The sequence below is a fragment of the Mesoplodon bidens genome, assembly GCF_964165515.1.
Source record: "Mesoplodon bidens genome assembly, chromosome: 20".
NCBI classification, from domain to species: Eukaryota; Metazoa; Chordata; class Mammalia; order Artiodactyla; family Ziphiidae; genus Mesoplodon; species Mesoplodon bidens.
This window is the reverse complement of record NC_138181.1, coordinates 9,713,136-9,784,236: the sequence shown is the minus strand read 5'-3', so window position 1 is coordinate 9,784,236 and position 71,101 is coordinate 9,713,136. Positions and strand designations below refer to the sequence as shown.

At 51.3% G+C, this 71,101-nt stretch overlaps 1 protein-coding gene across 1 annotated transcript; it reads right to left on the bottom strand.

Moving 5' to 3' along the window:
* Positions 1-16,021: 16,021 nt before the first annotated feature.
* SFRP1 (secreted frizzled related protein 1) lies at positions 16,022-60,706 on the bottom strand. Its single transcript, XM_081220961.1, has 3 exons — positions 59,668-60,706; positions 54,604-54,681; positions 16,022-19,393 (listed from the first exon to the last, which is right to left on the bottom strand). Exons 1-3 carry the CDS (start codon positions 60,191-60,193, stop codon positions 19,071-19,073), a joined length of 927 nt encoding a protein of 308 aa, XP_081077087.1. The 5' UTR covers positions 60,194-60,706; the 3' UTR covers positions 16,022-19,070.
* Between the last annotated feature and the right edge of the window lie 10,395 nt (positions 60,707-71,101).

Genomic DNA, 71,101 nt, shown 5'->3' with positions numbered 1-71,101 from the left:
GTTCCTCACTGTCATCCTTCTCAGCCAAAGACTCGAGAAGACACCATGCATGTTTCTGGATCTCCTTTCCTGTAAAACTCTTTCTTCCCTGGTATTCTCCCTCACAAACTCTAGCCACCTCAGCCCCCCTAAACCCCAGTCTCTGTCTCCCAAAGTCAGCAGGACACTGGATTCTGTTTGAGTTTCCTCTCCCCTTTCCATGGTTCAGGAATTAACTCCCAGCAGAGAACCAGGGCCAGTATAGAGATTACCTCTTTCACTTTCCCCCTCTCCGAAATCACAGTTCTGAGCATCCCATTTACCCAGAGTCTAACAATAGCTATTTTATCTATTTCATCCAGTTTTCTAGTTGTTTATGGTAGAAGGATCATTACAGACCATTTTACCATTTGTGGTGGGAAGAACTTCGAAACTTCCATAATTCCTGTCGCTTCCCTCAGTTCCCTAACTGAGGGTAGCTACATCCTAGGGTTACAACTTTCATAATACCTTAGTAGTTGGTTTTGCCTTTTCAGTTCTCCAATACAATTGGAAAATTGTATCATTAATAATTATTTATATTATACTCTCTCCATCAAAATAATGTGTTTTCTGTCTCCTGCCAATCACCTTCCTTCCATTTATTTATTTGTTTGTTTGTTTGTTTGTTTATTTATTTATTTTTATTTTTGTCTGTGTTGGGTCTTCGTTGCTGCGCGCAGGGCTTTCTCTAGTTGCGGTGAGCGGGGACTACTCTTTGTTGAGGTGCGTGGGCTTCTCATTGTGGTGGCTTTTCTTGTTGCGGAGCGCGGGTTCTAGGTGTGCCGACTTCAGTAGTTGTGGCACACAGGCTCAGTAGTTGTGGCTCGCGGGCTCTAGAGCAAAGGCTTAGTAGTTGTGGTGCATGGGCTCAGTAGTTGTGGCGCATGGGCTCAGTAGTTGTGGCGCACAGGCTTAGTTGTTCCGCGGCATGTGGGATCTTCCCAGACCAGGGCTCAAACCCATGTCCCCTGCATTGGCAGGTGGATTCTTAACCACTGCACCACCAGGGAAGTCCCTTCCTTCAGTTTAAAATGATAAGAAAGAGATGGAGGGAGAGGGTTGGTGATAATGCATTTTTTAAAAATTGAAGTATCATTGATCTCCAAGGTTCTGCTGTACAAATAATACATTTCTTGAAGAAGGTTGGTGGCTTCAGAAAAGTAGATATAGATGTGATCTCTCTGCCTACCACCTCAAGCCAAGGGGCCCTGGAACTAGAGCAGAGGTCAGCAGGAGAGTTCCCAGAGGAGCATAAAAAGTGTCCCCTGGAGTTGGGAAGTCCTAGGGTCATGCGTCTGACTCTCAACAGTAGACCTCTAAAGGCAGCAGGTGGATGGTTATTTGGAAAGCCAAAGTCATGAGAGGGCTGCTCTGGGAGTGGCTTCAAGGGCCAGGCTTTCCCACTGGGGCAGAACAGGTGGCTGGGAGGAGCCCATGTAAAAGGCTCAGGTGACCCTGGCAGACAGATCTGGGATTGTCAGCTGGAAGATGAGATATCGAGGTATCTCTATGTGTGGTGGGGAGGGTTTCCAATAATTCATTAAAAAAATTTTAAAAAAACATGAGAGAAAGCGCCTAGTTTGGGGCACCATCCAAATTAGATGGTCTTACTTTAGACTACTACATGCTAGAAGAATGAGAACTTCTCCCACTGGGATCCCACTGCAGGGGGGTGCAGGACAAGGGGAGGAAGAGACCACCTCCCCTTTCTCCCCTGTAGGTTTCAGAGGCTGGAGTGGGGAGGGAGGGAGAAGTCAAACCTGAATAAGAACTTAAAACTTTTAGGCAGCCTGGACTCTTTGGTCCATGAAAACGAGATTCCTCCTTAGTACCTGCAAGGACCAGAAAACTATGGAAGCTGCATGAGTTCTTGGGATCAGGATCCAACCCAGCAGCTGGGAAAAGCAGTAGTTGGAAAAGGGAGTACTGTTTCCTTATTTCAGGCCAAGTTCAGTTCATGGAATAAACCAGTTACAAATACTAAACACGTGAAAATAGTTTATAGGAAAAGAGATGGGGCTCCAAAGCCTCCCCTGAGTCCATGATGGTGGCCTTGCTGTGGCCAAACCAGGGTCCAGATCTGCCTTACCACCCAGAGTGCCCACTCCTGTCGTGGACACTTTAGACTCGTGTCCTGCCCCACTGTGTGGGCTTCACATGGCTATGCAGACACAGCATGTGCCACGTGTGGTCCATCTGGAGAGAGGAAAGAGACTGGGCTTCACAGGACAGACCTCAGCAAACAGTGTGAGGGAGAATGGGGTCTGTTTCAGGAAAGACCACAGCGGTAAGTGAAGGGAGTGCTCCCCCAACTCTCTGTCATGAAAGACTAGTGAGGATTTTCTTTCCAGTCTGTCCAAGAGCTCTCTATATTGTAAGATACAATAAAAACAAATTGTTAGGAAAAAATTGAATAAAAGCAAAGCATACAAATCCAAGTTCAACATTCGTATCATTAGATTCGACATGCAGTCACTCCATCAAATAGCAATTTTGTATCATTAGATTCGACATGCATTCACTCCATCAAATAGCAATTTCTGCACGTATTTCGTATTTCACGTGTATGGTGACAGCCCCCCACGGATCGGGCTCTTGAGTAGCACTAGCCGGGTCAGTTCAATGACAGCCGCTCGCTTCTCAAGCAGCCTTGGACAGACCCAGACTGTGTCTGTCCTCCCTGACGGCCTCTCCAGGCTCCTTGAAAGCAACTTCTGATTAGGTCCATCTCCAGAGCATCGGTGGGTCCCGCGGCACCAGCTCCGTGCCCTTATTCTCTCTCTCAATGTTCGTGCTGTTCCCTCTACGTGGGACACCCTCTTCTTTTTTTTTTTTTTTTTTTTTTTTTGCGGTACGCGGGCCTCTCACTGTTGTGGCCTCTCCCGTTGCGGAGCACAGGCTCCGGACGTACAGGCTCAGCGGCCATGGCTCACGGGCCCAGCCGCTCCGCGGCACGTGGGATCCTCCCAGACCGGGGCACGAACCCGTGTCCCCTGCATCAGCAGGCGGACTCCCAACCACTGCACCACCAGGGAAGCCCCAGCACACCCTCTTCTTGACTTGGCATATCCCATCCTCACTATTCTCTGGGGCCCAACGTCAGTGCCACCTGCCCTACTTTTTTCCACCCTCCTGGATAGCATTGCTCTGAGACCTCTCTGATCTGGTGCTTCACTTTCTACGTAGCACTGTGGTCAAGTCCATGTCTTCCCTTCCCTAGGAGACCATAGGATACTTGGGAGAAGGATTCATTTCTGCTTTATCTTTGCTGCCTTCATAAAGGCAAATAGTGAATCGCCTCCATGCCTGTGGTTACCCAAGAAAGTTGGCTTTTATCAGCAACTGGCCACAACAGAACCGTCTCCCACGGTCTGGATGGAGCAGGCCGGGCAGAGAGAAATGGCTGTTTGTCTGTTCTTCCTAACCTCGAGGGCCAAGAATGTCCAGGCCCTGACGGCCCCTGGCCAGGGAAATCCCAACAGCACTACGAAAAGTAGTTGATTGCTCAGGGGACCCTTTTGAAGGGCTCTGTGCCTCTCAAAGCTCTTCAGAAAATGAGGCCACCAGCTGTCCCCTGCCTCAGTCAAGCAGGATGTTTCCTTTCATCTCACTCAGGCCTCTCCCTGCCCAGCAGGATGTCACAGCCCAAAGCCAGTTGTCCCAAGCTGGGGAAGCAGATCTGACCGATGGAAGATGGGTCAGCTGTGTGTAGGGAAGCACTTTTGTTTAGAGCCTTGCATGCACGGCAAGCCCAAGTCTTGATTACAGGGTGATGAACCACGGGAGGAATGTGCCACCTGGGCTGGAAAACCACCGGGGCTTGTTTTTCTCCTGCATCGGAGGACAGCACGCAGGCAAAACGTGCCACCTTTCATCCCTACGGGAACGGACCACGCCCCTCCTGTCCCTCAGAGAGGCTGCCGTCCCTTCAACTCTGCCGTGATGACCCTGCTGCACAGCAAGCTTGGATGCCCTCAAGTCAAAGGCAGTCTGAACTGGCTGGCTGAGAAGTGTGCGGAGCAGGGCAGCCTCTGTAAAGGAGGCTCTCTGACCTGGTACAGCGGAGACAGAGTCCCCGAGTGTGGTCCAGCCTGCGGGAGAGTCCCTGCTGCATCCCGCCTCAGAACACAAGTCCCCGAGCCAAGGATTGTGTCTGGCTATGAAAGCAAGGAAGACAAGGGGAGAGCTCGGAAAACAGGTAGGAAGACTGAGGGTGGAGGAGGGGCCGGAGGGAGAGCTATGAGGAAAGATGATTTTTTGTGACTTTGAATATTTGTATTGAAATATATTTGACCTATAACACTGTATAAATTTCATGCATAAGACATGTTGACTTGATACATGTATATACGGTAATATGACTGCCATCATAGCAATAATTAACACCACAATCATGCCACATAATTAGAGTTTCTTTTTAGTAGGTGGAACAATTTAGATCTAGTCTTTCAGAAAGTTGGATGATTATAACACGACACTTTTGTCTATATTCACTATACTGGACATTAGGTCTCTAGGGCTCTTCACTACTTGTTGCAACTTTGTACCCTTAAACCTCTGTGTTATTGCCCCCAACACACACAGCAGGGGTGGACTGTGAGAACATTATGCTAATTAAGTCACACAGAGAAAGACAAATACTGTATAATATCACTGAAAGGTGGAATCTAAAAAAGCCAAATGCGTAAAAATGGAAGGTGATTCAGACAGAGAAAGCAAACTTATGGTTACCAAAGGGGAAAGGCGAGGGATAAATTAGGAGTTTGGGATAAACAGATATACACTACTATATATAAAATAGGTAAACAGCAAGGACCTACTGTATAGCACAGGGAACTATTTACAATATCTTGGAATAACCTACAAAGGGAAAGGATCTGAAAAAGAATATCTATATGTGTGTGTGTGTGTGTGTGTGTGTGTATAGCTGAATCACTTTGCTGTACACCTGAAACTAACACAGCATTGTAAATCAACTCTACTTCGGTTTTAAAAATGGAAGATGATGACAGAGAATGGAAAAGAAAAAAGAAAAGAATGAGCAGCAAGAAAGGAAAATAAAGAAATCTTAAAAGCCGGGGTTGAGGGGAAGAGAAGGCAAATAGGGAATAATGTTTGCAGAGCCTCGTGGATTGATGGATGCTGTTGCTTGGATACATGTCCCCTCCGAGTTGGGGCCTTTGGTCCAAACTCCGTCTTCTCACACCAGCAAGGAGCAGGGCCACACATGTGAAGCCATGAGCTTCTCAGCAAAGCCCAAGGCAGCCCCATCCCCTTTCTCCTTCCAGTACAAGTCCTGGGGGCCCAGGGGGGCGAGTTCAGGGTTCCACTCCAGCCCAGCAGGGGCACTGGGACATGGTGTCATTTCACACAGGACATCTGCTGAGCTGGCTGGAAAGTGTGTGCATGCCTGTGTGGAGGGACGGTTGAGGAGCGTGCCTGCCTGGGTTGGAGAATCTCGCCCGTCGGAGAGTTCTGCTCACTTGTGCTTTGGGCGAAGCTGGTTTCCTCTTGTAATCCCCAGTGTGGTGAGCAGAGGAAGTGGAAAAAGCACCCCTTGAGGTTTTTTCCATACGGAGGCCACGAAATTGCCCAAGGAACTCAGAAATAAGGGTCTGCTGCATCCGTAGCTTCCAACTCACATCTTCCTGGGCTCTGGAAACCCTGTTTTGTCCCAGAAATGCCCAGGAGAGATGGAACAGTATTTTTTAAAATTATTTTTAATTGTGGCAATTAGACATGCCCAAATTGACCATCTTTTTTTAAACTTTATCTTTTATTGAAGTATAGTTGATTTACAGTATTGTGTTGGTTTCTGTTGTACAGCAAAGTGACTCTGTTATACATATATATACATTCTTTTTCATATTCTTTTCCATGATGGTTTATCACAGGATACTAAATATAGTTCCCTGTGCTCTACAGTAGGACTTTGTTGTTTATCTGTTCTATATATAATAGTTTGTATTTGCTAATCCCAAACTCCCAATCTTTCCCTCCCCCCCTCCCCCTTGGCACCCACCAGTCTATGCCCAAAATTTACCATCTTAACCATTTTTTTTTTTTTTTTTTGCAGTACGCGGGCCTCTCACTGTTGTGGCCTCTCCTGTTGCGGAGCACAGGCTCCAGACGTGCAGGCTCAGCGGCGATGGTCACGGGCCCAGCCACTCCGCGGCATGCGGGATCTTCCCGGACCAGGGCACGAACCCGTGTCCCCTGCATCGGCAGGCGGACTCTCAACCACTGCACCACCAGGGAAGCCCTCTTAACCATTTTGAAGTGTAGAGCTCAGTAGTGTTAAGTACATTCACATTGTTCCCTTTTCATCTCACAGACTTGAAACTCTGTGCCCATGAAACAACTCTCCATTTTCCCCGCCTCCAGCCCCTGGCAAGCACCATTCTACTTTCTGTGTCTATGGACTTGACTATTCTAGGGACCTCATCTAAGTGGAATCACACAGTACTTGTCTTTTTGTGACTGGCTTATTTCACTTCATATATAATTTGTCCTCAAGTTTCGTCTGTGTCATAGCATGTGTCAGAACTTCCTTCCTTTTTAAGGTTGAATGATATTCCATTGTATGTATATACCATGCTTTGTTTATCCACTCATCTACCTTTTGGCTATTGTGAACAATGCTGCTATGAGCGTGCGTGTACAAATCTCCTCAAGCCCTTGCCTCTTGTTCTTTTGAGTACATACCCAGAAGTGAAATTGCATGGATCACATGGTAATTCTATTTTTCATTTTTTGAGAAACTGCCATATTATTTCCCACAGCGGCCGTGCTATGGCTCCCTCTCTCTAGCCGTGCACAAAGGTTCCAATTTCTCCACATCCTCGCCAATGCTTGTTATTTTCTGTGTTTCGATAGTAGCTCTTCTAATGGATGTGAGGTGGTATCTTGTTGTGGTTTTGATTTGCATTTCACTAATGATTAGTGATGTTGAGAATCTTTGCATGTGCTTATTTGTATATCTTCTTCAGAGACATGCCTATTCAAGTCCCTTGCCCATTTCTTACTCAAGTTCTTTATTTTGTTGTTGTTGAGTTGTATGTGTTCTTTATACATTCTGCGTCTTAACCCCTTATCACATGCATGATTTGCAAATTCTTCCATTCCATGGGTTGCCTTTTCACTCTGCTGGTTGTGTCCTTTGATGCACAGAAGTTTTTAATTTTGATGTAATCCAATTCATCCATTTTTTTCTTTTGTTTCCTGTAAGAAGAGTATTTTAGCCAATTTCAATACCATGGCTCTTCTCAAGATGCCTTTAAGTGAGAGAACAAGATAAAACCCTGTGCTGATCATGGGTGCCCTGGATCTCAGTGGCCACAATGAGCAAACGTGGACCAGGACAGGAGCTAACCTTTCCTTTCTGTTACTTTCCGGGTCAGAGTTTGTACGAGGTTATAAGAAATCCTTTTTTTTTTTTTTTTTCCAGACCTACGCTAAACTTAGGGGTTTGGGTTTTGGCTTCTTTGTTTTGTTGTTGCTGGTTGGGTTTTGTCTCGATGCTGGGTGTTTTTTTCGTCCCTGCCTTCTGGGTACACATTTTCCCGTCGTACAGCAAGGAATCTTAAAGAATTAACTTCACATACAAGATCCAAAATGAGCCACTTCTTTAGGAGAAACTATCCCAGGTGTTCTGGCCAGTTCAGATCTGCGTTACTTGCATCAGAGGGGATCATCCTAAGAATCACTCGAGGGTCCCCAGGGAGTGAGCCAAACGCAAACATTTAACTGCTCTGAAAGATAAGGAGCTGAGAGTACCTTAGAAGAAAGAGCTGAGCATTCAGGTCCCGGCTCTGTGCTTTATGAGCCCTAACTCTGATCGGCGTCAGTTGCCGAGTCCTCTGCCAAAGAAATACTGGAAAGCCAGCTCCCCCTAATTCCCTCGGTACGCCAGCAGCTGAAGGTCACCTTCTGTGAGGCCAGACCGACCTTTAATACATTCCAGTCTACTGGCATGAACGCACCACTTTCCTCTCATAATGGAAAAAGCAAAGCTAGTTTAATTGAAGACTCTTTCAACCCAATGGTGCCACAGGAGGTGAGGAAGGGCTCCCGGGCAGGGGCAGCAAAGCCACTGCCGCACCGCCCACCCTCTTCACCCTTCCCCTCACTTTCCTCCCTCATGTGAGGCCTCACACATGCTCCCATCTGCAGATTCGGAAGTCCCGCTGTTTCCACCCATCCCCCTTGTTTCTTAACCATCAAGACAAGTTACCCATGTCGACAAGTTACCCGAGGACAGGCCGTGTGCCAGGCAGCGGAGGGGGGTGACCCAGAACTAGTATCACACAGGTATAATGCGGGTATAACGTATTACCATGTGCAATGCATGGTATAATGTATATTACACTAGTATTAGACCTCACGTGCTACAAACAGGTCGAAGGGATTAAAAGACATCCCAGGAACAAGAGCGACCCATATGAGAGAGACTTGTCACAGCACCACTTAACGTTCCATTATACATCAGGCGTGGTGGGTGCTCGAAGATGAGGGGCCTGTGAGGAGGGGACCACCCACCCACCCCCGCGGTCTGGTAGTGGAGCCACGTTACACCACACAGACACCAACACCAAGGCAAGCACACACGTCCCAACATCAGCTCCTGCATGCCCTGACACTCACACACACACACGCCTTCCATACACATGCACACCCTGCAAAGAGATGTGTTCTCTGCACACCAGCTCACGGGTAATTGTTTGTAAGTTCCTCTGCTGAAAGAAATGAGAAATGGACAAAAGCACATAGTTTCCTAAAGAACTTTGGGTGGCCCAAGAAAGCACTCCCGGCTGAATTTTTTTTACTGAGCTATAATTGATTTACAATGCTGTGTTAGTTTCTGCTGTACAACAGGGTGATTCAGTTATATATATATATATATATATATATATATACACACACACACACACATATACATATATATTCTTCTTCATATTCTTTTCCATTTTGGTTTATTACAGGATATTGAATACAGTAGGACTTTTGTTGTTTGTCTCTTTTATATATAGTAGTTTGCATCTGCTAATCCCATACTCCTAATTTATCCCTCCCCCACCCCCTTTCCCCTTTGGTAACCGTAAGTTTGTTTTCTCTGTCTGTGAGTCTGCTTCTATTTTGTAAATAAGTTCATTTGTATCATATTTTAGATTCCACAAATTAGTGATAGCATTCATATTTGCCTTGCTCTGTCTGACTTAGTATGATCATCTCTAAGTCCATCTATGTTGCTGCAAATGGCATTATTTCTATGGCTGAGTAATATTCATATACATATATATACCACATCTTCTTTATCCATTCATCTGTCAATGGACATTTAAGCTGCTTCCATGTCTTGGCTATTGCAAATAGTGCCTCTATGAACATTTAGGTCCATGTATCTTTCTGAATTAGAGTTTTCTCCAGATATATGCCCAGGAGTGGAATTGCTGGATCATATGGTAACTCTATTTTTAGTTTTTTAAGGAACCTCTATACGGTTTTCCATAATGGCTGCACCAATTTACATTCCCACCAACAGTGTAGGAGGGTTCCCTTTTCTTCACAGCCTCTCCATTGGCTAAATGTATAATGTCATCCTCCTTTTGCCCCATTCCAAACAGGCTTTATGAGTAACCCATAAGAAAATGCACCCTAGATTCCTGGAAGGGTTGGGCTTTTTGAAGGAGCAAATTAGTGCCCATGGGAGGTGGTCGCTGGAATTTCAGGTGAAGAAGGGAAAAGTATGAAGTGTTCATCCCGGAATTTCGAACGCTCTTGCGGATAAGCATTTATCCCATGAACAGATGCTGGCCTCTCTTCTCATGGACTCTGGCTCGTTTCCAGCACAGGTCAAGTTCAAATGCTTTATGCTGCCTAGACAATTACTGGGCCGTGAGCAAGTCCAGGTGGTTCTGATCAGGTCTAGAGACGCCTGGCTTTTCCACTAGAGAATCGGTCGGTTCCAAAGGTCGGCATTCCTGCCCCTCGGTCAAGTTTCATGCCTAATGGAACGTCGCTTCCCCGTTCAAAGTGAAGATCTTTGATTCCTTTTTCCCACCTACCCTCCTCACAAAAAGTCATAAGGAAAAAAATGGTTGGCTTGGAATAGAGGCCCTGAGGTTTGTTTGGATATCACCCACCCCTTGTAAATCAACCTTTTAATGAGTTAAGCACACAGTGAGAAACACAGGGGTCACATTCCTCTGAAATACTTGGTCGGGGTGCATTTAGCCTAATCCCAAATCAGGTGGCAGGCCAGGCCCTTGTCACATCTCCCTTGTCCCCAGGTTTGGCTCAGCACCCAGGACCCCGGATGGTCAGGACAGAGCAGGGACTCACAGCCTTGAATTCCCGTGCTGGTGGGTGACAGCTGCCTGACGGCCTGCCTGGGGAGGGGTGGGGGACACTGGCTTCATGATGGATACCAACAATCCCCACCGCGCTGCTGTGATGGCCTCCCCGAGGGGCAGGCAGGCAGAAGAGGAGGCAAGTGATAATGAGAACAATGAAAGGGTCTGACATGGACATTTCAGTAGGAAACAAGCAATTACATGAGAACAAACATTCCCAGCGCCACTCACAATCATCCGAACACATAACAGTGATTATAAACACGATAGCAACAAATTGAGACCCGGAGCTGTTTGCACTTTGAGAAAACAGTCCTTCTGGGGCGGAGCTGTGACTGTCCTCAGGCACATGTGTGACTCTGTGTGTGTGGTGGGGGGCTTTTGAAACACATGAATTTCATTTGACTTGATTTAAAACTGGATCTCTTTCCCCTGCAGTTGAAACCACTTCTCCTGAACAAACACATTTCCATCCACCAGGCGGGGAGGAAATAGTGAGTCAGAAAAGAGGGGAGGATTTTTCTGGACCTGCTGTAGGTTCAGTGGAGCCCTGATGGGAAGCGTTCAGACCCGAGGAGAATGGTCCCCAGTGCAGAGCTCAGGCTTGGAGGTCGGATCACATCCAGGAGGGTCTAGGATGCAAATATTTTGCTAGGAGCCTAACTGACCACAAGTTGTCCTTTTTTTTCATCAGGTGTCACAGCACAGTCAAGCTAGTTCTTAGGGTTTTAAAGGTGAGTTCTTTTCCTTCCAACTCACTAAACGGAAATAAAAGTAAGTCTCTGGGTCCGGCTGTCCATCTCAACTGTCCCTACATCGTGGGATGCCTTCATCACCCCTCTCCAGCCTCCACATCTTAAACAGCCTGAAGAGAGGAGACATCCAAAAGTAAGGAGTCGGCTCTAGAGAATTAGGAGAGGGCTCGGAGAGTTTAGATATGACAGAGGCTGGCAAATCAGGGGCAGAGCTAGACAGGCTTCCTGCTGACATTAATTGCCATTTACAGACTGGGGTGCAATTGTCCTCTAGCTGGCTCCACGCTGCGTCTTCTGTCTTCCGTCGCCTCTTCCTTCTCTGCAGGGGCCTTGAGGCCTCCCCCAGGCCTGGCCCAGGTCAGGGCCTGATTTGCATGCCAGAGGGGAGCTACTGTTGCTAGAAGTCACTGAGTAACCTGCGGAATGGGCAGCCAGACTTGGATTCCCAAGACTTGGTCTCAGCTGCCAGCCTCTGGAGGGAGTGCTGACCCCCCAGGAATCCAGTCAATTCTGTGGAACCCACCCTGGCTGTCTCTGGGTCACACTGTGAAACACACACTTGGGTTCTGGCATGCGATGCCTTTCTTCCTTCAGCTGATGGGCTAAATCTTCTAGGCAAAGAGGCAAAATTACCCAGATCTGGTCATTACAAACTCTCCAGAGGACTCAACAGCAAACATGGAAACCGAGGCCCTTAAAGCACCTCCCACCCCCAATCCATTCCCAGGTACAAATAGTGACGGTGATGCTGGTGTGAATTATTAAAAAGTGCAACAGAGGTGGGATTATGTACAAAACAGTTCAGCAGCATCTCCTCTTTTCTTTCTAATTCTCTTTTTTTTTTTTTTTTGAAAGGAAATCAAATGTGCACTTCTGGGGTTTAATGGCTTTATTTATCTCTAAGTCCTGACATCCAAGGAATCTCAGAGCAGCCCTAGCCCAGGATCCCACCTGGCTAGCTGATGGACAGGCTTCTGCAATGTGCTCAGTTTCAGGGCCCAGGACTCAGGAAATCCAGGGCAGAGAGAAGGTAAAACCATTCCTTGCATCTCATGGATGCCTACAGCAGAGCTTAGCTGAGACGCCGAGGACAGGACCGTGAGAATTCCGAATCCTTCGCCCCCGCCCTATCCACCAACTCTGGTGCTCAGGTGATGGGAAGGTCATCCTAATTAAAGCCACGTGGTGGGGTTTCAGCTGTGGAAAAATTGCTGGATCCTTTCTCCTACCTCCCATCTCCTCTGTCTCTCCTGAAACATACACATGCAACCTTCCCTCCCTTTATTTAAGCAAACAACTCTCTCCGTGATTAAGTACAGACCCCGCTTATCTAAATAGTCCACAGACCTATAAAGACCCAGGCACTCTCGGGTGCTATTCCGAGCTTGTTCTGGCACCCGTCTTCTCCAAACCTACAAAGCGCAGCCTTCCTCGGCCTTTGCTGACAGAAATTCCTCACGCCTGTTCCCCGGGTAAAGCAGCCTTGCTCAGCAGGCTGTCCTCAATTTATCAGAGAGGTGGGATTTCCCCTCCAAATACTTCATCTCCCCCCACCCGCCACCCCTCTTTTCGTGGCCTCTCCCATAACCTGAGCTTGAAGCTGCCCAGATGTGAACATCGGAACACGAAAAGCCCCCGTTCTGTTGTCAAATTCTGATTCTGTCTGGCGGTGGAGGGGAACACCATCCATCGAGAGGTGAACCCCAAGGCCCCCCAGTGGGCGGGGCTGGGGGAGGGATGACGGGGAGGTCCAGAGGCAGACCTGGACAGGACAGGTCTGGATGGCTAATAGTTTGCTGAAGAAGAAAAAAAAAAAAGAAAAGAAAAGAAAGGAGTCTGAGGAAAAAGAATCAACCCTGGAGAGCTAGGACAAAGAACCCTAACGAGTGGATGGAGAGGATGGGCCCCCAGCTTTGGGTTTCGAACTGCGACTCTCCCACAGTTTGATTTTCTTTCCACCCCAAAGCATGGTTCGTATTTTGAGTTGCGAGGAGATGGGCGCTGCGTGGGGACCCAGAGGTGACATTATTAGCGCAGGGAGCCAGGACACTGCTGAGCGGGCAGCCCTTCTTCTACGTGCCGTGCCGCTTAGAGCCTCCGAGGACCGGCAGCGCCAGCTCCGCCCCTCACCCGGAGCCAATCAGAAATGCAGAATTCCAACCCGCCCCCAGATCTATCCAATCAGAACCTGCATTTTAACTCGGTCTCCAGGTGACATATGCATATTGGAGGTTGAGAAGTACTCCTTGGAGAGCAGGATGTACCTGGCAGTAAAGAGTTAGGTTCATCCCCTCCCTCGTGTATCTAACTTACCTCTGTTAATTAATACCTAGTTAAGACTAACACAGAACTTCAGAAAGGGCTGCAGCAATATGAAGCGTGTGAGTAGGGAAAAGAGATACCAAAATAATCGTCTGCCTCTCATTCCCAAGCCACCACGTATGTCCTACTAGGATGTCATGCAAAGTAAGATCCAGAGGACTGCTGGCATCTGGAAAACCTAGAGCGCTAGCTCAAAGTTGAGATTCTAGGGCCCCATGGCAAACCGCCCGAATCTGGATCTCTGGGAGTGGAAGACAGAAACTGCACATTAGTAAGCGCCCCTCGGTGACACATGCTAGAATTTAAGAATGAGCCTCCCGATTTCCTTTAAGTACTATTGGATGGTTGGTACGGATTTCTCTTCCTCCAGAGAGAAAGTGGATTGCTAGTACCTCTGGATCCGTTGTTGCCTTGGAAATAAGACCCATCTAGCTGGGACAACTCTGTGACCCTGACTTCTTTCTGCCCCTGAGTTGGAGAGCACCTGTACAAGCCCTTCAAGAGGTGTGAGTGCTATGGAGCCTGAGGGTAAGGCTGCTGTTCTCAGCACTGCCACCCTCTCTTTTTTTTTTTTTTTTTTTTTTTTTTGCGGTACGCGGGCTTCTCACTGCTGTGGCCTCTCTCGTCGCGGAGCACAGGCTCCGGATGCGCAGGCTCAGCGGCCATGGCGCACGGACTCAGCCGCTCCGTGGCATGTGGGATCCTCCCAGACCGGGGAACGAACCCGCGTCCCCTGCATCGGCAGGCGGACTCTCAACCACTGCGCCACCAGGGAAGCCCTGCCACCCTCTCTTAATCACGAGGCTCTGGCAGTCCTGACACTTGGAACACCCCAAACTCCAGGGCGACGCCAGCTGCTGAAGCCAGGATGCCTTTGAACACACTTCATCATCTTTTTGGTGATTTGATTTTTTTTTTGATAATTCTATTTTAACTTTTTAACTTTTTAATTTTTAAAATTTTTTAATGAAGTATAGTTGATTTACAATGTTGTGCCAGTCTCTGCGATACAGCAAAGTGACTCAGTTATACTGATTTGATTTTTAAAAATGCAAAAGAGCAGTGAGAACATATGGGTCGTGGTGGTGGGGTTCAGTGGGGTGACAATGATATCCACGCCCAGCCTAAAAGAGATTTTCCTTCTTATTAACCACAGAGGAATAAAAAGGAAATGCCAGGGCTTCCCTGGTGGCACAGTGGTTAAGAGTCCGCCTGCCGATGCAGGGGACACGGGTTCGTGCCCCGGTCCGGGAAGATCCCACATGCCGCGGAGCGGCTGGGCCCGTGAGCCATGGCCCCTGAGCCTGCGCGTCCGGAGCCTGTGCTCCGCAATGGGAGAGGCCACGTCAGTGAGAGGCCCGCATACCCGAAAAAAAAAAAAAAAAAAAGGAAATTCCAGTATTTTCCTTGGCTGGGCTGGCATTCCAGGTACAGGTCCAATAGTATGGGAAAATCTTTCGTTTGTTTGTTTTTGCGGTACGCGGGCCTCTCACTGTTGTGGCCTCTCCCGTTGCGGAGCACAGGCTCCGGACGCGCAGGCTCAGCGGCCATGGCTCATGGGCCCAGCCGCTCTGCGGCATGTGGGATCTTCCCGGACCGGGGCACGAACCCGCGTCCCCTGCATCGGCAGGCGGACTCTCAACCACTGCGCCACCAGGGAAGCCCTGGGAAAATCTTTTGATACCAGAGCATGACTTAGTGGAATTTTTACATGTCCTCATACCACGCCTTAAAAATGGTTTCTCTGTGCTTAGGTGTGGTCTGGGGTCACTTGGAGTATTTGCTCACTTCTGGGTGAAACTGCCAGTTGTCTGAGGTTTGGAAGTGCCTTGTTAGTCAGGGAAAGACATGAACTGAAGTTGTCACTGTCATCAGTTACAGAATTAAGTCACAGTGAATTCCTTAGGCAAGAAGCCTATAGCAGCCTACAGCCTCATACCAGAGAGCTTGGGGTCGCCAAGTGGCACAGTCTGGATCCAGAGGGAGGCTCAGCTGTAATTCAGACCTTGATCCCATGGGACTGGGACTTGGGAGCCCTGGGTTCTGGTTCCAGCAACGCCAGTGACCTGGGAGCCTCACCCTTCTTGGGAAACCCTAGCCATCTCACATCTGAGCTTCCCATCTGTAAATTAAAGGGGCAGACATGGTCTCCTCTAAAGCTCATGTGGGTCTCAGACTCCAGGTACCAAAGAGTTTTCAAATTTTAGTTGGAATTTTAACATAGAATTGGCTGGAGGGGAAAGATCATCTGAAACCTAAAACATGGAAAAGAAACGCAGGCAGCGTTGAAAAATACATTCTTGGAGAGCAAGTATTTAACTTTCTCTCTGATCTGAAACACACAGCCGGGGGGAAACTTCTGGAAATGATTCATGGGAGCAGGTGGTGTACATGGGATGGGGTGAGGGTGTCTGCAGGGCCCCCCAGGTACTCCGCTGGCCCACCATGCCCTGTTACCATTTGAAAGCTGTTAAACTGGGACCCGAAAAAAATCAAGAGATGGGTATGTGTGCAGTGGAGGAGGGTGAATGGTGCATCACTGGCGGGAAAAAGTCACCGTGCACATTACCATTGATTAATTGAGTGATTTTAGTCGAGTGAATATTGATACATGGCAGGAAGGCATGAAAATAAAATGAACACATACGGGAATTACTATTAACATAAGTGATAACATCAAAACATCTGGTAAGATGCAGTTTAAAAAACAACACACAAATGAAATGGAATGTAAAACATTTTCACAGTATTCAAAGCTTTTGTAAGAGATTTAGACTCTATAAGAGGAGTGCTACGTGGAGAACTAGAGGAAACAGGAATCTCGTCTGTGTCCTGTGTATCCGCTGGTGAAAGGCCAGGAGGGCCAGCACATTAGGCCACAAGAGTCTCTCCTAAATCAGAACGCCTGAGCCCAGCACATCCACGGGGTTCCAGCAGAGCAATTAGTTACCTGGAGTCTGATGAGAAAGACAGACTCTAGGTTTGGGCAATGGGGTTTCTGGAATTTACAGACCCAGAGGCCTTCGGGAGCCCTCAGTGCTAATTCACCGACACCCAAAGCCAAGTGTGACACAGGATGCTCTAAAAATAAAGCGTTCTTGGAATTCTCACCTCACTTTCTATCTTCTAAGATAAGTACGAATGTTCTTCAAAGATTTAGCTGAGTTCTGCCCATGACCTCACTGGATTCCACCCAGAATGATGATTTTAAACCCTCACGAATACGACCTTTGCACTAACAATAATCACCAAATCACACACAGACCTCTTTTGGAAACCAATGAGAAAGCCAATGAGTCTGCACATCGTTTTTGTTACATCCTTTGTTGAGAAAAACAAAGGTTTGTGATCAAATGCAGCTTAGGGCCCAGAGCCTCCCTTTGCCCCGCAATGGCTGATGTGTCATAGTCAAGGCTGTCCCAGGTCCACAGTGAAACTCAGTCTCGGGACTCTGTGGTTGGACTCTACAATTGCAATTCACATTTCCAATTTATTTTGAACTCTCGTACTGCTTCCTACCTGAGAATTCCCATTTAGAGAGTCCACCTGTTCATTTATAACCTTCCTGGGGTAACTGCTATGGCCCACACAAGGGCCTTTCCCAAGGCCCTCACCCTGGACAGAGGCCTTGTTGCCTGACCCACTCTGTCCAAACAAGCAGATACATATGAGCACAGAACTTGTGAGTTAATCAATCAAGACTAAAACCCAGATCCAGACGCTCACGAAATTGCTCTGAATTTCAGTTGACAATAGGAAAGTAGAATATCTCTAATGAACTAATATATATACACATTTAAAAAAATCATCCAAAATTACAGGCAAATCACTTAAGATCCCCAACACTTTATGATTAAAGGTCAGAGAGAACCAAAAAAAAAAAAAAATGTATGAAATGATGGGTCACTAATTGTCAGGGGTTCATTAGATCAGGATAACCCTCAAGAACGAAATGAAGTTGGCAGGCTGGCTTTCAGACTGGAGTTTTGGGAAGTTAACAGAATCTTCCACTGTTTCTGTGTCAGGCAGAGGCCATGCGGGTGATGCCTTCCAGCCCCACTGAAGCATTGGATTGGGTATAAACATTTGCCCAGAGAGACAATCGTTAAATCCTCGAGGTGTTACAGAGAATTGAGAATCAGGCTTGAGGGAGAAATTAATTTGGGAGGAATTACTTCCTATACATTGAATACAGGAGTCAAGTTGCTTCCGTGAATGGGTTTATGTACATCACTTATTAAACGCAATGGCTTTGAGAATTATCTTAGGGCCCTTGGGGGAAAACCGTAGCTGCTTTGCCTTTTAGACTCCCTCTTTGGATGGGGACCCTTGTAGCTTAACTTCCCCTCTGCAGAAATGAAAAAAAAAGCCAAACAAACATTTTTTTAAGTGCAGAGGACAGGCAGGCAGGCTATTCTGAATTTCTCTGATCTCTAGGCAATCAAGTTCAAAGGAATTCATTTCTTCACAGGAAAGACAGGAATGGGATGTATTATGAGTTTTGATTAGCGTTGTGTTCGGGCCAGGGCAACCCAGAACCCCTCAGGAAGGAGGATCCACAGCTACACTACCAGGAGAATCCACCTCCCATTGGAAATGCTCAGAGAGACAGCCACTCAGCTAGAAAGTTGCCTCAAAGGCACCAAGAGACCCCAGTCTTACCACACCTTTCAAATGCTCAGTGGAGATTTTTTTTAAAACCTTGAAAAGTAAGTGGGTCTGTTGGTCGCTTTAAAGCAATGTGAAATGAACAAACAAGGGAATTAGAATACTAAGCTCTTTACCCAATGACAATTCACCCTAGACTAGCAACTTGCTCGACTGTTCTCAATTTTTTGTTTTTCTCCTTTAACTCTGTTTTTTGAAAACCACCGTTGCCTTCTCAGTCTACGAATCATCACCTCTGTCACACCAAGGCAGGCCCGGGCCGCCCTCCACGTGTCAGGAGGTGAGATCAAACCTGAGGCTGACGGTAACCACCTCCAGGGCATCTGAGACTGGCTGGTTCATATCAGAGATGACACATGGCCACAGGGCCAAGCAATGCAGGCCCCTCCCTTCGTTCTTACTATTTCTCCTGTGCACTGTCACTCTCTGAGTGTGGTGTGTGTCTGTTTCTGTCCACAACGAACAGAAAGAGAAACTCCTCGGGAACTGAAAGCCGTGCATCTTACCAACAGTTAGAATTTTCTAGTTCCGAAGGCGTAGATTAGCTGATAGATCCATAAGCAATTTGTAACGACACAAAGAGAGTGGCAGAAGCTAACGTTTGCGCCGCCTCTCCCTTGCTGCCAACCCCCTTTCTTAACCGGCAGCGCTTTCTTTTGTAGTGACTGTGTCTCTGATTGAGATGGTGCTGCACCTGCCTTCCCCTGGAGACGTGCTGCTCCACACTGCAGGTCTTCAGAAGCTTCCTGATCTAAATGGGTTTCCTCATCTGGGCATGCAGCTTCAAATATTGGCTATACTGGGGTCTGGAGCATGGGGATGGAGGGAGGGGTGGGAAATGCTGCAAGGGCAAAGTAGCTGGATTACGATGCCCTCCACCTCGAAGGAGCAGGGGGTGTGAACCGCTGAGGGTCCAGGGGTGTCCGCTCCCCCCTAACCCACCCCACGAGAATCACTTAAAGACCGATTGGAAAGTGGGACATTCGTGGTTCTTCATCTTCTTCATGAAGTTTTTGAATTCTTTGTTTTTCTTGTCCCACTTATGGATGGCCGTCAGCAGGTACTGGCTCTTGACCTTGCGGCCCATGATGAGGAAGTGGTGGCTGAGGTTGTCCAGCTGGTGACAGGGGCAGTCGGCCCCATTCTTCAGGTACAGGACCAGCTTCTTCAACTCCTTCTTCTTGATGGGCCCCAGCTTCAGGGGCTTCTTCTTCTTGGGAACAATCTTCTTGTCGCCATTTTCCTTTTTCACTTCTTTGATTTTCATCCTCAGGGCTAGAGAGGGGGAGGACACAGAGGGGAAGAGGAGAGAGACAGTTTTAGGACACGGCTTTTCATCAGAAACCACAACCCACCTGCGGGCAGAAGAGCAGGAGACATAAAAGGCAAAGAGCACCTAAAAGAGGGAGGCTCCATCTCTCTATTCTATAGATAAGGACCAAGGTCTCAGCTCACCTTCACGTACCAATTCTGCTCCCTGGGTTTGCGGTATCTGATGGTATCTCAGTGGTTGCCACAGGATGCCATGAGAGTCTCAGATAAATGTTCAAAACCAAATCATGTGTCTTTTTTTTAAAACTCCGGGACTCAGACTATCGTACAATGCTTTAAGAGAAGGAGGGGATCACCTAATCCAATCAAGTCCACGTAATCGAATGCTACCAACATCAGCACTCAGAGAAAAAAACTTACCCTGAGTTTTGTTTGTTTTAAGGAGAAAGTTATTGGTTTAGGGTTTTTTTTTTAACATCCAAAGGACCTAAAATTCTCTGTCAGTTGGGTCCTGGAAAGAAGACAGACAGAGCCTGTGTGTGTGCAGTCAGCAAGGGAAAGCTGACTGCATCAAACGTCGGCGTCCAGCTTTGTCATCAGAGAAACCAGGGTTCCAACCACTGGACCTCCAGCGCGTTCAGACAGCAGGTACCGTTGACGTGCTGTCCACCACTCATCAACCACTAGATGGCGCCACTAATGGGCTATCCTACCCACCGTGTAGACCCACAGAACCAAACTCGACTTTGACCTCTCGACCCATTCGAGCAAGTCCTGGTGAGGGCCTGATGGATAAATCCAGGTGGTGATTCCTTAAATCTCACATGGTACCTGGGCTTCTTCCATTCTCAGCACGGCTCCCTGAAGAGAGGGAAAGCCAGCCCTCGGCCAACTCTGCCTTCTGGCCTCTTTGTCTCTACAGAGCCTGAGTCAACAGTGTTTCAGGGTTCGTGTGTGGACCACACACTCTAGTGCTGGCTTCACGGGGTTAACTGGTGAGGATAAGTTAGCGTGGAGGCGTTCTATTCATTGGAAATGCACCAGAAACACAAACACAGCGTCCCTATAACAGTCAACTCCCCTCGAAGCCTCGCCAGCCCTGGAGAGTTCCAAAGGAGTTGGAAATCATTTCTAGATTCTGGTCACCAGATGATGTGTCCATCCCTTGAATTCTTGTGAATTCCAAATCACCAAGCCCTCTCTTTTGAATAACTCAACGGTTCCACCCACATTCCATGAGGAAAGACTTGAATCGAGCTACAAAACAGTAGCTAATGACTAGGAAAGCATCTGGATGCCCTCAAGAGCGCTGAGTATTTTCCATGTACTTCCTCGGTGAAACCTGATACCTCCACGAGGAAGGTGCAATTATTTCCCCCATTTAACAGATGAGAAAACTGAGGCATAACGGTTACGTTTACTTGCCCAGAGTCACTGACCCTAAACTAAACCCACGGACTGAATGTGCACTTATAATCACCATGCTGTCTAGGCCGAATTGCAAAATTCTTTATAATGAAGCTGACATTTCAAGTGCTGATTAAATGGACCAAGACAATACGGGAGAAGAGCTCGGGCTCTCTTCCCAGGTTTACCCACATTTCAAAATGACTTTACTTACGAAATGGTTAAGAGTTCCTCCCGGTTGAAAGGGAACACCGCAAGAATGAAGGCTTTATTATTTATTCTTTAGCTGATTAGAAAGCACACCCTTGGCCACCCCAAGAATTAGGAGAAATCCTAGGAACAAAGCTTCAGTGAATGTGTCAAAATCAGGAAATCAAAGGCACTCCCATCCCTTTTGCTTACGGAAGGAGTTCCAGATCTGCAGCCACCGAGCCCCGGGTAACAAATACCCCGGGTCCACAGCCCTTAAGAAAGACCTCACTCCCAAGGGTGGCGGAGGTCTTGGGGACTGGCCCAAGCAGCAGATGGTTAGCACACGGGAGTGCGCTGAGCACAGTTTCCCAGTGAGCTCCTCTCTTTACTGCCCCCCGTCCCACGGAACCAGCCACTGCCCAGCACCTCTGATTTTGCTTGATTCCTGCACCCACTCCCACCCTGAGGGCAGAGGCAGGGGGACCAGCAGGTGGGAAAGCCGCGACTAGGGATCAGCAGAGACCACCCCTCTGGGACCTCCGCCCAGACCTGCCCAAGCAGCTCTCCCTCTCCCGCCCCGGCTCAGCTCCCCTTGTCGGCTTACCATCCTTGTACCTGGTGGGTCACCTGAGAAAAGACTTCACCTGGGCCAGTCTATAGTTCGCTCATCTAGAAATGTGTCCGGGGGGTTGAGCCAGAGGAGACTCCCTGCCCAGGCCCGGGCAGATCAGGGCTCCATCTCTGCCCGCCCTCCTCCGCATTGCGAGAACCGACTGACCCGAGGAAGGCGGCCAGGGACTGCAGGAAGGCGAGGCGGTGAAGACACCCTCCGAGAAGTGCCCCGACGTGTCACGTGACCCAAGGTCTAAAGCTGGGATAAATTACATCCCTGGCAGGGACGAATGCATTTCCAGCGACAACTGGGCAGCCTCTTTTCTGCAGAGAAGTGGGCCATCGTTTTTTTTTTGGAGAACCCGCTGTGTGCCAAGCCCAGGACAGGTGCTCTCTGTGCGGCTCTCCTGACTTAATGCACAGCAATTGCTGTTATTACTGATGACGATCAAGGAGAAGGACTCAGGTTAAGGGACAACGCAAGGCCACACTTTGTAAAAAGAGACTCAGGACTAGAACCCACCCCTGACCCCAAAGACCACGCTGGTTCCTACTATACCATGACGGGGTTTCAAATGCTATTGCTTCAGTGGAAACTATTTCCCTCTTTTGATTGTGTTGCTTTTAATCACAACTCAAATCAAAAATTAATGTTCCTTTGCCATGACCGTGTCAAGGAATTTAGTTTACATAGGTGGGAGCATGGCGGGGAGAGGGAAAAGCAAACGATGGAAATGTGTTCTGCATTAGACTCTTCGTTTCTTGCCATTTGGCTCACTTTCTTTTTTTGAGGTAGGGAGAGTAGAGAAGAAGGAGGCACATGTGGCCAGAAATTACTAACATCTTTCCATCTTTCAGGGCTTTATTTTAGGGATGCAGATTACCAACAATGTTTGGATAGGCGATTAGCCATTCCAGGTTGATTTCCCCCTGCCTTGTGGGTATGTGTGCAGCCTCCCACCACATACATTCAGGGGCTGCTGGGACGGGGTGGAGGGAGACTGATCACCACTTCCTTTTCCCCCACCCGGCCTCCACCACGCAGACAGCCTGGACCCCAGGGATTTCACCCATGGACTGTGTTTGCGCTGCAACCGGTGCTGGTGGGCAGTGGGGGAGCAGCCCCAGCAGGCAGCAGCTGGGCTCACAACAGGGGCGCTGCTGGAGTCCCAGGTCCTGAGTTCTAACTGGGTGGCCACAGAACCTAGATCTGAGCTCCTGGAGTCTGTAAAGCATGGAGTGCAGTCTGCCTGCTGGCCTGGCCGGTCGAGCATCCAGAGGGCCCGTGCTGGGCAATCCCAGGCAGACTACTGCGCCCACCCTGTCCCCGTCCTTCTCTGCCCCCTTCCCGAGCCTGTCTCCCACAGGGTGATGATTCTACACCTGCCTCAGGCCCTTGATCTCAGCTACCCGTGACAGCCAGACCCTGAACTAAAACAAAACAAAACAAGAAACAAAAACTTCTCTGCATTTTTTCTTAGCAGCAACTGAACACCCTCCAACAGTAGGATATGACTCCTGCCTTTCACCTTGCTGGTCACGGCCAGCAAGGATGCAGAGACCAGGAACTTTGAAAACTCAAAACTTAAGGTCACAGTTAGGGGCTGTCTGGGTCTTTCTCTGCAACCTTAAAATAAATAACCCCTTCTATTCAGGTTAGACCCTGGAAGTTTCATCCCACTTGCAGTCACCGAAACCGTATTTTTTGCCCACAAATGATACCCCCCTTGGTAGCCTCCCCACAAAGCCTGGCCATTTTCTGAGGCTGAAATGAGCAGAGGAAGCTTGTTACACTCATCCCAAACCCACACTCTCTTCAAAACCATCTTTTCCTCCTGACCTGTTTATGCTAATGTGGCCGCCATCCTTCCAATTACCCAGACAGGGAGCCTGGATGAGAGGCCACTGTTGGCCGAGGGCCAGGCATTTACACGATCGACAGTGTGGAATCGCTGCAGGACTGCAAGAAAGGGCCTGAGATGGGGAAGGTGCCGAACGGGCTGAGTCAGTCCCCAGCTTTGTGACTCATTTGATTACAGAAAACAGTTGCAGTGAAGGATAAAGTACAGAGACGAGAAGAGAAGGAGGGACCACCACTGGGGAGTTCCTGCGAAGTCATCAGAGGCACGGATGGAAAACTAGGCAGCTCAGCGTCTCAGAAAGCACAGGGGGAAGGCGCTTCAAGTGGAAGAAATGCTCCTTCATCCCCAATGCTGCAGAGTTTAAGAATGAGTGTGGGACTAGCTTGCTAGCCTTGGCAGTGGGGGGGGGGGGGTTTGCTGACGACCTGTGGGAACCACGATCCCAGGGGGTGAGGGAGACCCCCAGAGAGCTCCACACCAATGGGAAGTGAAAAGGTTTTCCATCCTGACAACCACCAAGCGTCTGGAATGTTTGTGAACAGTTATCACCGGCCACTTCTAGCCAAACATAGTAGATTGAGCACACAGTCATTTCCACCCCTCTAAAATTATAGTTTAAAAAAAGTTATAAACACACGCAAGAAAATGGTAAAGAAACAAGGACATCACATGTAGTATAATAGAAAGCACATGGATGGTGGGTCCTGGCTTGATGAGAAAAGACAAGCTGAAACCCAGGAGCTGATAGTAAGAAAGCAGCAGATCCACATGGCAGGACCCAGACCTGCTCGTGAACTGGGGCCATCGGGTGCTTCTGCACTCGATGACAGAGACTGTATTAAATATAGGAACTGAGGAGTCTGCACCAGGGCACCCAGATCCACCAGCCTGGCCATAAATCCGGATGAGTGCCCCTCACCAACTCCAGCTGCAGCCAAGACGTTTATTCCGTACAGAAGGTTTGAACCCAGACAGACGGGGCTTGCGGACACCAGACTCACAGGAGGACAGGGTAGGGAGGAGCTGCCCCGACACCCAAGGATTCAAGGAAGGTCTTCACAGTGAAGAGTGAGACCCTCAGGTCTTAGAACACTACAGCGATACCCCCAGTCAGAGGACTGTAGGGTTTCTATCTAAAGAAACTAGTAGCCCCAAAGACAAGACCTACAGCTCCCCCTAACAAAATGCCAAAATGAGGCCATGCATACACACAAAGAGCTCCAATTTAGTGCTTTACTCTCAAACTCCAATGGCCAGCCAAGGATCAGCAGGCCTTTAAAGGAAAGCCTCTAAATGTGAACAGGAGACCAAAACGTACAAAACACACAGAAAAAAAGAAATCAGAGATAACAGAAACAAGGTATGGCACAGAAGAAAACTGTTTACAAAGATCATGGAAGATATTGTATTCATGAAACCAGAAGAGAAGGCTATCAAAAGGAATGTTCAGAGAACCAAGAGTGTTTGAAGTTTGAAAAGGTAAGAGCAGAAATAAAGAATGCAACACACGTGCTTTGACATGAGGTTGGAACAAAATGACAAAGAGATGGAAATAGGAGAAAGAAAGATAAAAGAGAGAATCCAACCAGGAGGTTCAATATCTGAATAAGAGAAAACCAAGAAAACAAATGAGAGAAAATACCAAAGAAATAATACAAGAAAAATTTTCCAGAAATGAAGAATGTAAGTTCTCAGATTAAACAGTGCCCAGGTCAATGAATCACAGCATTTAGAAACACCAGAGGTAAAGAGAACTTATAAAATCCTCCAGAGGCAAAGAGAGGCTACATCTGCTGCAAAGGACCAGGCATCAGAATGGTACTGGATTGGTCAACAGCAACACTAGAAGCCAAAACAATTTCCAAATTCAATACTGAGCCAGTCAATGTGGGAGAGGAGAATAAAGACAACTTCAGGCATGTAATGGTTAAAAAAAAAAATCTTCCATGTATCTATTCTTAGGAAACTGCTCCAAAAATGCAGCACAAGACCCAGGGTCAGGAAACTAAAGCTCTAACATAAGATAAAAGCAATGGAAGTCTTAGAACGGTTTCTCCAGAACAACTCTGTGGCCGGCGTAAAGCTCAACCAGTCCAGACTGAAACAGGAGGAAAGAGGGATAGATGTACATCTACAGGAAGGTCTGGGGCTGAATTCAAAACACAAACATGGGGGCTTCCCTGGTGGCGCAGTGGTTGAGAGTCCGCCTGCCGATGCAGGGAACACGGGTTCGTGCCCCGGTCCGGGAGGATCCCACATGCCGCGGAGCGGCTGGGCCCGTGAGCCATGGCCACTGAGCCTGTGCGTCCAGAGCCTGTGCTCCGCAACGGGGGAGGCCGCAACAGTGAGAGGCCCGCGTACCACCAAAAAAAAACCCACAAACATGAGGAGCCAGGAGAATAAAATGAGGCAACTGCTATCTCAAGGGAAAACCAAATGGTGTATAATAAAGGAAATCTACATGCAGTACACTACAGGGCTCAGCTGCAAAGAATATTGACATCATTACAATAAATTAAACGCTGAATGTCCATTTAACCGGAAGTGTGATATAACTCTATTGAAAAGAATGGGGAGAAGAGGGAATAGAGTATAAGACAGATGTCTTTATCGTCAGTCACAGAAAAGCAATAAATAGTGTCTAAAGATTAAAACGAAGAATTTAACTAAAACTTAAAATTGGGTAAAAATTAAAATTAAGAAACAAAAGTGAGACAGATCTTTGTCTTCAATAATAGAAAATCAATAAGCAATGTCTAAAAATCAAAATTAAAAATTAAAATTAAGTATGGTATTTATTTACTCCATTTTGCTATCTATCGTAAGAAACAGCTAAATTCGCTGAAAATTATTACCTCTGGGTTGTGGAAATTAGTGGTTGGATGGCATGGGGCAGAGGCCTGCAGTTTTTTGTTAAAAGCCTTTTAATACTATTTGACGTTTTAAATTGCATTTATTCTGAAGCAAAAAACTTAGATTTTAAAAACGCTTGCTGTCTAGTAAAGAACTGAAATGTATATAAAATGTCAATGAGTCACAAAATGGGAGCTCTTAAAAGAAACACAAAGATTACATTTCCTGGTCCTTCACTCCCCATTCAGCTGGAGCAGCTTGGCGTTACTTAGGGCTTCTCAGGAAGGGTTCTGTTTAAGAATTCTGCTTTTTCCACTGTTTATTTGGGAGGATGGGGTAGCCTATAGAGCTTGTCAAGCCGATCATTTTTCAGATAAAAAACCAATTAGGTTAGAATTCGGATTATTTACTTTGAATGCAAAGGGACGTCAAACCTGGTTCAGCTGAAAAGGCTGCCCGAGGCTGGAGGTGCCCGCAGCTCCCTGCCTCTCAGCCCTGCCACAGCTCCTCCGAGCAAGGAGCAGGAAAGCATGGGGTCCCTGCAGATTCTGGGGACAACTGACCAGCAGTCAGATATACTGTCTCCAATAGGTGCTAATAAAAAATCATCCTGGGGGCTTCCCTGGTGGCGCAGTGGTTGGGAGTCCGCCTGCCGATGCAGGGGACGCGGGTTCGTGCCCCGGTCCAGGAAGATCCCACGTGCCACGGAGCGGCTGGGCCCGCGAGCCATGGCCGCTGAGCCTGTGTGTCCGGAGCCTGTGCTCCGCAACGGGAGAGGCCACAGCAGTGAGAGGCCCGCGTACCGCAAAAAAAAAAAAAGAAAAAGAAAAAATCATCCTGGGGCAGGTAACCCACCACACAGTCTGACTCCTGACTTGCTTGCTTTCCTAAATTACTTTCTCTGGCAGACAGGGCTGACGTTCCTAAACAGATGATCTGTGCAGCAGCGGGGCAAGATGGACAAACTCCTTACCGAGTGGCCTGTTCCCAGACCCCAGGACAAGGAAGAGCCCACAGGTGAGCGCCTGGAGCATCAGCCCTGGGGGTTCAGCTTACACCCCTCCTCCCACCCTGCCTCCTGGGGAAAGAGCCTGTTCAGATAGCAAGACCTCTCACTTAGCAGTCAGACAGAGAGGACCTGCTTTTCTACGTCCCAGCCCCGTTTTCACAGATCTCTTGGGTGGGCGACCCTGAGGCAGAAAGCGCCATCCCCAAAGCCAACTGTGCAAATGAGATTTGGTAACAGCGCTGCGCAAGGGCGGGGCTGGGAGAAACTGCTGCTGCTTCCAACACTCAGCAGAGGGTCTGGGCACCGTGCAGGCTGGCTTGCAGGCATCGGGATCCAAATGAGTCCTGCTGACAAAGGCCCTGCAAAGGCAGCTCAACAGACCTCCGTTCCCAGCAGGGGCCAGTGTTTGCATCATTAATTCCTTTAGCAAAGAAAGGGGCTTGCGCTTGGTACAATAACTCAGACTCTCTCCCTGACCACAAACCACGTGCTGCATACTTACATGCATCTACTGGCTACAGGACAGACGCTACAGAAAGAAAAGGAGAAAAAAAGAAAAATCAAAACAAACAAACAGATTGAAAGCGGTTTTTTTTTTCTCATTTACAAAAGATCGGCAGATGTAAAAAATGCTCCTGAGTGGCTTATTTGAGACAAATTATGTAATTGAAATTGGCCTGTCTTCTGGATCCCAGACATCTTGGGGAGGTGGGGGGATGGTCAGGCAGGAGGGTGGAATTTGCAGCTCTATGCCCTCCCAACCCACTTACAAGTACTCACGCACACAGCATGGCGGCGTCGGTGTCAGCCATCGGAATCCTGTTGCCTAAGTGCTTGATTTCATGGATTGTGTTAAATCCCCACTGATCGAAGCTAATGGTGCAAAATGGAAACCCCACTTTGAGAGCAAAGGGCTGCCTGGTGTGGGTTTATTCTGGACGACGTGTGCACCGCGGCCCAGGCAGCAGGGGCTTGGGCCCCTCTCCTCCCAGTAAGGACCGCATCCTTCCTCCATGCCTCCCCAAGCAGTCGGCAGAGGAGAATAGGAGACTTGCTTAAATAAAGTCAGTCAAAAGGATTAATGGAACCTTGGCTCCAAGTCCGGGCCAACCGGCCAAGGCAAACAGTCCTCCTGCCGGAGGGCTCACTAGTTTTCCATTCCAACCCGCAGTGTTCATCCCACACGCCACGTTGGAGTGCGCAGTGGTCTCTTGGAAGGAAGACGATGGGGAGTGGGTTTCAGAATCAAGAATCGGAAAAGCCATGAGCTAGCCCTGGCTCTGAGAGATGCTCCAGAGAGGGGTCCTCAGGATCTCCTGCAGGGCTTGTTAAAATGCAGACTGGGGGGCTTCCTGGTGGCGCAGTGCTTGGGAGTCCGCCTGCCGATGCAGGGGACACGGGTTTGTGCCCCGGTCTGGGAAGATCCCACATGCCGCGGAGCGGCTGGGCCCGTGAGCCATGGCCGCTGAGCCTGCGCATCCGGAGCCTGTGCTCCACAACGGGAGAGGCCCGCGTACTGCAAAAAAAAAAAAAAAAGGCAGATTGCCGGCCTGCCCCCAGAGCTTCTGCTTCAGCAGCAATGGGACAGGGCCTGAGAATGTGCATTTCTGACCTGTTCCCAAGTGATGCTAATGCTGCTGGTCTGGGGACCCCACTTGAGAACCACTGGTCCAAAGGGTCTGAGGGTGGGCTTTTTGGTCTGTCACCTTGGTTATTCACAGTGATGCATTCTGAGGACGCTTTCTTGGATGGTGTTTAAACTTACTGGAAGCCCAGGGCAGCCCGCCAAACTCATTAAAACTCAGGCTGAAGTCAGCACGGGCAGGTCCAAGACCCAGCTGACCTTGGGCAAGCTGGTCTAGTGCCATTTTCAGAATCGCGGAGGTCTCTGGGGCCCCTACCCCGCAGGGGTGGAAACTTGCAAAGTCAGGAAAACCGAGGCTTTGTTAGCAAGAGGTGGCACCTTTCAGAGTAAAGGACTCTGAGTCCAGAATCGCCAACTCCAGCTCCTGGTTGGGATTCCATCACTAACTTCTGTACAAATCACGTTACTTCTCTGCGTCGTCATGTAGCCATTTGGACCAGTTAATCTCAACTTCCATTCCAGCATGGGCATTCTGTCTAAGTCTTCATATTTCCTTTCTCTGTCTTGAAATCCAGTATAGGTCATCCAAGGGAAAGTATCCTCTATCTCAGACGGTACCGGCTGCCCTCGCCTGCTCACGGCGCCCGGGGACCCAGCTGACAGTGGTCACAGCCCAAGCCCACAGAGAACACAATGGCACAAGAGCCTGGCCCTGACTGTGGAGTTGTCTAAACTCAAAGGCAGCCCCCAAAAAGCATCTCCCAGCATGGCGGCAGGCAGGTCTTCACGCTATCCCATCTGACCGATGGGAAAAGAGGCCTGGGAGTGCCCTGACCCCTCGGCTGGGAGATCCCCGAAGCAGCTATGAGTCACGCCTCTGAGAAGCGGCTGCAGGCACACCTCAGATCTCAGCCCTTCACTGTTCTCATGGTTGATCCCTCTGAAGGCAGAGCGTGTGCTCCAGACAAAATTTATGCTTTTCCAACCCATCCCTCCGGCCAAGCTACAGATGATCTTCTCCAGCCTTGACCCCCGCCATCTGCATATGGACTCAGCACAGGTGGTAATTACCCGTGAGTGTGCTTTCTCAGCCCCCTCCCACCGTGAGCCTGCAGGCCTGGTCCACCTACCCACCCCTGTCCCTGGACTAGTGGGTGTCCCACACACCCCAGAGCTCAGCTAACACTGATACACAAGCGAACGAAGAGATGTAAACAGCACAGTCTGCCCTGAAGTTCACGGCCTCACTGGTGAGACAGGCATCATTCGCCCAAACCTCTGCTTCAGCAGCAACACCCACAGCCAACAGCTACTTGGCAGATCAGGCCCTGGTGTAGGTGCCTTTACATGTTAACTCACCGAATTCTCTAGCAACCAACCCTGTGAGGTGGACACCCTCCTGATAACTGGCTTGCTGATCAGGAGGCTAAGGCAGGATGGCTCAAGAAACTGGCCGAGGTTCCACGGATCTCGAGGGGACGCTAACTGTGCCAGGAGGCGTGGAGGCGAGGCCATCACCATCCACCACCTGAAGCACGGACAGTGCTCAGCTAAGGTCCAGGTGACCCAGGCCTCGTGTGAGGCTTGGGCCAGTGGTCGCTGCAGGCTGGGTCTCACTAATTCTTCCCTAACACACAGAGAATGTTCTCCGACAAACCAACCCCAATCACTGTCCCTAACAGAGGTATGCCTGTGAAACCCTTGCATGGTACCTATAATTAAGAGAACATTTCAGAAACTAACACAACATTGTAAATCAACTTCACTTCAATTAAAAAAAAAAAAAAGAGGACATTGGGCTTCCCTGGTGGCGCAGTGGTTGAGAGTCCGCCTGCCGATGCAGGGGACGGGGGTTCGTGCCCCGGTCTGGGAAGATCCCACATGCCGCGGAGCGGCTGGGCCCGTGAGCCACGGCCGCTGAGCCTGCACGGCCGGAGCCTGGGCTCCGCAGCGGGAGAGGCCACAACAGTAAGAGGCCCACGTATCGCAAAAAAAAAAAAAAAAGGGGGGACATTGATACGTTGAAACAGTAAGTAAGAGAAAAATCTCTGCCTTTGAAAGGCCTAGGGTGAGGAAAACTGCAGAGCAAGTTTAGGAGTGTAAATCTACCACGTAAACTTATTTGGGAAGCAATCACTATGCAAAATTGTGCACATCAAAGACGCAGAGGAGAGAAATACTCCAAAATATCAGCAGTCGCTGTCTCTGGGCACCCTGAGTATGGCTGATGTCTAAGCTCTTTATTGTGTTTCCCACTATGCTCCAGGTTTTATAATTTTTACAGTGAGAAAAAAAAATTATCCCGAAGAGAAGTAAGTCTTATCTTACTCTGGGCAAGTAAGATGTTTACAGCTTACAGTTCATGACTCTTCCAGCAGGTGCTCAGCAGGTCTTCACAGAAAGCCCACGAGACACCAACTTAAACATCGATTAACCCTGTGTGCATTCGACCAGATTTCCCAAACAAACAAAAAATTAAATTCCTTGCTACCCCCTGAAGTTTCCTGGGGCAGCCAGCAGGGAAAAGCCCTGGTCATGGGCAGGGAAGCGAAAGGAATACAGCTGGGCCTGCAAACCAGGACACTTCGGAGATAGAGGGCCATTCGGTTTTATGCTGGGACCACAGGAATAAACCGGGGCTTTCCTGAGCAAACAGGATATGTAGCCACCCTAACAAGGAGGTGGCCCGTGTGTAAAGGGGGGGTGCATGTTTCACAGGTGTGGCTGGCATGGAGGTGGTGACGAGTGGCCTGGCAGAGGAGAGGGCACCGGAGGCCCTTCTTCTCCCTCTCCTGGCTCCCAAAGCTACCAGGCAGGTGCAGAGGTCAGAGGGTCAGCACCCTGTCTGACCGCAGGGTTGCCCACACTTCCGTGGCCCTGGCTGGGGAAGCAGAGTCCAGTGGACACAGAACCATCGGGCTGGAAGGAGCCTTTGACACAGCCCTACATTCTACGTCCCGTTCCCTCCGTGGAGTGAGGACAGCGAGGCCCGGTAATGTCAGTGACGCCGGGCATAATAAGAAGAACAGGAGACCCGTGTCCTAGGGCATCCTCCTCCGCTGGGGCCTGGGGGCAGGGAACATCCTCACTCAGGAGTCACTGTCCCCCTTTCCCTCCCAAGGACGTTCGAGGTATAAAAGGATTTGGAAAGGGAAGTACCTCTCTGATTCGTCACAGGTATCTCTCAAGTACCAAGTTCAAAAGAGGGCCAAAAAACAGCCTATGTCCAAAATGGTTCATTCTAACCATCACAGGATGGCACAGGCAGAAACAGAGGCTGGTCCTAGACCTGAGCCCACCCCTCGCCCGACATGAAGGTTCTTCCTGCTCATCCGAGATCGTGACCCACGTAGCTACCCAGCTGACTGCACTTGCATGTTGCTGTTTCTTTTTTTCAGTCTTTCTAGGCTTTGTATAAAGAGCAGGGAGGGCAGAGGGCGCAGTCACCCTAGCAGCCTGTCTGACCCCGGCCTGGGAGGCACCAAGGACCAGCCCGAGTCCAGCCCACCGTGCACACCTTCCCCATCCATCAGATGGGGCAGCACTGGCTTCACCCCAAAGCCCCAGAGAGGGGCAAGAGCACACACGTTCTCCAGTCACCCGCCCAGCACTGCCCCACCAGAGACAGACGTGTAACCCCTTGGATGACAACGTAATCCCATCAGGATTACAGTGTATCTCCAAACCGGATGGAGAGGAATGCTGGTCTCCCAAAGGTGAAGTTTGTCTTGGCCTCAGGTAGATCTGGATGAAGCCAAGAATCTGAAAAGTTAATGGCAGTCGGCACCCGGTTCTAGCTCTGAGCTGGCCTCCTCTCGAAAAGGGAACCCTCCTACACTGTTGGTGGGAATGTAAATTGGTGCAGCCGCTATGGAAAACAGGATGGAGGTTTCTCAAAAAACTAAAAATAGAACTAACATAGGACCCAGCCATCCCACTCCTGGACATATATCCACAAAAACAAAAACACTATGTATGCTGAAAAGATATATACACCCCAATGTTCATAGCAGCATTATTTACAATAGCCAAAACATGGAAGCAATCTAAATCATTCAGATGAATGGATAAAGGAGATGTGGTGTATGCACACGCACGCACACGCACACACACACACACAAATGGGATACTACTCAGTCACGAAAAAGAATGAAATGTTGCCATTTGCAGCATGGATGGACTTGGAGGGCATTATGCTAAGTGAAATTAGTCAGAGAAAGACAAATACTGTACGATGTCACTAAAAAATCTAAAAAATACAACTAACTACTGAATATAACAAAAAAGAAGCAGACTCATAGATATAGGAACAAACTAGTGGTTACCAGTGGGGGGGCGTGATGGGGGATGGGGAAGGGGGTGGTACAAACTGTTGGGGGGAAGATAGATAGGCTCAAGGATGTCTTATACAACACAGGGAACGTAGCCAATATTCTGTAAATGGAAAGGAACCTTTCAAAACTATATAAAACAACAGATAAAATGAATTGAAAGCTGGCCTCCTCTCTACTGTCTAGGGTCCTTGCTCCCGCCAAGCTCAGCAAGCAGGCACACAACGTGGCCAGTGGTATCGGCCCTGAGCTGGGTGTCCCGAGTCCTGCTTCCAGATCCTCTGACTTCACTGAGTCTCTTTTCTTTCTCTCCACCCACCTGGAGCCCCACACACAGGTAAGGGGGCAGATGTGGGTCCTCAGAGCCCGGGGGACCGCGGGAGAGGGGAACAGGGTGATGGGATGGGGTGCCCCACTTGGGGCTCTTTTCTGCTTCTCCAGGAAAACTACTTACTTAAAAGAGACGGAAACCAAAATCAACACATCAACAAACAAACTTCCCCATGGCTGCGGAAGCCGCTGTGCCCCGGGGCCGAGTTGGTCCAAAAGAGACCTCTGGGGAAGCCGGTGGATGCGCAAGGACTCGGATGATGACGGGGACAGAGCTTCTTGGGCAGCAGGTGTCTGACCACATCCTGGGGCGGCACACCAACTGCCAAGGCACGCCTACCACTCAGGCAGCCAGTGCTTCCTACGTGTTTACCAAGCTCCTGGCTGCAGAACCCACAGATTTTGGTTAATGGGCCCCAGGACGCCCCGTGTGAGGTGCATCCCTTCCTGCTGAAGACAGTCAGGACCCCGGGGTTCCGGGCGATGGCTCTGGCTCAGTCTGCTCCCCAGCATCCGGCTCCCTGGCCAGGCGTGCCCTTCACTGGCAGAGGTCAAGAGGGCTGACCCTGAGCCCACATACTCGCTTGCCCCCAGTGGCCCCCCCAGAGCTGGGACGAAGCAGGAGGAGTTGGGAAGCTGGGCGGGTCCCCCCCGGATCTGCCCAAGAACGGAGGTCACCGCCCTGCTCATGCTCCAGGCATCGGGGACTGATGTCACCGCCACTGACCAGGGAAGGTGGAAGACGAATGTCACCCGGCCTATGATCAGAGCTCCGGCACCAGCACAGACACTTCAGGACACAGAATGCTCGAGCTCACGGCCACCACCCGGCCATTGCAGATAAGCTGGTACTACATAGGAGGCACCTTGTCACCTGTCAGCACCCGTTTTGATCTTTGATGGACAGATGTATAGACACCGTACACCCAACAGCTACAGTGCCAATTTGTCGTAAATTGAGGGTTTGCAGTGAAACCATCCTTAACACGGCCTGCACGCGTGACTAACTACTACTGGTAGCCTGAGGGGCTGACACACCCTCTGTATGAAGAATTTCATTTGCTGGCCAGTGAGGAAAGATGCGGTTTCAAGATCCAGGCCCCCTGAGCCGTTTTCTGGCGTTCCGATCTACGCCAGTCGTGATTTCTCCAAAGTTCCTCCCTCCTGTGAATGCAGCTTCTCATGCCCCACGTTCAACAAATAAACGGTTTTTAAAGGGTCCTTATTTTCTAAAGCGCTTCAGATGAGCTGCTGGGGCAAACCCATCCATGTGCTGGAGACCTTCGGGGCACTGCAGGCCAGGGGCACAGAGGGGGGCTCCACGATCGCTCCCGCCACCCTTTAGAACCTGTTCCAAAGACGCCTTGGGAGCCGACCTTGCCCCACATCAGCAACTGACTTTCCCTGGCTTGGCTGAGGGGAGACATCCTCTCACCTCTGAGACTCTAGACACTGCACCTTGAGGCTCTTGGTTTTCTGCGGTTCTATTCCCAAGCTCACTTATAATGTTAGAAATCAGCCTTGTAACACCCCTGCCCCCAGCAGCTAAGCAATAGAGCCACTGGCTGTATTTGGAGCTGCTCCCTGCTTCCCAGGGGCCACCAGGAGCCAGGCCCTGCTGTGTGTGACACGGCGCTCAGCGGGCCACCAACTCGCATCTAGAATTTTCTCTGCCAGGCCAGGTGCTCCAGACCAACAAGGCTTTTCCTGCCTTACAGATGCCTTCCAAGATTCGCGCATTGGTACTCGCCGCGTGAAGCCGGCTTTCTTTGCCTGCGAGTCCATCACGCCTTCGACGACCACCGCCCTCTGCCGCCACCTCCCAAGTCCACCTTAGGGACCCCGGTACTGACCGCAAGTGTCAGGCGTCACCCTTAAGGGCCTTCCAGAGACCTGGTAAAGTCGGTGCGACTATCATTCACCTTGTAAGACAAGAGGACTTAGGCTACAGTTTTCCAAAAGACACCAGCTACTAAGTAACGGAGAACCGGGACTCGATCTCAGGTAGGTTGGCTCTAGAGCCCTAAAGTGAGTTCAGTAGCGTGCCCCCCAATTCACATGCACCTGGACCCTCAGAATATGGCCTTATTTGGAAATGCAGTCTTTGCAGCTGCAATTAGTTAGGATGAGGCCACACTGGATTTGGTGGATCCCAAACCCAACGACTGGCGTCCTTACAAGAAGAGAAGAAAGGACACAGACACCGGGGAAGAGCCTCGTGGAGACAGAGTGGAGACTGGAGTCACGAGTCAAGGGATGCCGGGGACTACCGGCAGCCAACAGAAGCCAGGAGAGGGCCCTGGAGCCGAGTCTCCCCAGAGGGTCCCGTGGAGAGCACCCCGCCTTTGGTGAGCGGCAGGGCCACACGCTGTGGGCGGCAATGTCATCGTCCATACCCACAGGGGTATGGACAGGCCAGGGGACACTGGGTAAAGGCCCCGATGTCCATCCAGGAAGAAAGGACACAGCCCTCACACAGTGTCTCATCGGATAATCACAGCCCTTCCTCCTTGAGGTCAGACACCCTCCCAGACGCCCAGGAACCTCTTAAACGAGTAAGGGTCAGTCATGCGCCACGAGTAAGAAGTGGCCAAGCCAACCCAGGTCCAGGCCCCCCTCCTCCAGCGTAGAGGCCCCCGTGGACCAGTTTCTGTGATGAAGGTCAGGGTAAGATTTCCTTTGAAGAAAGGTTCTGCTTCGTGATGTGTGTGTTTAAAGAACACTGCGTTAGGACACGGAGCACGTTCTGAGAGCGACATGGGATTTAAGAGGCCATCCAGCCAAAGTCTTGTTCCAGAGATCAGCGAACAGGGGCTGAGAGGAAGCAAGCATCCAGCTCATCAGGAGCTGGAACCAGGACCCCCGCTGCCCCCCCCACCTCGATCCCCAAGCGCTGTCCTTCAACACACACTCCGTCTCGGAAAGAGGACACCCGGCCCCTCGGGCTCCAACCGCAGGTAATCACAGTCCCCTTCCCTCCTCTCCAAAGGCAAACAACCCTCCCCCTGCTCCAAGGCCAGAACAAAATGCCCCAAACCGGAAAACCAAGCTGCAGCCGGGCTGCAGTACAACCCCGGCTTGCTCTCAGGTCTGTTCCTTCCTCCAAGAAACGTGGCTGCAGTGAAGGAGGAAAGCCGGGGCCAGAGGTCCCTCTGCCAGTCCCACCACCCTTTCAAGGAGAACCTGGCCCCTCACTCTGACCCAGGACCACCCATCAGGCAGAACAGCAGGCTGCGGCCCAGCACTCCATCCCCTCCGGTCCAGGAAACTCTTCCTGAGCCATCCTGGGGCCTGTCCTCGTGAGTCCCAGACCTGCCTTCCTCTGGGGGCCTTTGTGGGTGAGTCAGGGGCTTGGAGAGCAGGCTGCACTCCCCAGGAAATGGGCTCCCAGGCTTCACACCCCCGTGACAACCAGACCCGGGGGGAACGCCAGTGACCCTTCAGGCCACTACACACGTAGCTGCGTGTCGGTTTCCTGAGCCAGGGTTTTTTGGGGTGTGGGCCCCCCTGGAATTTCCACGCTGAGGGCTCCCAGGGAGGAAGCAGGCAGCTTCTCAACTCTGGCTGGGGTTCCTCATTCTAAGGCCCCGGGGCCAGGCAGGAGCATAGAGCGTTCTCGGCTGGTCCAGACTGGATTCCACCCCCCAACCCGCTCGGAAAGGGGGGACCAAGATGGGGATGGTGAGCAAAAGAAAAGGAAAGCACCGGTGCTCTGCGGGGCCTGAGTAATCAGAACAAGGAAACCTGCCAGAAGACACATTAGGTCTGTAAGGAAAGAAGGCTGCAGGCGAAGAGCTGTCAGTCACGAGCAAACCCACACCAGCCAGGGAGCCCCGTCATTCCAGAGAAGCCGGTCCCGGGCTCCGCTGCCCCCAGCGCCTCACACACACACACCCTCACACACACAGTTACACAACTGGGGAAGGCAAGTCCCCAGGAAAGCTGATACCCGGAGCGGGGGGTGGACCAGATGTCCCGCCTGCATGAAGGCAAGGGCAGGAGGGAGGCCCGCCCGGGCCTGCACTTCATTCCAGGTCTGTCGGCCTCCTCCCTGGCAACCAGAGGACTGGTCCCCAGGAGTCAGGAGCTCCAAGCCATCTTTGTGGTCTTCACCACAAAGACACGCAACTCGGACCAGCTTCGAGGTTCTGCTGTGCACACCGGAGCTGGCCTTTCCCTCCTGAAGGGTCTACACATGAGGGCGGGGGGGACTCGAGGCTGGCATCCCAGGTTGCTGGGTGACTTGACCAGGCCGCAGGCTGTCCCTCTACCTTCCTCCGGAAAATCAGCCGACGTCCTCCTGAGAAGGAAGGTTCGCCCTCCGACGCAGCCACCTTCCTGGGGAAGCCACCAGCAGGAGTGCCGCCAGCAGGTGGCCTGCGGACCACGGACTCTGTGGGGCTGGAAGGACCGGAGAAGTCATCCTCCTGCTTCCTGCCAGATGCAGGCCTCTCGGGTTCGCAGGCAAGAGGCCATCCCCCCTGTGAACAGCTCCCTGGGGAGGGGGGACCCCACCACCACCTTGTCGGTCAAGGTTTTGTTTCCTCAGCAAGCCGGGTTCTACCTGAGCTACACAGCACACGATTTCCCTTGGCTGGACAGGCCAGTCCCAGTTCTCTCAACCACGGTCCTCCTGGCCCTTGTGGTCCTGAGAGGCAAACACAGCCTTGTCGTTTGAAGGAGGAAGTGGGAAGAGAATCACCAGGCCCCAGAGAAAGCGGGAAACACCCAACTTTGACCCTGTAGCACCTAGGAGTGATGCTCACAGCCTACCTGCTGACACTTCACAGCTGCTGCCCAAAGTATCCACCATTGGCTACCACGGGCCAAAGGGGTGTTGAGTGCTCATTCCACAGGCCGGCACCAGTGCAGAGGGTGTCAGTCAAAGCCCCGGGTCACTGGCCACTGAGGGACAGAGGTTCCCAGATGTGCCCTGTCTGCACCCGGCTTGCCAAGGCCACTGGCCCCTCTCGGGGACAAGACTGACGCAAAGTCTCAGTCCCGGACGTTCTGAGCGTCCTCTCCACCTGATGCTTTGAACTTTAGTCTTCAGGTAAGATTTGCTCCCCTTGTGAACCCAGAGATGTCTGGGGGATGAAATCAGCATGTATTTTAATAACCTCTAATATTACTTTGAAGCTCCTCTGAGAAAACCATCACCATTAAGTATCCTGGTTCAGATCTGGTCTATCTGTAAAATGCATTCATTTTATTTTTTCTTTTTTAAGGAAAGCCAAGTGTGTGGCTTAGGTTAGAAATGCTTTAGGGAAGAGAAGCCATGAAGGGTTGCCCAGCAGAGCTGTAAGATGGCACATGGGACTGCGGCCAAGGTCACAGGCTCGGGGTGGATTTGCAGTGTGTCCTTTCCAGGACACAACAGTACAATCTCATGGGGTTTATCCACCAGTTCTGAGAGGTATACTCAATTATCCCCATTTGGCAGGTGAGAAAACTGAGGCCCAGAGAACTGGAGTTGGCCAGAGTCTCGTGGCTGATAAATCATGGGGCTGGAATTGAAAATCAGTTCTGAGGTTTGGAAAGTCCTCCTTAGAAATCACCCGTACTGTGCCTGCAAACTGGTCTCCCACCAGGCTGTCTTCCCCGCACAGGTGGAGAGGGTCCCCACTGTCCCTGGGTTTCTGAGGAAGCACGGGGGGACATGTCCAGGAGAGGGGCTGAGGTCGGGGCGCCCAGCAGCCTGCCAGGCCCCGTCAGGGGATGCAGACCTGCCGTGGACCAGTGCCGCTCCCAGGCTGGGGGTCCCACAGCTGCACCCCAACCCAGCTCCTCCGCGACGGCCTCCCACTCACTGCTCAGCTCTTCCACACGCGCCTGAGATGGAGACCCAGGTCCTCGGCAAGCAGGGAGGTGCCAATTTAGCAAGAAACCAAGTCACAGCACTTTGCGGAACAAAACCATAAGATTTCAGAGCTGGAAGGAGCCTTAGAGGTCATCAGGGTGACCCCTTCAACTTGCTTAATAAGGAAACAGGCTCAGAGACGTCACTGACTGGCTGAGTGGCAGCGCTGGGTCACATCGCAGGACTCCAGGACTGGGGCGATTGTCTGTCACACCCCCCTTTATCTCCTCGCACAGAAGTTTGTAAGCTTGTTTCATGGTTGCGTTTTGTGTACAGGTGGGTAAACTGAGTCACGGAGCAGTGAAGCGGCTTGCCCAAGCTGACACAGTGGGTGGTGGGACCAGGCCTTGAACTCAGGCCTGTATGACACCTCAGGCCGTGCCTGTTCCTCCGGATGGACTTTTTATATCCCAGGGATTACACCATGCCCTTCACAACAATCCCTGCGAACCGCTGGCATCTGCCGAGGAGGTGGTCTCGCCCAGAGAAGCAGCAGCTCTAAATGGACTTGCTGCAAACACCGAAACCGAACAAAATCAGCCTGGTTGGCATCTGGAGGAATAAACAAAACACGGGGACTGGAGGAGGGCTCGCCGACCCGCAGAGATGGCCCTGGGCGCGCCTGCTGCCCAGAAATCCCTGCCAGGCTCCAGAGCCTTCCCGAGTCCGGGGAATCGGCGGCGGGTTCTGGAAGGCCTCTCTCTGGAGCAACGGGGAAAGGAGGAGGCCCCTGACCTCGGCCGTGGAGACTCAGCCCCCAGAGGGGTGACTGGCACCCACGCTCACCAGGCAGACACACTGTGCACAGATGAGCACGCTCAGATCTACCCACACACACTCAGACATGCGCACACACACAAACCACACTCGCACCCCAGCCGAGGCCTCCCCCGCCCCCCTGTGGCCGCAGCCCCTCTTGCCTCCCCCTCCACGAGGCCCCGGACCCCTGGGTTGACTCAGCCCCACCATCGCAGGCCTGGCTCCACAGGCGCCGAGCGTGCTGCCCGCCTGGCCGCTAACGAGGGCTGGAGAGCGAGTCAGGAGTTTACGACGGCTCCTAATGACCGCCGCTCTCGGGAACGACCGGCTCTGCGGTGACCCGCGTGTGGGCTGATGGCACTCTCAGGCTCCTGCCCCGCGCTCCCCAACGGAAGTCTCCCGGGGCCCTGACCGCAGCAGATGGCCTGCCCGGCTGCCCAAGCCGCGTGCCGACCTCATCAGAACGGCCGACAGCGGCGCTTTGCAGTGGGTGGCCCGGCACCGGCCAGCGCTGCCCTGAGCCCACAGGCCCGCCTGTCCTAAACCTCTCACCTCTGACACCTGAGGCACTGCACATCAACGCTTTGGATGAATGAGCACCTCCTCCTTCAGTTTTCCTCCTCCCCCTCCCCCTCTCCCTCCTCTCCCTCTCCCCTCCTCCTCTCCCTCCCCCAGCCCCTCCCTCTCCTCTTCCTCCCCCTCCCCCAGCCCCTCCTCCCCCTCTTCCTCCTCCTCCCCCTCTTCCTCCTCCTCCTCCCTCTCCCCTCCTCCTCCTCCCCCTCCCCAGCCCCTCCCTCTCCTCTTCCTCCTCCCTCTCCTCTCCTCCCTCTCCTCTCCCTCCTCCCCCTTCTTCTCCCCTCTTCCCCTCCTCCCCCAGCTCCTCCCTCTCCTCCCCCTCCCTCCCCTCCCCAGCCCCTCCCTCTCCTCCCCCTCCCTCCCCTCCCCCAGCTCCTCCCTCTCCTCTCCCTCCTCCCCCTCCCTCTCCCCCTCCCCTCCTCCCTCTCCTCTCCCTCCTCCTCCTCCTCCCCCTTCCTCTTCTCCCCTCCTCCCCTTCCTCCTCCCCCTGCCCCTCCTCTCTCCACTCTCCACCCAAGCCCTTCACTTTAAAATAGGCTCTTGACGCCCCTCACTGCCAACAAGACAAATGTTCCTTTCTTCAGCATGGCATTCAGGGCCCTGAGCTGACTTTTGCCTACGCTGTCAATCTCATTTCTAGATACCCGCCCCCATACGCCTTATAAGCTGTCCACAAAGAGAATCGCCACTCCCCCATATACAGATGACGTCATGCCTATGTGTCCTGGTCTCGGAGGGGTCCACCACTTAGAATATTCTTCCTATGTCCATCTTTTTGGTGAGAAACTCCAATCAATCCTTCAGTGGACAGCACAAGGCGCCTCCCCTCTGGAGCTGTCCCGACCCCTCCCCAGGAAGACCTGCTCCCTCACCTGTGCTCCCACGGCCCCAGCGCTTACCTGTTACAGGGATTTCAGCGTTGATGACGTGATCTTATACTTGCCTGTTTTCTCCCCTCTGTCCCCTCTAGACGGTAAGCCTTCTGCAGGTAGGAAGCACACCCCAGTCATCCTGCATGACCACTGTCGTGCGCACTCACTGCTCCCGAGTCTGCACGTGATACATCCTTCAATTCCGCCGGCATTTAGGACATCTCTAACGCAAATGCGGGACTGGGTGAACCGCTCACTTCCCTCTCAAGGGCAGGGAACACCATATGGACTGGCACAGAACTGGTGGGTGCCAGGTGCCGAGAGGCAGAACAGAAGCCCCATGGGGAAGCCCCCAGATGAAGCTTTGGCCTCAAGCTGGCTCCAGGAAGAGGGAGGGTGAGGTGCCCTGGTCCTCCTATGAGGTCACCTAGAGACACCCCGCCCCCCGAACACACCATCCCCACCTCCACCTCCACCACGTTTGGATGGAGACCTGATAACGTGGGCCGCTCACCCCCTCAAGGCAGCTCAGTGCAGGCCTTCTCACTGAGAATGCAGTTTGAAAGGCTGCACACAAAAGGATGGACGGAACTGCCCCTACTACAAAGCTCCCCTGATGTGCACAGGTAAAAGCTATCTTCTGCCTGAGGTCTGACCTTCCTCACCAAGGGCAGGGCACCTGCAGAGAGGAGGCAGCGCTCTCTTTGGCTTTGACCATGGGGACTCCCCTCCTCCCAGGCTCTGGGAAGAGACAATACAAACACTCCTGCCTCTGGATGTCTGTCGATCCCAAAGTCAGCATACGTAGCTTAAAGTATAAGCAGGGCCGTGTCCTCCGCAAAAGCCCAACAATCGTCTGTAGGATCAAATCTGTGCAAGACTGCCCACCTTCTGAGATCCTTAGACTTTTCAAAAGAAAACACACGCACACGTCATATGCCTGTTTTTAAACGAATGCATGTCAAGAGTAAAGGAGCTGTCACCCTAGAGACTGGGTGCTCGCTGGCACCTGGCACGCTGTGGGCACCTGAGCCTCCGCATCTCAGAACAAAGGCCAGGCCATGACTTCTCTCTAGTCAGCCCCCTCACTTTCGTGGAAGCCGCTGTAGTTGACATGAAGTTAGAGGCTGTCTTCGTAGGCTCAGTCGCCCAGAGCAGATTGCCACACTCCCCCTGCAGCCATGCCCCGCCAGCAGGATCCCTGACTCGGACCCACAGCCATGCTGGTTGGGTCACCCCTGTAACACACCTGCTCACTCCAGCTGCTGCTCCCCCTGGGGCCCCAGCATCCTACCAGCGGGGAACCCGGAATCAGAAAGACCACCTCCTTCCTCACACCTCAACTCAGCCCTTGCGTCCCCGGGTTTCGGCCAAAGCGAGTCCGAACAGGACGCCGAGTCAGCTGCCAGAACCAACAGATGACCTTCTCTACCTGTGCTGATTTACCCGAATCAGGTTTTGTCAATTTAAGAAGTACTATTTGATACCATATGATCTCGCTTATACGTGGAATCTAAAATATGACACAAATGAACGTATCCATGAAACAGAAACAGACTCACAGACACAGAGAACAGACTTGTCACTGCCAAGGGGGAGGGGGCTGGGGGAGGGATGGAGTGGGAGTTTGGGGTTAGCAGATGCAAACTATTATATAGAGAATGGATACACAACAAGGTCCTACTGTATAGCACAGGGAAATATACTCAATATCCTGTGATAAACCATAGTGGAAAAAAATATGAAAAAGAACGTGTATATATATGTACAACTGAGTCACTTTGCTGTACAGCAGAAATTAACACAACATTGTAAATCAACTATACTTCAATAAAATAAATTAGAAAAAAAAATTTTTTAAGTACTATTTATTTCGAGTCTTACCTCCTTTCCCAGCCCTCACCTCCTGACACCAGGATGCCTTCCTTGACTTTCTCCATTAAACTTCATCTCCTCTAGGGAGCTGCCCTGGATGTATCCAGCCCCCGCAGGAGACCCTGCCCTCCTAACAGGCCTGAGAGTTGGAACCCTGCACTAAAGCAAGAGAACAGGGACTGACCAGCCTGGCTCCAGCCTGCCTCATCCTCCAGGTCCTCAGATCTGTTCGGGACCTGATGGGGAGCTGAGACCACAGGAAGGAACACAGGCCGTCCCTGCCACAGACACAGGCCATCCCTGCCACAGACACAGGCCGTCCCTGCCACAGACACAGGCCTGGGTCCAAGAGCCCCCAGTGGAGCCTGAAGGGTTTCACGTGCTTATTCCAGGCCCCGATTCTAGCTCTGCGGCCATAGCCACGGAGGTGGGGACTTCCTTCAGCCCTAAAGCCGTCTCCAGAGCCAGTTGGATTTGCAGTGAAAGACACACCAGTGTGAGCTCATTTTCAAAGGGCTCACTGAGAGCAGAGAACACGTCTGAGGAAACTCCCAGGAGGCAACGTCCCAGGGAAAATGCTGACGGAAGGGCTGGAGGAACCAGGATAGAGAACATCCCTCTTGGTTATCCTGCCTGAAGGAGAGAGAGCATTGCTTAGAGAAGCTGGTTCCTAATTTTTCCCCTCTGCCAAAGTACTATTCTGGCATCTCTTTCCAACTCACAGACATCCTTTCAGAATCTGCTGTAAAGGATTTCCCTTAATTCCTGCCCTAAAGAAATACTCCTTTATTCCCCTAAATACCGCAGGCCAGTAAGCATCCATTACCTGCACATAAATCCCTAAGGAGCTGTCAGGATGGCCGGGCCTTACACACCCACGGCTCCTCCAGCCGTGAAAGACCAACACCGTTTCCTCTCAATCCTCAAACGTGAGCCCTGACCCCAGCCCCCAAAGCCCTCGCAGGTGACATCATCGCTTCTAGGGTCCTGGCTTCCCCTCCCTGACCCACCAAGGAAATCAGGATGAGCAGGACCCAGGATGGTGCCTAAATAAGAGGTGGTACCCACAAACACCTTCAGACTCAGCCTTCCATGAGGACCCCAAGACCAGGGTGATCCAGAAGCTCCAGACTCCAGGGCTGTCTGAGAACAAGCAGTATATAACTCAGCAACCCCTCCCTGAAAAGTCACTATAAATAGCCGCTGCACTATCTCCCTCAGAAAGACCTAGAAGGCTCCGTTTCCTCTCATTCCATCATCACCATTCATCCGTTCATTCCCTCCCTCACTCAGCCAGGTCCTGGGTACACGTGCCTGTGCCGCCCTCACAGGGCTGGATCTGCCCCCTGTACTCCTAAATGGAGCTCTCACAACCCCCAACGCGCACAGCCAGAGACCCTGGGAAAGCGTCTCAGCCCTCGGCCCCCATCCTTCAAGCTCAGCAGAATCTTCAAGGTGATTTCACCCCCGACCACCATGCCCCGGCCCCGGCTCCCAGATCATTCAACACGCCCCGGCCTCCTGCCAATTTGGTTCAACAAATGTCTATTTGCAAAGAAAACTAAGGTGGCCACTTCTGAATGGGCTGTTGGTGTGATGCAGGGGGAAGCCGGACTGAGGCTTGCCCCCCTCTGAACCAGGAAGTTCCCGGTGCCACACTAAGTGGCACTTGAGCCCAGGGAGGCCCATGCAGCAGGGGCAGCTCCGGCACACAGGGGCCCTGCCAGTCCTTGGGCCTGGCAGCCCACCGGCCCGGCTGCAGGGCCAGGTCCTTTGGGGCACGGCGGGAGTGACAGTGTTGGTGACAGGACGGGCCTCTGACACAGCAAATCTGTAGCTCAAATATTTATTGTATGCGTCTGGCTTTCACACAGAATTTGCAATCTGCCAGTTACCAGTGTTTACCTTGGTAGAAATTCACGGGAAATCTTCGTCTGAACAGGCCCGGAGTTTATTTTACTGCCAGATAAACAACTTTCTTTGATAAATCATCCATGTGACAGTGTTCCTGAAAGACTAAACAAAGATTTCAAGTGCAATCTATAGGGCTTTGAGAAGCCTTCCAAAGCTAATGCATGTTTAATTGGCTGCTCCAAGCAGGCTGGGGCACAGCGAGGGCCTGACATCTCTTTGGCCATTTGCTCTCCTTTGAAAAATAAATACAGATTGGAGCTTCTGGCTCCTTTCTGAAAAACTGGAAGAAATGTGCCAACACTTAAATGCTCACTTGCTTCTGAATATGGCCTATTTCTCTGGCTCACGGGAGTGCATATCACAGATATCACAGCTGCTGGAAAAAATGTGAAAACTGCCCCAGAGACAGTGCTTGGGAGAAGGGGACAACACGGAGGACTCTAAGGTCTCTCTTAGACCCAAAGTATTATGAGCAGAAAAACTCACATCAGGAATAAGATTTCTAAAAATCACTCAAAAACAAAAGAACAGAGTTCAGTGGGCGTGTCCTAGAATTAGCAAATGCTCAGTCCAAGCCCTACATATTCTGCCGTCATCATTGTCCGATGACTTCCAGTTTTTAGAGTGACTTTAGGGTGTCATTTCACTAAAGCCCGGACTGTCTAACTTCTAGTATTTATAGGGTTGCTTTTTGTTTGGTTTTGGTTTGGTTTTGGTTTTGTGAACTTCAGCACCTTGAAGCCACATCAACCTTTTAAAGTTTTCCCCGGTGGGGTTTGTAAAAGATTTCTCCAGTTTAATCCTCTACTAAGAAGAAATTCATCAGGACATTCCATTCCATTTCCTAATATTTTGTGCCAAGCTAGCTGTTTTTATTAGTGCTTGAATCCTCCTACCAAGGCCAATCTCCATGCTGAAACAACTCTTCCCAATAAGAAGAGAGAATAACGGTTATGGCTGGAGCAGGCGCCATGTCCCAGGAAATGAACATGCTTGACTGACCCAATTCTCCTCCCAACACAGTCACACAGGAATCACCATCCACAGGTGATAGAAACAGGCTCAGAGAGGTTAAGAGACTTTCTCGTGGTCGCTCAGCTCATAAAGGTGGGATTTCATCCAAGTCTGTCTGGCCTGAAGCCTATGTTCTTTCTCTTCAACAGCACCGCCTGCTCCTCCACAAAGAAACCAATGATCGCCGAGCTCTTTCCCTGTGTCAGGCACAGACATCCGTCCATTTATACCCGGCAAACTCTGAGAGCACCCAGTGCCCCTTCCCAGAGAGCTTCCTCTCCCATTCCTGGCAGGATGGGAACGTGATGGGCATGAGGGGACATGAAGGAGGAAGGGTGTGGAATCCAGACTGGCTACCCAGCTAAGAGCTGCTGGGAACAAAAAACGGTAAGGGATGCCAGGCAGAGAGTGGCCTTGGGCAATCTGATGACTAACTCCTTTACCTGAGTCTTATTTTCCTCCATCTGTAAGCTGAGTGCCCTGGACTGCCTGATCTTTGAGGTCCCATCCAGCTCAGCAGATCTTCAGAATGACAAAGGGGTACGGAAGAGCAAGGCAGCACCCAAAGAAATGGGCGAGCAGCCCCCCTTGTCTCAGCTCATCCTCTACCCCCCTCCTTCTCCACCCACCCCCAGAAAGGCTCCAGGGAACAGAGGTGAACTTGAGGGTAAACCCTTCCCTTGGCTCCCCTTCTCCATGACCGTTTACATACACATCAGATGATAAGGAGGACACGATGCTAAGTGAAATAAGCCAGACACCAAAGGACAAACAGTGCAGGCTTCCACTTACACGCGGTACCTGGACTAGTCAAAGTCTTAGAGACAGAGAGCACAGTGGCGGTTCCTGGGAACTGGGGGGAAGGAGAAGGGGGGTTAGCATTTGGGTACAGGGTTTCCGTTTGGGATGAAGAAAAATATCCAAAGATGGATGGTGCCGATGGCGGCACAACAGTGTGAATGCGCTTAATGTCACTGAGCTGTACACCTAAAAAGGATCAAAAGGGTACATCTGGGCTTCCCTGGTGGTGCAGTGGTTGAGAGCCTGCCTGCCGATGCAGGGTATGCGGTTTCGTGCCCCGGTCCAGGAAGATCCCACATGCCGCGGAGCGGCTGGGCCCGTGAGCCATGGCCGCTGAGCCTGCGCGTCCAGAGCCTGTGCTCTGCAACGGGAGAGGCCACAGCAGTGAGAGGCCCGCGTACCGCAAAAAAAAAAAAAAAAAAAAAAAAAAAAGGGTATATCTTATGTCATGTATATTTCATCACAATAAGTTTTTTTAAAAAAGGAGGGGAAGGCAGTGAGGGGGGGCCACTCAACAGGAGAATCACGGAATGGCAGGTTGGAGGGCGCGTCAAAGGGCACCCAAACCCCGCGGTCTGGCAACCGACCGTCCCAAGGAATAACCTCTTCGGAGCTGGACTCATCGACAAAGAGGGAGCAGTCACCACGTGCCCCCCCGCAACCACGTGTCTTGGGTCAAAGAAAGCAACAACTCCAGCAGGATGTGAGACAGGGAAGGGCTGGAAACAACTGAGCGCCTTGGAGCCGCACACCCTGCTCCTCTAGTGAGGGGAGGCCTCATCTGCTGGGGACAAAGGGCTGGGCCACCCGTCCTTGCCAAGCCCCCCCGGCATGAACAGTTAACGAGTCCAGCGGGTGTGCGGGGCCCGGGGCTGGGTTCCTTACACCAGCTCACCTGTTCCTCACCAAAGCCGATGCTGGGTATTAGTGTCACCTCGTAGGGAAACCGAGGCCTGGAGAGGTTCTGAGATGTCCCAGTGTTGCCCGGCGTACGTATAGCGGCAGAGGGGGAAATGAACTCAGCTCCAGGGGTGCCGCCTCCACCCGTGGAGCCTGGGTTTCTGGGTCCTTTCTCAGTTCAATATACTTTCTCAGGGCCAAGTATGCTAAAGGAAAGTGTTGCTATTGGCATTTGCCTTATCTAAGAATCTTCCTGCCAGGTACAGCCAAGAGAGAATTAAATGTGCAGAGTGCTCACCAGAGGGGGAAATTTGGCTCTTTTCCCAGCTTTTCCTTGCCGTGCCTCAACATGGCTTCAGAGTGCAGAGTGGTCCCCATGGGATCTCGGCCCAAACTGCCCGGGGCTTGATTCCCCCAGCCAGGCCCCCAGCTCTCCACTGGGAGGCCGTGGAATCGCCACCAGGACCCACCCAGCCCACTGGAGGGCTGCAAAGGCCCTCAAGGGTTCAGCAGTGGCCTCTGCACGGAACAAACCACCCCCATCACGGGCGAAGGATTTAGGACGGGCCACAGGCCACGAGCTGGGAGTGGCATTTCCAGGGCACCTAAAGCTCTGACCCCGTGTTTCCCTGAATGTGAAATGCCATACGGCTCCTTCCAGCTATTTCCAGATCTGTGGATGGGCTGTGTATTTTAGAGACCTTCACTGACAATAAAAACCAGTTGTTTTCAGCCTGTCAACTCCACCCCGGGGTTACAGTTCCTTCCTCCATGTCTATTTAATTTTACTTTGACTGAACTAGATTTCTAGATATTAGGGCTTTTTTTTTTTTTTTTAACATATACACTCAGTCACCCAAAACAGGGAGGCAGTTTCCCTCGAATTTAATAAACAAGTTACACATACTCGCTCAGAAAGACGTTTTCTCCTTTTATAAAAAAGGAAGGCCATAAACAACAAGGTCCTACTGTATAGCACAGAGAGCTATATTTAATATCCTATAATAAACCATAATGGAAAAGAATATTAAAAAATGTATATATATAACTGAATCATTTTGCTGTACAGCCAAAATTAACACAACATTGTAAATCAACTATACTTCATTTAAAAAAAAAAAAGAAAGAAAACTGGGAAACAAAATAAAACCAATGCTCTGTTACTTTTTGCCTACAAGGTGCATCTACTGCCAGAATAATATCCTTTGTCTATTCACCGGTTTTCCGTAAGTACTAGTGGAATGGGATAATAGTGAAAAAAGAGGATATACAATGGTTAGGTCAAAAAAAGGCTACCCATACAATAAGTTAAAAAGTAAGTCTAAATTATCCCAATTTCTAGTCATCTGGGAACATTTTAATATTAAATAATTTTTACATTGTTCTTCTCACTTAAATACAACCTAATCTTGTGATGTAAATGTACTTGTTCCCATTTAACAATTGTGAACATTAAGGAAAGGCATTTCCATGCACTCTGTAGAAAATCTAGGATTTGTACTCAGATGCGTGCTTTCTATTATATTTTTGGATTTAAAAAATTCCTATATTATTCATCTTTGTGAATTTTAAGATGATGCAACATAAAACCAGGTTGTAGTTACTTTAACAGAAAATAAACTGGAAATTAAACCACTCAAAAAAAAAAAAATAAAGGCGAATTTCCATCTCCCTACCTCCCGCACACTGTCATTCACACATCCAACGAACTTTTATTTTATGCCTTCCGCGGATAAGACACCATACCAAGGACGATTTAACTACACACAGGCCCTGTTTTATTCATTTTAAGACACAGATTCTCTTCACATTTTAATGTGAAGCATGTTTTCTCTGTGGGCGGGGCATCTCACGTGATGGATGGTGTGTCTCACAATCAATGGGTGTCTTAACGTTAGGTAAAATATGGTATCAGAGACAGATCCTGCTCTCAAGCAGCTTACAGACGTTGCAATTACTGTGCTGGCAGCTACCATCTCCTCCTCTGTGGGAGGAAACCCAAGGTTTAGTTTGGAAAGGCTGAGCCTCCTTTTTGCAAGAAATCAAACAATGCACCTCCAAACAGCAGCCCAGCCAAAACACCTTGAAAGCAGAGTGAGCCAGAGTGAGAACAAATTAGTGAAGGTCCAGAAACCGCAGAGAATGTTTCTTCTAGGAAATACTCCCAAACACTAATGGTGAGAGCCAATTTTTTTCTCTTTCCTCTTTGACTCAGTTTAGTGTTGCAGTGTACAGTTTTACTCTTTATGAGGAAACATATAAATGGGGAAAAAAATGCTTCCAGAAGGCAAGAAAAATTTCTAGGGGCCAAGAAATCTTTTTTCCACAACCAGAAAATACTGGGCTAAAGAAGTGGCCACTTGAACTCTCAAAAAAAAAAAAAAAAAAAGGAGAGGCCAGTACAAGAGGAAGCTCTGAACTGTCTTAGCAGAAGTATATTATTCCACACATTTCTACCAGGAAAGCTTAAGGGTGTTTACAGATCCAGAAGCTAGAGAGAGTGGCCAGAGGCAGGATCCTAACCTCACAGCCATTATAAATCAGATCCCCCATCCCTGGGATAAGCTGAGCTGAAGGAAAGACAGCTATGGGTGCTGAGTTGTTAACAGCAGGATTACTAGTGTGGCAGCTTGCAAATAATATATTGACCTGTCGAAGGGAGAACAGCAGCACCCTGTTGTCATGGAGCAGGAAAAGCAGAGAGAAAACAAGCAGCAGGGCTGGGTGTTCTCACTGAAGCACAGCAGGCAGCCTGGCCGCCATGTTGAATCCAGAGACTTTGCACCATCTAACTTTTGGCCGTCACACATCTGGTGCTTGATCCAGGCTGATCCAGCTGCATTCCTGAGCATCAGCCCACAGGTGTTTCTACTGAGGCTTTTCCCTGCTGGGGGCAGAATATGTGCTCTGAACTGAGGAGGTACAGTGCAGGGGTGGAGAGAACCAAGCAGACCTGCCAGAGAGTTAAAAATGCACCGCCCGGCGCAGTGGTTAAGAATCCGCCTGCCAATGCAGGGGACACGGGTTCGAGCCCTGGTCCAGGAAGATCCCACATGTTGCGGAGCAACTAAGCCCATGCACCACAGCTACTGAGCCCTCGTGCCACAAGTACTGAAGCCGAAGTGCCTAGAGCCCGTGCTCCACAACAAGAGAAGCCACCACAATGAAAAGCCCGTGCACCGCATAGAAGAGTAGCCCCCACTCACTGCCACTAGGAGAAAGCCCACGCGCAGCAACGAAGACCCAACACGGCAAAAAAAAAAAAAAAGTGCCGCCGGGGAGCCGGTGATGGGCCAGGCAGGCCCAGCTCCACGGGGGCGGCAGGGGTCTGAGGACGCACTGGCAGGAGAGGGCGAGGGCGTGCTGACCCAGAAGGAAAGCACCCCTTGTTCCTGGAGCTCCCGGGGAGCCTTCCAACAACCTGATGTCTTCCCACAGGGGATGTCAGGGCCTCTTAAAGCAAAGTTTGATCCCTAGAGTAGGGAGTAAAGCATTCTTTTTCTTCTCTGTTGTGTGTCAGCTTGCCCTGCTGCATTTCTTTGTCTCTTAACTGAATCCCATCAGCGTGGCTGACTACCTCCCTTACTTGAAATGAGCTGAGCTAGGAAACAAGTTTCTCAACAAGGCTGCATTCTCCAGGGTGCCGAGAAGGGCAGAGCTGAGCTCAGCCCCTGCAGAGAGAGAGAGAGAGGAAAAAAAAAATCCTATTTACTGCCTTATGAGACCATGACACACAGAAAACCCATAAAAGTCTCTCCTGCATCCAGATAAAGAAGCCTGGCATCCAGGACCCCCAAGCACGGAGGAGATAAGTGCCTCCAGGATGGAGCCCAGCGGCTGTTCATCTTCTCTTAAGGGGAGAATGCAGCGTGACAGCGAGTAAAAGAACTCCAGTGGGGCAAGTCAGACGCCTTATTTGTGAAATAAGTGGACTTGATAGGATGACCTGGAGGATCCAGGAGAATTCAAAAGTTCTAGGAACTCAAGAAGGAGACAAACTCCAGGCGAAAGGAACACAGTCCCAAACAGCTAATCAGATTGCCCAGGCCCTGACTGGTTATTAAAATAAGATACAACCCTGGCGCCTGCACGCAGGGAGCAGGGAGCCACTGCCGCGGGGAGAGGATGTCCCTCCCCAGGGGGCTTACCCCAGCCCCCTCCAGACCTTTCCCCTTCACCCAAAGGTCAACCTTCACACTCAAATTCTTTCCCAAGGTTTGTTTCTTCAGCCCATGTCTAGCGAGCGGCTCTAGTTTAACGAGTTGCCACTAAAGCCCCCAACAAATGCAGGTTGGTGGGTTACTGAGAATCTGAACGGGAAGATGCAGATTCTCTTCTCACGGCTGCCGAACAGCCTTCGCCTGGAGTCTCCACAGCGCCCCCTTCAGGCAGTGAGTTCTATGACGCCACGATTCTCTAGGAAATCACGGATTCGTGTTTGGTCGGGGCGAAGAAATTTCTTTAATGAAATTTTCGTCTATTCTAGGTCCGTATCTGAGGACACGGTATCTAGCACAGAGCTCTGCACTCAAGAAATGTTGAGTGACCGACTGGACGCGTGGCTCAGTCAATGACTGGACACACTGAATCTGCGTCGCGTCCTCCGCACATGCAGTCCCGGGAGAAGTCATCTGAACGTAAAACATCAGCTAATAAATATATTACCTTTCAGAGTGGGCTCTAATATGATTCCCTGGAGTTGCTGAAACGTCAGGGAGTCGACTTCTAAAAGTGACTGGTGATTTACACTATCGGGAGAGGGTCAGTGAAATCTAAAGGCGGCCCCTGAGTATTATCCACACTGCCCCCGGCCCCCCGCAAGGAAGGATGCTTCGGGATAACAGCCACATCCGAGGAGATTCTTCCTGCCACCACCCCCCCCCACCAGTCACGCAGCAAAAGGCTTCTTTCTCATCAGGACTTCTGAGAGATTTTATTTCTGGCCTTTTTCTCGATGCCCAAATGCCTCTTTGGGAAGGAATCTCCCGCCGTTTGCGGAAGGAAAGCTTGTGACTCGGACAGGCTGGGGCCGCGCAGACTCTGCCGCAGAGACCCGCCAGCCTCGCCGGGCGTTGGGCTCCCCTTGATGGAGCAAGGGTGTGAGCCTCAACCAGCAAGTGTCACCGCCATCAGACAGAAGGGTCATCAGAGTTGGGGAACATTGCTGCAGGTCCCTCTACAATTTATTTGAGTTCATTTAAAATGGCAACCAGAACAAAGGATGTGACTCAGACACAAGCAGTGGAACGCTTGGGAGACGAAATCGTCCCGGAGGTCATTCACCAAGAACCAAGAAGGCAGAGAGAGATACTTAATGTGGAAATAGGGCACGAAAAACGTGTGCATTCTCAAGAAGCTCTCCGTGGCAAAGGGTCAGAATTCGCCAATTCCCACCTTCAGTCACAACGACAAATACCCTGAGACTACACCTGTCACATGTACCATTTCCTTCAGCTTACATGTGCGCACATACACGTGTGCAGCTCTCCAACACAGCACTTTCCCAGCACGAGGCCCTGTCATGTACTTTATTATGCTTGGTTAGTGAAAACCCAGAGTAGGTAGCCCTGGATGGACATAAAGACTCACGTTACCATCATGCTTTCCCTGGGAGGAATTCTGTAAGAAATCCAGCCTCAGGGACACAACGGCCAGAATCGTGAGAACCTGTCCTTGGCAAAGCAGGCCTGGCGGCAGTCACTTCTCAGCATCCATATAAAATCGAGGCAGGCTAGAGGGAGTCGGCCCTTCAAAAGGATGCAGTTCACATCTACTTTTCCAGAGGACAGCCTCCCAAGGTGTGTGAAGCTCGGACTTCTGCGGGGCAGACTACCGGGGACCGTCCCTGAGAGGCTCCCTGAGATCAGCCCCCGGGGCCACATCCAGCCCTTCTCCTAGGGCTGCAAGTGCAGATCCAGAAGTCCCTTTTAGCCCAGAGTGATATGCGAAGAAGGGAAGGAAAACCCCTCGCTGTGGGATTGTCAGTTTCCTGGCCTGGAAGGACCTGAGAGCCGCCGCACCCACTACCCGCCCGCCCGGCAGTGCCCTGAGCACATGGATGCTCCCCTCCCAGATCCTGGCCAGAGTGGTGCTGACACCTAGGGGTGGATGGAAGAAGAGCTGTGCCGAGAGGCCGGCCCAAGCCGCCCGGTTTCCCCCAGCTCCTCTACAGCTCTCCCCAAGCCTGCCTCCCTCCACTCCTCGAGAAGGTCCCCCCAAACCTGCCCAGCGACCCCACACACGGAAGAACAGAAGCCAAGTTGGACTTTCATAAAAACCGGCCGGTTCCCCCACCCTATCTGGTCTTCCATCTGCCTGAGAAGAGCAGCTGTCCGGGGAGAATGGAGGGAGAGAATACACATCCCCAAAAAGATGCTCCAACAGGCTCTGCACCAGGGATGCGGAATGGGAGCAGCCAGGGATGCCCGACCTCCCGGAGGTGGCCAGGGACGCTTTCTTACCAAACTCGCTGGCACAGAGATGCTCGATTATGGCTTCGGATTTCAGCTCGTTGTCACAGGGAGGACACACCGTCGTGCCTAGGAAGGGCAAGGGGAGAGCAGGAGCTGAGTGACTGCGGTGGAACGCAGGGAGGATCTGCCCCTGGGGCCCAGATCAGCCCAGGAACCGGGCTGAAAGGAGTTAAAGGTCTTCTGGAATTTCTGATAGGGCAACTTGAGAAAAGACGAGTCCTGGAGCCCAAAACAGATGCATAGTTTCTTGAAAATTTGGGGACTCGAGCTGTTGAATACGGTACAACTATTAAAACCAACATGATGTGAGGCTGGATGGGGCGGGTCCTATGAGTCGCGGCTTGATGGATGTGGTGGGTCCCTAGGAAAAGCTGACTTGTAACCAAACACTTCTACCCCAGTTGTTTGTCCCCTGTTCTCCCCTCTCCTTGAAATATCCCCTCTGATTCCTGCCCCCTTCCTGTTCCCAAACTCCCCACAAGACGGCCGATCCATCCGACCAGCTCTCTAGGAGCCAAGAAAGAAAATCAGCCAGACTCACAGACTCCAACCACAGGCCCTGAACACCCCTCCCCAGGAGAGCTATTGCACTGAGCTCCTGCCGGGGGCGGGAAGCAGGAGAAGCTGGTGGGGGCTGGGAACGGCACCAGCCCTGCTGCCCAAGGGAAGGACTTGGCGGGACATGGGAGAGACCCTCTGGAGGCGTTTTCACACTGTGAAGGGCTTTGAAGAGGAGGTGTGTGTGCTGCAGGCATGGGGGCCACTGGGGGCAGCTGAGGCCCCGGGGGACGGGGAGGCCTCGGAGGCCAGGGCCAGCGGGTCCTGCCAGCCAAATGCTGCTGACGCTAGAGAGACCCCTGGGAGGTAAGGGGGCTCCGTGGAAGGCAGGGAGAGAGCAGCCCAGTGGAATCGCCAGAAGGGAAGGCGGCTTGTCACCACCGCCGCCGTCCCGCCGTCACCTCCATCATCTATCAGACAACTTGGAGTTTTATCCATGAGGCAGGAAAGCAGGAGCACGTTCTAAGGGCCCTCCACCTTGGCACAGCACTGGTGGAGGCCATGCCCGGCCACGCTGGGGGCGCAGTCACCCCCAGGGAGGACGGGGCACTGAGTGACCTTCGCTCCGACTCAGGTTCTTCATCCTCCTCCTCCCCCTCCCTCTTCGTGGCTCCTCTGACGGCATCTCCTTCATCTCCTTCACCTTCGAGCACTTCTATGCCTCAGAGAAACAGGCAGAGCCTCCCACGGTGGATGAGGAGGGAGCTGCACAGTCCTCCGGGGCCAGTGCCGTCCCCCAGGACGCAGCTGGTCCCCAGCGCCAGGGAGGTGATGCGTGACCCCCACACACATCCAAGTGAGGTGCAGCAGAGGCCGTACACCTTAGTCTTTACTGACAGATCCCTGTCCCACCTTTACTCTGTGCCCAGGGCCGCACTCCATCCAGAGTCCTGCAGCAAGAACCACAGCCACGCCCCGAGCAGGAGACCATGGGGCTATCTTTTGGCCCGGATGCTGGAAATGTGCTTTTCAGCCAGAACTTAAGATTGGATTCCAGAGATCGTGTTTCTGACCAAAGGGAAAAATTCACCCAGAATTTTGCATCATGGTTCTTGCTTCCATGGGGAGAAAAACGGAAAGCAAATCCTGCAATATGGGAAGGACCGTGGTACCTACTTCGGGAGTGTGGACTGTGCTTTGGGGCTTTCCTTGTTTGGGTTATTTTTTTTTAGTGGAAGTTATCACATTGCAAAGTTCTATGCATGTGACCTTGACCAAACAACTAGCAGGGCAGGACTATCCGAATACAAACACCGGGTTCCCTCTCGCTCACTCACATCACCTTGTCTGGACGCTCTGAGTTCCCCTATCCGACTGGTGGCCCCAGGCTCAGCTACGTTTGGCCCTCAGCATCTCCCAGGCGGGCAGGAGCTGGCTGGAGTGAGTTCTGCGTGTTCGCAAGGCTTGCCCCCACCCACCTCGACTTTTCTCACAGCCAACTGTGGAGCAGCTCTAGATTGTGTAGGGCGCTATTAATCTGTGGCCTCTCTGGATTGTGCTGGGGGGCCCTGCAGGCGGCCCGAGCAGGAGAAATCCACCCAGTCATCCATCGGAGAGGCAGAACGAAATGGCTGTTTTAAGGTGTATTTGAAATAATGTTTAAAGCAAAAGAACCAAAAGCCAAAAGGTTTTGTGTTTCATCAATATTTGAGGGAGAGGAGGGAAAGTCCAACACTGGAATCAAGAGTAAGTGGATTTTTAAAAATCAACGCACACGCATGCACACAGCACACACCCCCACACAGCGCGCGCACGCACGCGCACACACACACACAGAGAGCAGGTCTTCCCTGGCCAGCTCTTCAATACGGGGAAGGGACCCTAAGGAAAGCTCCCGGGAAGAATGAGTGCATCGTGGCCTCTTCGATCTGTGACTAAAACAGCCAGGCTGTTTTACCGCACAACATGCCTAATCAACAACAAAATAAAACTAAAAGTATGTGCTTGTTCGCAGAGCTTGAATCAGTAAAACCTGGCTAAGAGGAGGAACGACAATTTATCGGCCTGGGAATGTACAGGTCTAATGCAAGTGCAAAATTTAGAAATAACTTTCCTGAAAACAAGCAAACAAACAAACAGTTTTCCTCTCCCATAGGAGTTGCCGCAGCAGCTTGGGCATCAGCCTTTTGGGGGTGTGGGGGAGTGTCTCTTCACTCATTCTTATTATCAAGTTTATCTTTAATAACATGCGGCCCCAAAGCCCTGCTCAATACCCCCAAACGGCGCTTGTCCAAGTATGTGAACAGAAACCAGCCTGCAGCATGCAGAGATATGCCGCTGCTTTGAAAATTCCATTTTAATTTTACAGAATAAAAAGAAATAAAGAATAAAAGTAGGGCATGTATACTCGGTCTCCTCCAAAAGTACCAGTTCTGATTCTGCAGCCACCAGCCGTAAGGTTACAAGGACCAGGAGTTTGGTCAGTCTCCACCTGCGCGCGCGCGCACACACGCGCGCGCACACACACACACACACACACACACACACACCCTCCCTCCCACCTCTGGGCTCAGCTGACAGTCAGTGGCCACTCGGCCCCAGAGGACTGACTCCTATAGGGCGTCCCTCCCACTGAGGGGCCGCAGTCCTGGGTTAGCAGCGGAGCCTCCCGCAGAGCTTGTCACCAGAGACTCGGCGGGGAGAACCAGGTCCCAAATCCCACACGGGACTGGTCCCTTCATAACTGTTCTCTGTGTGCAGCTGGTCTCAGGAGGGTGACTACCTGAGCACTCCTGGGATGGAGGGGGGAGAGGAGATGGTACAAGGGGCAGACTTTGGGAGCAGCCAAGTGGGCCAGCAGCTAAGGAGTCAAAAGCTCCAAGAAGAGAGCACGTATTTGGTCTCCCTACCACCACTCCGCCACCCCTGCCTTTGGGGCATCGAGCTGGAGGATGCTCGTCCCTTCCTAAGTAGGCAACCCAGCCAGCACCCCTACCTTCCCGTCGGAAGGGCGTCCCCCTCAGAAGGGTTCCGTCGCTGATTGTACCAGAAAAGGGACACTTGCGGGGTGGACTCAGCCCCAGCAGAGCTGGCCGCGGCCTCCGGGGGCAGGGCTGGGCTAGTCTGCCCGCCGGCAGTGAGAACGGGGAGAAGGAAAATCCCGTGGGTTCCACGCGCACAGAACACAAAGCGCTTTGTGCGCTCCAGGTAACGGCTCGGCTCCCGTTCTCAAAGGGCTGCGCCTCCCCGAAGGTGAACTCTGTGCGGACCCCCAGGAAGGCGGAGCAGCTGGACCCAGACCTTGCCCCCGCAGGCAGGCCGCTGCCCTGCCCACCCCACACCCGCCCCTCTGGACCACCTCCTCCTTCCCTGTAATAAGCCAGGGCATTCAAAGTTCGGGGTGCCCTTTCCCGGGACTACCCCGCCCTCACTCTGGGGCGTACGCCCCTCGGGGGACCTTTGTGCTTTGGCATCCCTTGGAGGTGAGCTGAGTCAGCAATGAGCAGGTTTCCCCCCATCCTAAACCCGTTCCTCAAAACCCCTGGGATGCGGACCGCTCTGCTCGGCGCCCTGGGTAAGGCTCCCCATCCCTGACGCCTTCCACCTCTTTGAGCCTCAACTCCGCTTCCGAAGAATTTGGGGTTGCATTCACTCCTCTAAAAGTCAGGCCACAGTGCTGGGTTGTTTTCCTTGGCTTGTTTGTCCTGTGGGGTTTTGTTTTGGTTCCTTTGCTTGTTAACTTGTTTTGTTCTGTTTCGTTGCCTCCCCGGGATGGTTTTTCCTCCCCCCCCCACCCCATCCCCCAAGAACTGCCCTTTAAGTGGAAGGGGTTTCAGAGAAGAACCTCCGGCTCATCCCTGGGGCTGTTAGGAAAGCCTCCCATCTGCGGAGCCTCGCTCCCCAAGGGGAGCTGAGCCATGAGCTAATGACAATTTTATCTTTCTAATTACCTGAGGATTTGTGTAAATGAGAGAAGCAGGGGGTATGCAAGAATGAGAGAGAAGAGCCTTTCCATCCCGCCCCCGCCCAAACCTTCCCCAAGCTGTTAACTGAAAGGGGTAGAGAAACAGAAAGCCTCGCAATTTCTGAACTTTTTTGCTCGGCCAGCTCTTCACCAGTGCTGGAGCTCCTTGGCTGAATGATTAGCTAAGGAAAGCGTTTTTTAAAAAAAAAAAATCCTTCTCAAACCTAAGAAAATAAACAAAGCTGCACCTTAGCATATGCTCGGCCTTTCTGAGCTTCCCAGATTTGGGGTTTGGGTTTTTTTTTTTCCCCCGGCCCATCCCGTCTGGGGGGTTCAAAACTCCGATAGGGACTCGGTTCCCTCGCGGGGGTCAGAAGAGCTCTTCTGGGAGCCAGAGCTAAGGCTTTGTTTCAGCGTTGACTGGATCCCAGGACAGCGGCTCCAGGACCCGGACCGGGTGCGCGGGGGGCTCGCCCCGCCGGGCACCACCTCGGACGGGCCGGTAGCTCTCAAGGCGGTCGGGCACGGCCGAGAGCACGTCCCCAGTCCCGGGGCGCAGCGCGGACAGCCCCGGGAACCCCCCGGCTCACCTTGGGGCTTGGAGGCCTCGGTGGCGTTGGGCGGGGTCATGGCGATGCAAACGTCGCCCTCGGGGAACTTGTCGCACTTGAGCATCTCGGGCCAGTAGAAGCCGAAGAACTGCATGACGGGCTCGCACGAGTCTCGCACGGCCTCGCAGAGCCAGCGGCACGGGTAGATGGGCCGGTCCAGGCAGACGGGCGCGAAGAGCGAGCAGAGGAAGACCTGGGTGCCGATGTGGCAGTTCTTGTTGAGCAGGGGCACCCAGCTGCTGGCCTGCTGCTTCACCTCGGCCATGGTCTCGTGCTCCAGCAGGTTGGGCAGCACCATCCTCTTGTAGCCCACGGTGTGGCACAGCCGCAGGTCCACCGGGATGTCCACGCACTGCGGCGGCTTGGTGTAGAAGCGCCCGCTCTGGTACGCGCCGACGTCCGACTGGAAGCTCACGTAGTCGTACTCGCTGGCCGAGCCCGCGGCCAGGAGCCCGGCGGCCAGCGCCAGCAGCGCGCCCGCCGCGGCCCAGCGCCCGCCGCCCATGCTCGGCGCCCCGGCCCCTGCGACGCGGGGCGTCCTCGGCCGCCTCCCCGCGAGCGTCCCGCCGCGAACTTCCAGGAGCCCCCGGGCACAAAAGGCGCCGTCCGCACCCGCGCCAGGCGCTGGCGGGGCGACCCTGGGGAGCTCGCGCGGGGAGGCGAGCGCGCGGCCCGAGTGCGGCCCGGCTCCCGAGGCGGCGGGACCCGAGTGTCCGGCGCTCCCGCGGCCGAGCCCTCCGAGCCGCGCCGGCCAATCAGCGCCGGCCGCCGCGAGCGCTCCGGGCCCGCCCGTCAGTCACCCGCGTGGCCGGCCAATCGGCTCGCGGGCGGGAGGGGTCGGCTCCCTAGAACTCAGCGCAGGTCAACACCCCTTAAAAAACAAAACCAAAAAATAAATAAAGGAAGGAAGAAGGGGGGAAAACGAGAAAAAGAAGGAAAAAAAAAAAAAGGAAGAGAGACTGGGGACGAAGAGAAGCGTGTGGTGGGTAAAGACGATGTTTAATGCTGCTGTTAACTTGAGTCAGATGGCAGGAAAGTAAGGAACCTTAACAGTACTTGCAAGTCCATGAGATAATCAAGACTTTTTTTTTTTAAACACTTTTCCCTAACTTTACGCAGCAGCCCATCTCCTCGGTGTTGTTCTCTGTGGCTGCAGACGAAGATGGGCCGTTTCCGACAGACCGGGGCTCAGGAAGGCTGCGGCGAGGGAGGTCTGCTTTTCAACCCCCAGCCCGTGGGGCTCGGCTCCCGCAAGGGCCAGGCGAAGGTGTCGTCGGGCTGTTTGCTGGCTTAAAAAGGCAGCGCCTTTCCAGGTGGGATAACCGGATGACGGCCCTCCGACAACCGGAGGCAGTGTGGCAGGAAAGGGTGCTAACAAAGGTGTTAACTTTGGGAGAACAGTTTAAAAAAAGAAAAAGAGGAAAAAAAAGAGCCCTACTCAGGGCCCAGCCCAAGAGCACGTCTGTGTGTGCACGCATATGCACATTGACATGTTTGTGGTCTAGAAAGCCAAAACATTAAAAACACATGTGCACTTATCAGCGTGGCTTGTGTAAATATCAAGTCCATCACTCAGGCACACATGCTACATTCAGAGCTGGCCCAGGGACCTCAAGTCAAAAGACCAGGGGTTCCGTTAAAGCAGGAAGCAAGAGGGAAGTCTTAGCAGAAACAGCCCATCCTTCCCATCCAGCCCCCCCGGGAAGTGAAGTCCCTCTGCCACTGCCACCTCAGAGTTCCTGGGGCTTCTTTGTATCTTTCAAACGGGACCCTCAGAGGGAGGCTCAAGCTTCAGGGACCTGAAGTGTGACCACGCCTGACCCCAGGGGCAGGAGACAGCAACAGCGGTTCCTGAGGTTAACTGGGTCTCCACACTGCTTGTGTCCTGAAATGTGGGGTGGAGGGCGGCCAAGAATGCTGCAGACCACATCTGAGCAGTGTGTCACCACCCCAGGTGGCAAATGGCCACAGAGCTCCGAGCTCAAGGCAGACACCGGAGGAGGCGCTGCCTTGCTGGGCCGGCTTGTTTGTAAAGCTCTGGGGAAGCTTGCTTTGGATTCTGCAGACCAAATTTCTTGATGGACAGATTCCAAGTCTAACGACTAGAGTTTCTGAAGAAGCGAGGCTATTTTCTTAAAGCCCTGGTGCCCCTCACGAGACGGTGATTCCACTGTGCACACAGGAAGCAACTGCCGATGGTCAACTTCTCTGTCATTTCTAAGCTAATGAAAGGTGCATTAAAACAAGAGGGGCAGCGTGGAGGCAAAGAGGTGGCGGGAGAGCAAGTCTTTGGGTGGCAAAGGGTTAATCCCTAAACAATTGGTAATGCTGAGCCCCAGAAGCTGGGGAAGACATTCTTCACAGACACAGAATAGACCTCAGGAAACCAGGCAACTGTGACTCAATTCAAGGGGCAGTTAGAGAAAAATGCAGTTTGGTAGGGGTCCTTTTCTCTCCTCCAGGCAGGCCCTCAGTCCCAAGACAAATGTGTCTGTTTACGCACTCATTGCAAAGAGTTGTGTTAGCAGATAACATCCTGTCACCTCTGGATCCAGGCTTTGCCCAGCTCTCACTCATGTTTGCACTGTCTCCCCAAATGGTGGGAGGACTTGGGTCTGCCCACCATGAAAATTCTGGAAACTAGTCCAAGTGACTACACCTCCACCAGTCCTGGGGCGGGGGTTCTCGAGTCAGGAGTAAATCTCACAAATCCGTTCATGGCAGGGCCTAGCCTAGGTCTTGTTGTTTCCCACTGATCACCCTCAAATGGCCTTAGCGTGAGGCCTCTTGGGGCAAGCCAGGGACATGACTGTCCTGAGAAATACAGGGAGTGTGGGTGTAAGACCCCAGAATCCTAAACTCAGTACATTTCTGGCTCCTCTCAAGGCCCAGCTGGAAAGGAAAGGCTCAAGTCTCAGACCCACTGACAGACTTTAACTCACACCTAGGATTTTGGAGAATGACTGCCCACCACCGATCAGTGTCTGTGGAGTTTGGAACTGCACTGAGCATGACTGCCCAGATAATCTTTTAAAATGTTTTTAAAGAAAATGTCTTGATTTTCTTGAAATTGAGGAGGAAGCTAGCACTAATTTTTATAAGGTCATCTCATATATAACAAGAGACATAATGATTTCTAAATCCAGATATTCAGAGGGTAAGTGGAAAATTGAATAAAGGATTAGCTCTGAGCAGACAACTCTGGTGAAAATTTACTGAAACAGTACAAATATTATAAATTCTAAAAAATATGTGGAACAGCTATCAGTTAATAAATTTTAAATTAAATCGAATAATATAATTTAGCAAGTTTGTTAAACTAATAAATTTTAAACACTTTAGCTATTGTTTTTGATACCTGAATATTTACCCTAAGTTGACCTACTGCTTTTTAAGAATAAACACAATCTCTTCTTTCTCCTCCTCCCCCCTCCCCCTCCCACAGAACAGCACCAGGCAGAACAACCTGAAGACTTCATATTTTAGAGGTGCATGCAGCTGTTGGGTTTGTGTGTGTGCTTTGTCATACTGTCAAAACTTTGCACTTCAAAGCCCAGTCTCCCTTGCCCTAATGGCAAGGATGTGTGTGTGGGGGGGAGAAAGTTCTAGAACAAAAGTTCTTTAAACATGTTATTGATATCACAGAGCTCTCAGAAACCAGGGGTCTCCATATGGGAGTTGTGAGCCAGGCACATCTTTCCTTCTTGAATGAACAGGGGCAAAATACACCTTTAAACTTGTGGTTTTCATTCTAAAAAAGTGGAGGTGGGACTTCCCTGGTGGCACAGTGGTTAAGAATCTGCCTGCCAATGCAGGGGACACGGGTTTGAGCTCTGGTCCGGGAGGATCCCATATGCTGCAGAGCAACTAGGCCCATGCGCCACAACTACTGAGCCCACGTGCCCAGAGCCCGTGCTCCACACCAAGAGAAGCCACTGCAATGAGAAACCCGCGCACCACAACAAAGAGTAGCTCCCGCTCGCCGCAACTAGAGAAAGCCCGTGCGCAGCAACGAAGACCCAACGCAGCCAAAAATAAATATATAAATTTATTAAAAAAAAAAAAAAGTGGAAGCGTGTTCCCTGTTGCTTCATAGCCCCAGCTTAAGGAGGCATTCTTCAGTCTCCCGGGTCGCCCAAAGCTGAATGTCAGGCCACGCAGGGTCACTGCGGGGCCTCCCCGGCGCCTACACACAGAGCTCCTTCCTGCCCTCTTCCAAAAAAACAAGGGTTGCGGGGTGGACCTTTCCAGCCGGTTTCTCCCATTCTGTTTCATTATCATATCATCAGTGATTTTGATGACACTCTCTAGAGGTACACTCAGCATCCTCTCCATCATCCTGGAGCGGGAGTGCAGGGCGGAGGGTCTCCTGCCTGTGGCTGGGTGGTGATGGGTCTGCGTTCAGACCCAGGATATATGGAGTATGGCCCCAGTTCTGCTCCTTACAGGCTGGTTGACTCACACTTGACTCTGTGCTGAGTCCTCATCTGTAAATCAGGGCTATTAATGCCTGCCCCGCTACTGCAGGAAATAAAATATGTGGATTCTCAACATCCAGTGTCAGGGAGGCACACAGTCCTAACTGTGTTCTACAGTCTGCAACGTTTAAAATGACGTTCCAGACAAGACACCACGAAGCACAGAAATGTTTTCACTTGGACAAGCTTCTTTTCCGCTCCGCCTCTGTGGAGGTGCAAGTGCCCGGAGGTTCCCAATCCCCACTGACTCAAGAATTGGCCTGACCTGCTGTCTGGGGTTGGGAATGTCTGGGAAGAATCATAAACATTTGGAGTTAAAGGCATAGTCCAGCTCCACCTCCTCCCAGGCAAGCACCCCCCTACATCTTTCTTTTTATTCATTTTTTACTGTGCTAAAAACACTTAACATAAGAGCTACCCTCCAAATGCATTCTTAAGTGTCCAACACAGTATTGGTGAACCTCTGCACCATTTTTTTAAAAAAATAGATGTATTTATTTATTTATCTATGGCTGTGCTGGGTCTTCGCTGCTGTGCGCGGGCTTTCTCTAGTTGCGGCAAGCGGGGGCTACTCCTTGTTGCGGTGAGCAGGCTTCTTGTTGCGGAGCATGGGCTCTAGGCACGCGAGCTTCAGTAGCTGTGGCTCGCGGCTCTAGAGCGCAGGCTCCGTAGTTGTGGCTCACAGGCTCAGTATTTGTGGTGCACGGGTTTAGTTGCTCCGCCGCATGTGGGATCTTCCCAGATCAGGGCTTGAACCCATGTCCCCTGCATTGGCAGGCGGATTCTTAACCACTGCACCACCAGGGAAGTCCCCGAACCTCTGCACCATTCTTGATGGGGGCTGGCTGAGCACCAAGCCACCACTACTGGACCCTTTCACTTCTTGGGGACACAGCCACCAGGTTTAGGCAACTTCATGAGAATGTTCTTCCTTTCCTGAAGGGAAATTCTGCTCCCTGTAATTTCTCCTCCCTAGGCCACCCAAGCATTAGTGCCCACCCTAATCTACCTCAAGGCCATGGACACACAGCCCCTGCCTGCCCCACTGCTCAGAGAGACCTACCCTCTCACTCCCCAGAAGAGGCATTGTCAAACTGGGCTTGGCAATTTGTATTCATTTATGAATATACTACCTTATTTATAGATATATACATTGTAGAATTTATATACCGCCTTCCAGAAAAGAATGAATAAAACACACATTTTTAACATAACTTTTTAAAGTCTCTAATGGGCTGGTTCTCTGATTAAAACCCTCACAGACTTTTTGATTGTCCACAGGAAAAAGCCCAGACTCCAGCAGAATATCAAGACCTTGCCCTCCGGGCTTCCCTGGTGGCGCAGTGGTTGAGAGTCTGCCTGCCGATGCAGGGGACATGGGTTCGTGCCCCGGTCCGGGAAGATCCCACATGCTGCGGAGCAGCTGGGCCCGTGAGCCATGGCCGCTGAGCCTGCGCATCCTGAGCCTGTGCTCCGCAGCGGGAGAGGCCACAACTGTGAGAGGCCCGGATACCGCAAAAAAAAAAAAAAGACCTTGCCCTCCAATGTCCCTCCAGTCCCTCCTTCTTACACATGTTGTTTTGTCAGTAACACCCTCCTTCACCTTCGTACAAACTCCAGCTCATAAACTTCCCGGATTTAGCAAATGAAAATATAGGATGCCCCTGTAAAATCTGAATTTCAGATGAACAAGAAAAAAAATTTTTTTAGTATAAGTATATCCTAAATATTGCATGGGATATACTTATACTATACATTATTTCTTGTATATTTGAAATTTAAATTGAAATTGGCATCCTGTATTTTATGTGGCAAACCCACCTGTTCATCTTTCTAGCATTGCTTCCCCCCCAGCAGCCTTGTCTGACCCCCTCTCGGCCCATCACCTCCCTCCTCCACCCCAGTCGGATTAACCACTCTCTCCTCCTGTTGACCTTTCATAACTGCTTGCTTTGGGGTGTCTTTTACACAACTGGGAGCTCTTGGAGGGTCAGGATCTTATTTTGTCTCCTTTATCCTTGCATCCCCAGCATCTAGCATGGTGCCAGGCATACGGTAAGTGCTCAATAAGGCTCTGCACCCCAATAAATGCATAAATATGTAGTAGAGAGAGGCAGATGTGTGAAAGACCCAGGCTAAGAGAGGTATGCCCTTGAGCATCGATTTTACGCTGTGTTTCCTGAGAACCAAGGCAGTAAGTGAGAATGAATAACGCACATGGTTCTGTCTGCAGAGGAACAGATCCTCAGCGCCTTATACAAAGACTGTCAACAGAGTGTGGGACTTTTGTAGGATGTATTATCATCTTACAGCTTGGGAGGTCAGAAGCCTCTCTGGGTTACAATCAAGGTCGTGGCAGGGCTGCGTCCCTTCGGGAGGCTCTGGAATTTTCTGCCTTTTCCAGCTTCTGGAGGCTGCCCACATACCTTGGCTCCTGGTCCCCTCCTCCATCCTCAAAGCTAGCAATGGCGGGTTGAGCCTTTCTCCTGCATCCTTCTGATCCTCACATCCGGCCTTGGGGACAGACACATATCCAACTCACCTCTCCCCAGGGCCTGCACCAAGTAGACTGCTCAGTTGCAGATGGGCATGGGAGATGGGCAAGTTAGTGAATGTACTGGCCAATTTCCAGAGGAGAACAGAACTTCCTGCAAATCGTGCGTGGACACTGATCCTAACACAACCCTGTTAAAAACAGGGTCTGGTACCCAGAAGGCCGGGGTTCCTGGGAGCCTCTGACAGCACCTGGGAGTGGAGGAGGGGCAAAGAGAAGCTGGAGAGGGCTCCGCAGGGTGGGACCTAGTGCCAGGTCCTGGCTCAGAGCTCCGGGCTTTGCTTGGACATCACAGAGCAGGGAAAATGGGTCTTGAGGAACGCCCCCCCTCTGGTGATCCGGGCAGTGAAAGTGAAGTGACACAGGCTTCGGAGGCCCGTAAATCACTGGGATTGCTTCCGGGGATGGGGTGGGGATGGCCAACGGGGACACATGCCCCAAGGAGCCGCGAGCCGCCTTCCTCATGGGTTTGGTATAAGCAAGGCGCGGGGAGAGGATGAGTGAGCACCCGTCAGGTGTGGTGACCACACGTGCGCTTTGAAGGTGCACGTCCCCTGATCTCCATCCACGCCTGGGGGGTCTCCTCTCCCAGTCTCCCTCCACCTGAATAACGCACCATGTCCTAGAGGCCCTGCTCCCCTGAGCTCGGCACACTGCTTCCCGGTCCCTATCCCCTAGCCCCAGTAGTGAGCTGCCATTCTTCAGTCTTTCCCAGTTTGCAGTCTACCCTCATCATCACCTTTGGACCTCACAAGAAGCCTCTGAGCTGGCACAGCAGTTCGTTATTCCCATTTTTCAGAAGAAGACCCGGAGGGTCAGAGTGGTGGGACCGCCACCAGCAGTTTTGAAAGAGGGAGCGACAGAGAGATAGGTCTGAAGCATGGGCAGGTACATGAGGTGTCTTCCTGTGAGTCCTAGAACCAGAGAAGAGTGGGATGGAGTAGCAGGAGCCTGCAGGGATCAGAAGTGGGGGCTTTGGAACTGCTGCAAGGAAGGGTGACCCGGCCTGTCCTGGGTTGCCAAGGAGACTACGGTGCTCTGTGCAGGCAGCTGCCAACAAAGCACGTGTGGCCGACCTGCCAGCATGTGGATGCCCAGAGGAAATGCTCTAGGGGAGAAACGACTGGGAGCCATGCAAAGAAGGGGGGCTCACTACACCCGGGAGAGAGAGAAAGAGGGCTGTGTGAGAGCTGGTCCAGGATGTAAGGCAGGAGTTCTGTCTATGGTCCTTTTCAGGGCCTGAACATCTTGAGCTACGTGGTCTTTCCAGGGGGGATATTAAAAATATTTAAAACCCATTATGGCACAACTGATCAGACTGTATGCCAGACAGAAACCACCTGTGCAGCCCTACAGGCATGCCACCTTCATCTCAGCACTGGGACGGTTCCCATAGAGGCGTGAGAAGATGTACCATTCCCAGAATGCATCAGGCCAGCTGTCCTCCCAGTCGGTACCCAAGACTCAGCTCCCCATCTTCTCTTGGCTGGCCACTCCCCAGCGTCCCCGGCTAGAAGTGGCCAGGGCAGTCCTCTGCCCCTGTGCACCATGGCCATCCAAGCAGCCCTCCTCAAATACCCTTTGCTTGTTCACAGGTCTGGAGCTCCTCCAGAAGCTTCTTGAGGACAGAAGCTATATCCTTTTGGTCCTTTTATCTTCCATACTTAGCCCACTGCCTGCCATGTTGTAGACACGGGATTCCTGAATGAGATGGGTCCTATGACCCAGCTCTGAGCAGTAAGAAGTAAGTGCAGGTTGGTAACTGGGGCACCCTGGAAAGCATTTTAAAACAGACAGCCTTAGGAAATTCCCCGGTGGTCCAGCGGTTAGGACTCCATGCTTCCACTGCAGGGGGCCTGGGTTCAATGCCTGGTTGAGGAACTAAGATCCCATAAGCTGGGCAGTGAGGAAAAAAAAAAAACCCAGATAACTTTAGAAGGCATGCACCTTGACCCTCCCTCCACTCTTCTGCCTGCCTGGAATTCAGATGTGATACCAAGAAGTACAGCAGCCATCTTGCAACCATGAGACCACAAGCATGAGGATAAAGGCCCACACACTAGAGTGGAGGGACAGAAAGATGGAAAGAACGTGGATCCTACGTACTGACCTGAGTGGCTCACCCTGGAATTCCTGTTGGGCGGGACCTACAACCTCTCTGCCACACTGGTTGAAATCCAAAGTCATTTGGGTTTTCTCGTTCATACAGCTAGAAACAAACCTAAGTGATACAGGTCTCTCACTTAGAGGCTCTCCCAGCAGACAGGAAGCTCGAAGGCTGAACATTCCAATTGTTACTGTCTCCTGGGACATTACTATTCACAGTGTGGTCCCCAGACCAGCAGCATCAGTAGCTTCTGGGATCTTGTGAGAAATGCAGAATCTCAGGCCCCACCCTGGACGTATTCAATCAGAATGTGCATTTTAACAAGGTTCCAATATGCATATTATGCATATTTAAGACTGAGAAGTACCATCCTAAGAAACTCATCCAAGGCTAGAAAGTTGCTTTGTCTTTCTCCTGTTTCAATTCCTATGGCTGCAAAAACAACCTATTTCTAGGTGTCAATGGATTTGTCACACACGGGCACCCGCATTGCTCTGCATTCCGCAATTTAGCAATCAGCTGGAAGGGGCTTATGGATCCCCACTTTTCAGAAGAGGAGACTAAGTCACAGAGAGGCTCGTCAGCCACCCCAGGTATGGAGCATTCAGACAATCCTTCAACAATGAAATCAAGCTCACAGGCCAAAAGGGTGGACAGGCAACTCTCTTTTCTAAAGGAAGCAGCGCTGCAGGGGTGCTACAAAGCAAAGGGCAGGCAGCACAGAAGCACTGCCCCTTGGCACCTCTGAGGCTGACTGCAGCAGCCAGGGGCAAACAGACCCCGCTTTCTTCCCCACGTGCTGCAATATAAGCAGCTGCGCCATCTGGAGGCTTCTGTAATCTTCCAGCAGCTCCAGGCTGTATCATATTTAATATCTGTCGCTAGACAAGCATGGCCTTTTATGGGTCCTTCTAACACTTACAGTGTTGCAAAAAAGCCATAATCCCCAACCCCCAGGAAAGCATAATTTGTCCATCAAACCCCTTTGTTCTTGATTTTTAACTGTAGTCTATTAACCAAACTGCTTAAAACACAGTATAAGCTCCATCAGTAACAACTTCCCAAGTACAGCCTCTCAGCCTTGGAGTGCTTTCCAAGTTCTGCATGAACTCCTTGGGTGTGAAAAGTTTTCCAGCCACTTCGGTCCATAAATACATAGCCGACCACTTCCTGAATTGCCACATAATCCTCACCACTATCGCTTATGTTTTCTTTTATTGCCATCATCACTGGCGCTTTGACAGGAGAATAAAATACTCTTTCTGGAGGATGAAATGCTCGGCATCCTGCATAAGTTTAACTCACCCACAGTCCCAGATTGGGGGTTTTATTTCCATCTTCACTGCAAGGAAATTACCTCTTCATAATCAGTGGGGATTTCAGATTGGGGGTTAATTCCATCCTCTCTTTTCTCCTGACATAAGCTTTGCCTGAGCCGGGTCCTGTGGGGAAGAGAGTTCTTCTAAGATATATCCCCAGACCCCTAAAACCGTAGAGATGGGAAAGAAAGACACACATCAGAGATGGCTGAGGGGGCCAGTGTATGCAGAGCAAAGCTGGGAGGGGTGGTGGTAGGAAGAGCGTGGGTGATGAGCTGTCACACTCTGTCAGGACAACATGCTTTATCCTGGAGCTGCATCTGCCCACCTATTGTCCGCAACTCAGGGAAACCAACGGGCATGCTAGGAACTCGGCCCCAGAACAAGCCCCCCAGAACCCCGTCTCACCCCCACCATGGTTTGCAGCACACAGAGACCCCATCTTCCTCAGGTCAATCATTCAGTCCGGCTGGGAGACAACTCTCTCTCTCTCTCTCTCCCCACCCCATCATTTTGTCCACCCCCGACTATCCTAAACAAGGAGGCTCTCAGCCTCCTGATACCGCCCCCAGAGGTTGAGTGGTTGCTGTCACGAGAATAAGTATACCTGTAAAAGATTAAAGGGGGTGGCAGGGAGGAAGAACCAGGTGGTGCTGGAGTGCAGAGGAATCACACTTCCAAACCTCTGTCTTGTTAGGGAAGACCTAAACCAGCGGACCACACCCTGCCTTGCCTCCTTCCTCCCCTGGCTGAGGTCCTTTCTAGCCCTCCAAAGTGAGGGGAAGCCTGGGATGGAGGCCCAGCTTTGCAAAAACACAGGGAACCAGAGGTAGTCTCCCCAGACTCACACAGACCCCTTCTCTGTGCTTAAAAGGGCATATATGATAAATGTGTCAGCCCAGGCTCTCCGTCTCCAAGGCCTTCCCTCGTTATCTTTCACACATCATATTTCTCT

Excerpts from the sequence above, each read along its gene's own strand:
- SFRP1 (XM_081220961.1), bottom strand. The coding sequence starts at position 60,193 with ATGGGCGGCGGGCGCTGGGCCGCGGCGGGCGCGCTGCTGGCGCTGGCC. Across the intron at positions 54,682-59,667 it reads CGAGGCCTCCAAGCCCCAAG|GCACGACGGTGTGTCCTCCC; the intron begins GTGAGCCGGGGG and ends TGCCCTTCCTAG. Across the intron at positions 19,394-54,603 it reads TCTCTGTGCCAGCGAGTTTG|CCCTGAGGATGAAAATCAAA; the intron begins GTAAGAAAGCGT and ends CCCCCTCTCTAG.